At 34.8% G+C, this 72,089-nt stretch overlaps 2 protein-coding genes across 3 annotated transcripts in view; one reads left to right on the top strand and one right to left on the bottom strand.

Annotated features, from left to right (window-relative positions):
- The window catches only part of LOC100251360 (protein STRICTOSIDINE SYNTHASE-LIKE 3), a 12,939-nt gene extending 2,279 nt beyond the window's left edge, over positions 1-10,660 (top strand). Inside the window, exons 2-4 of the mRNA XM_002278052.4 lie at positions 8,014-8,289; positions 9,404-9,571; positions 10,083-10,660. Coding sequence (XP_002278088.1) covers positions 8,014-8,289; positions 9,404-9,571; positions 10,083-10,485 — 847 coding nt within the window. The 3' untranslated portion in view covers positions 10,486-10,660. The remainder of the gene's footprint in view (positions 1-8,013; positions 8,290-9,403; positions 9,572-10,082) is intronic.
- Positions 10,661-31,176: 20,516 nt separating this feature from the next.
- Positions 31,177-45,344, bottom strand: LOC100266768 (kinesin-like protein KIN-12E). 2 transcript variants are annotated; one of them, XM_010653337.3, is made up of 22 exons: positions 44,833-45,344; positions 44,435-44,590; positions 44,266-44,349; positions 43,574-43,693; positions 42,743-42,856; positions 42,257-42,349; positions 40,836-40,925; positions 40,567-40,637; positions 40,390-40,464; positions 40,157-40,244; positions 39,574-39,632; positions 38,187-38,250; positions 37,772-37,837; positions 36,859-37,017; positions 36,674-36,778; positions 35,921-36,156; positions 35,342-35,411; positions 35,078-35,134; positions 34,919-34,981; positions 34,032-34,091; positions 33,859-33,938; positions 31,177-33,617 (listed from the first exon to the last, which is right to left on the bottom strand). In XM_010653337.3, the coding sequence occupies exons 1-22, from the start codon at positions 45,079-45,081 to the stop codon at positions 31,379-31,381; spliced, it is 4,398 nt and encodes a 1,465-aa protein (XP_010651639.1). In that variant the 5' UTR covers positions 45,082-45,344; the 3' UTR covers positions 31,177-31,378. The 2 variants fall into 2 exon arrangements, with proteins under 2 accessions (XP_010651639.1, XP_010651641.1); XM_010653339.3 differs by having other exon boundaries at positions 35,084-35,134.
- Between the last annotated feature and the right edge of the window lie 26,745 nt (positions 45,345-72,089).

The following is a 72,089-nucleotide window of genomic DNA, read 5'->3' as shown; positions in this document are numbered from 1 at the left end:
GACCCCTCAGAGTATGGAGCAAATCACCAACCATATCCAGTTCCCAATCATTGAAATCCCTCACAAAAACAAGATTCCAATCTCCTTGGCCTGAATGATGGTCCCACATCTCCTCAATCGAAGCATCTCTATGCACGGCAAGGACAAAAAGATGGTTGAAGCATTGGGACAACGGAGTATCAGTGCACCAGCTATCTTTCCAAAATTTAATTTTGGAACCCTTCCCAACTAGAAAAGCCAAATTTTCCCAGCACCATTCAGATTCTTTCATAATCTCCTTCTAGACCCCAACTCCAGCCGCCCCACTAACCTTCTTAGCCCTCCACCCATGTTCCTCTTGCCCATATTTCGTAGAAATCACTTGTTTCCAAAGGTTATCCCTTTCACACGCAAACCTCCAAGTCCACTTGCCCAACAAAGCTCTATTCAGAGTGGCTATTCTCCTTAATCCTAGCCCTCCATTGCGTTTTTCTGTGCAGACCACATCCCATTTTACTAGATGAATCTTTCCTTCCAAGTTTCCACCCCCCCATAGGAAGTCTCTTTGGATTTTCTCCACTCTTTTAGCAACGGACTTAGGCATACGGAAAATAGACATTTGGTAAATTGGCATACTGGCCAAGGTGCTTTTTATAAGAGTGATCCGCCCCCCTTTGGAAATGTACTGTCTTTTCCAAAGCGCAAGTCTCCTCCTGACCCTCTCTTCCACTCCATCCCACATAGAAGACGCCCTATTGGGGACCCCTAAAGGGAGACCCAAATATTGGGAAGGCAGAGACCCCACCCTGCACCCTAACTCAGCTGCCAACTCAAGAATCTCCTCCACTTCTCCAACTGGAATGATTTCGCTTTTGGCTAGGTTCATACGAAGACCTGAAACCGCTTCAAACCAAAAAAGAATCCAGCTTAGATGAGAGACTTGATCTTTGCTTGCCTCACAAAACACAATTGTGTCATCAGCAAAAAATAGGTGGGAGATATGCAATGAAGTTCTACTACCACCCCGAATGTTGCATCCTGAAAGATATCCCCCCTCCACCGCTCTCCTGATGAGAACGTCTAGAATCTCCATTCCCATAACAAAGAGGTAAGGGGATAGAGGATCCCCTTGACGAAGCCCTCTAGTGCTAGGGAAAAACCCAGCTGGCACTCCATTAACAAGAATAGAGAATTTTGCAGAAGACACACAGCTCCACATCCATCCCACCCACTTGTTCCCAAAGCCCATTTTATGAAGGACCTTCATTAAGAAATTCCAATTAATGCTGTCATAAGCTTTTTCTATATCCAATTTGCAGATAAGGCCCTTTTCTTTTCTCTTCTGCCACGAGTCTATCACCTCATTAGCAATTAAGGACGCATCCAGAATTTGTCTCCCCATTACAAAGGCATTTTGAGCACTAGAGACCACCTTACCAATCACTTTTTTGAGCCTATTAGCTAAGACTTTAGCCAAAAGTTTATAGAGGCCCCCCAACAAGCTGATAGGTCTAAAGTCTCCCAGATCCTCCGCCCCACTTTTCTTAGGTATCAACACCAGAAAAGTATTGTTGAGGCTCCTAACAAAGGTATTATGCTCGTGAAATTCTTTAAACATCTCCATGATCTCCTCTTTGGTAAAGTCCCATGCGTTTTGCCAGAATGCTACAGTAAAACCATCCGGGCCAGGGGCTTTGTCCCCATTCATCTCCATCAGCGCCGAGTGAATCTCAATTTCTGCAAATGGGACTTCTAGACTCTCTGCATTTTGCTGGCTGATACAACCCACCGGAATATTACCAATATCTGCCTGCCACTCCATATCTTCAGTAAGCAACTGCTGAAATGAATTCACAATGCCTTCTTTCACCTCCTGCTCCTCTACCAGCCACTCCCCATTAACCTTAATTCTGCCCATAGCATTGTTTCTCCGATGAGCACTCGCCATTCTATGAAAGAACCCCGTATTTCTATCCCCCTCCCTTAGCCAAATCTCCCTTGAATACTGTCTCCAATGAGCTTCCTCCAACAGGACCCATTTCTTAAAGGAGTCTTTGGCTTCCTTTTTTAACTCAGCTTCCTCCACAGTCAAATTTCTCTCACTTGCCACCCGATCCCAAAAGTCTACTTGTTCTAGGGCTGAGGCTTTATTGGTTTCCAACCTCCCAAAAACCTCTTTGTTCCAAACTTTCAAATTCTTCTTGATTTCCTTCATTTTAATAGCCAATCTGTAGCTAGCGCTGCCCCTGACATCAATCCCCTGCCACCATGTTCTCACAACATCTTGAAACCCCTCAACCTTCAGCCACATGTTTTCGAATCTAAACGGGGTTGGACCTCTTCTAATACCACCCCCCTCTAACATGATTGGGAAATGATCTGAAATTGGCCGGGACAGCCTGATCTAAGTGGCTCCATAAAATAGATCTAGCCAGGTAGGGGAAACTAAAAATCTGTCTAGTCTCGCCCATACCTGATTGTTGATCCCCCCATTCCAGGTGAACTCTCCCCCCTGAAGAGGCATGTCCACCAGCTCTAAATCATCCACAGTCTCTGCAAATCTCCTCATAGCTGAGGTGATTCTTCTTTGGCTACTCCTTTCTTGTTGGAACAGAATGTTATTGAAATCCCCACCAAGACACCAGGGATAGTCCCAAAGACCTCTTATCGCCCCCAATTCCTCCCACATACCCTCCCTTTCCATTTTAGTGAAAGGACCATACACTCCCGTGAAAACCCAAGTAGCCCCATTTTCTATAGTCCTGAATCTACAAGACAAAGTGAAATGACCCTCCTCCCAGTCCAAGATATCCAAGACCCTCTTGTCCCAGCATATCAGAATGCCACCCGCAGCCCCCTCCGCATTTAGAGCTCTCCAGTCTATAAATCTCCCAGTGCCCAGACTTCTCACTATACCCTCTGACATCTCCTGAATCTTGGTTTCCTGAATACACATTAGATCCACCCTTTGGCTCCTTATATAGTTCTTAATAATTTTCCTCTTAGAGCTATCATTAGCTCCCCTCACATTCCAACTTATAATCTTCAGCTTCATTGGACAACTATCAATTGGTTCCCTTTGCCCTGTGAGGGAGCTTTCTGCTTATTCCCCCCCTCGTAGTTGACAGAGCATTCCAGCCTCTTTAGTTCCCTTTCAAACTTGGTCTTCTCCAAGAGTTCTTTGCTGTGAATCTTTTCCCTCCTCTTCCTGATTTTAGTCAGGAAATTCAATATCTCCTTTTCTATCCCCTCTGTAGAGAAGCCTAAAAATTGGCTAAATTTCGCCAGGCTACACTCCTCCCATAATTCTTCTTTCTCATTTTCAGTGACTTGAATTCCTGAGGCACCATCACTCCCCTCCTTGCCCCTAGCCTTGTCTCTGTTTTTGTTGGCCTCTCCCAACTTCCAAGATCCATTCACGTTCTCGTCATTCCCCTCATAGACTGTTAGCCAAGTTGACTTGTCCCCCCATAATTACTCCTCTAATTCCCCTGGACGATCGAAAGACTCTCCCTCCGGAGCCCGATCAAAATTAGAAGAAAGAAGAAGAGACGTCCCCATAACCTGATTTCCTTTAGGATGGAAATGCAGGGCATACCTCTTAGCTTCTTCTTCAAGCGCATGGTCAGTCATGGAGAAGCCATCAACCCTCTGTTCCCTTCTGATCTCCTCTGGCACCCAGCACGTCAAAGCATCCTCTGGAGTGGATCTTTTTCTGGAAAATAAGCAGCCCAATAAACCAGCCTTCTCCTGGTTAGCATTAGGGCCCTCCCTTTCCAGTCCTTCCATCAGAACAGAAGAGTGGCAGCCCAGTCCAGCAGCCCAATTACTAGACGATGGGCCTGCCGCTGGCACACCAGCCACCTTTAATTTATCCTTTAATTTTCGGCCCAAAGACCCGTCTCTCTTAGCCAACCCACCATCCTTCTCCTGCTCTTTAAGGCCCAAAGTTAGACCATGTGAGGACGACCCAGTCAATTTCCCATCCAAACAGGCCCATTCCCGGGGCCTCGGGCCATGGATCTGGTACCCGGACTCTAAGCCCGGCCCATTTTCCTGCAACAACATCCCATCATCTGGCAAGAGCAGACCCTCGGTTCCCGTGTTTATCAGATCCTTCCCCACGCGCTTCTCCATGCGTGAGAACGTCACCCCTGTCCTCGGTTCTCCTTCTGATCTCCACCGCAGAGAGAAACCGTCTCACCACCGGCCTAATCTCCCACCACAACGCCAAAGAGTAAACCTCCTCCTCTACCTCAATTTCTAGCATGCTCGGTCTAAATTCGCCTGTTATTTTGACCCGTATTCTAGCCCATTGAATCTCCTCCATCGACCTTGTCCTCTCATCAATTTCAACAAACCCCCCACATTCCTCTCCTATTTTCTTCAGAATCGCCGGGCTCCATAACGAGACTGGCAGACCGAAAATTTTGACCCAAGCTTCCTGTGCCATCTCCTCCTCTGCCCAACAACCCATCTTTGGCTTCCAGAAGTCCAACCCTAAGTGTACTCCTCCCATCTCTCTACTCCTCGATGAAACCACACGGTGAGCCTCTCTTTTGTCCTCAAACTCCAACAGAGCCCTGCCTCGTTCCAATTTAGCCAGCCCTAGTTTGCCTTTTAAACCCCAGGAACTCGCCCAAAGATTTCCCAGCCTCTCCAAATCTTCATCTTCCTTTTTGATGGGCTTCCAACTCGCGACGAGACAGTGTTGCAACTTCTGTAAATTTCCTGCCATCTCTTCCCTCGAGACCTTCAACTTGATTACATTTGTGTCTTTACGGTTTGAACCCAAAACTACCTCTGCATATGATTTTGTCGTAGTAGCTTTACCGCCGGCCCTCACTTCCTGCAGCTCCATTGTTCGGCCCACCAGCTCTTCCATTTGGTGAATCATTTCCGCCATAGCCATCCATCCTCTTTTATCCCTCCTACCTCTCGGTAAGAAGATGCAGAAGGTTTTCCGTTCCGGATCCACAACCCCCAGCCTTAAAAAGCCACCCGCTCTATTGGATCCCCGCGCCAGAGTGAATCGCTTACCTCTATCTCTCCACTCCATTTCCCATCTCCCTTCTTTTTCATCTCGTATACAATGGATTAGCCCCTTCTTGAAGAGCCCTAAGCTTTCCAACCCTAAACGAATCCATGTCGAGACCCCCCGCTTCTTTTCCACGATGAGGATCTGACATCTACCTTTCCTCCCATCCAGTGCAAGCTCGAAGGTCTTGGATTCCACCGTGAAGCTTCGCCTTCGACTCGCCTCGCCGATCTCATCGTCGTCGCCGTCGCACGCGCTTTCACTCTCCCTCACGCCCCCTCTCTCTCTCTCGCCCTCTCTCTCTCTCTCTCCCATCGCTCCCTAAAAATATTAACTGTTATCTTACAACTTAAAGTTAAAAATGACTTTAAGTATCAAGTCAAAATAGTTAACTTATTCTTAATTTTTTTTTCTCTTATTTGTTGAGAATATATTCAACAACTATGACTTCATATTTTATAATAAATATTTTAAGGTTGTCTTATAAATCTACTATACTTTTAAGTATAAATATTTAATAAACAAATTTATTGCTTAAGATTATTGAAAATAAATATTAGTTAAATTTTTTAGTAATAAACATAAATTGTAACTAATAAGGGTAAAGATATCAATTTAATAACTAGAAATAAAATTTCAATTAATTTTACTAAACAACCTTAATACTTAAAGTAAAAAATAAGTAATAAGTTTTAAGTTAACAACTTAAAAACAATTTAACTTAAAGTCAACTTAAGTCATTAAGTAATAAGAGTTAAGTTTTACCAAACATCCACTTAGCCTTATGAAGAATAAATATGCCTTTCACTTAGTGATTTATATTACTTGCTTTTATTTTTGTTGGATAGAGAGTTAGCCTGCTGCTTTTGTTGATACCTGGATTGGTGTCATGTGTCAACAGAGGACCGTTCCTTCAATGCACGAACACATACATATTAGGGAAGCCCATGAATTTATTTATACCAATGATGCACCTAGTCTGTGGTCAATTATCCTAGTGCTGCTAAGATCTAAGACTAAGAATGATTTTTAATGTGATGACAGAAGTGTAAAATTATCCTGATTTTGATTCCAGACTCATCATTTGATATTGTCATCCTTACTGTCTTCACTGTTATATGTTCACACAACACCTTGAAGCCATGTGTTTTTATAGGATCCATGTGGTTTGAATAAGTTCTTTTTTCATTAATTGGGGTTTTCCAAGATGATTCATCCTTTGTAAAATAGAATGTACTGAGTGGGTTTTATTATCGAAGATAAACCATCATTTTAAATTTCATTAGTTTGAACAAAATATCACTGAACCTGGCTATTAGATAATTTCCCTTACTTTAATGCTAGTTTTGTAGTTTTCACCATAGAAATCAACTCAGATGAAAGGAATATAAGTAAAATTATTTTACTGAGTACTTGATATGTCAAGTTGACTTTGCAAGAACGAAATAGTTACAACATTCAAGGTGAAATTGAATAGTTGCCAGAGCAATCAATTAGATAATTCTTTATGAAACCATAAAATTTAGGTCTTTTCACAAGTTTCTTTTTTCCTCAAATCACCAATTAATAGATTGAACAAGTTCCTACAATGAGGATATTTAAAAATTAAAAAAGAAAAGAAAAATCTGATAATTCTTAATAAGCATTGCCAAGTTTAGTTTGGCTGGTGGCTTCAAGGTGGTTTTGTAGGAATGCTGATTTTCCTCATTTATAAATGATTTTCTATATATATCTATACTATCACATAAAGCTAGAAGGGGCTGAATCTAGCTTAAAGTTTTCTGTCAGTAGTGGCCACCCTTCTATATGGTAACCTCGTACGATTAATTGACATTTGATGGGGATAAAATACTAAGCTCAATTCATCCCCACCATGTAAATTAATTGCATTTTGCACAAACCTCTTCCTCAATGGCAAGAGCTTTCCTCTTATCCTGTTAGACATGGTTCTGGCTCTCTTTGTCCAGTAGGTCTTAGGGACCACTCACATCTAAATGTATCAAACTGAAATAAAATGATAGGCACCCACCCATGAGTCTTGTTTAGAATATATATTTTTTTTATTGGATTGTTTAGAATATATATATCCCTACTTTTGTATGAATCATTCTCAAACTCTTACATCATCCTGTGAATTAGTTTGAAATTGAATCACTGAAATCACCATGTCATGATAAATTTTATAGTTGTAATTTAATAGAAAGGGACCTGGATGCCAAGATCCCTTATATGCTGGTATTGCAATATGTAACATTTAATGATGCTCTTGTATAATGTTGATAGTTCACATTGGATATTGGTCACAGAATCTTAGGCACACCCATGTGCTGCAGTCAAAAATGCTAAAGGATATTTGGTTATTGGCTACATGGGTTCTTTAAAAAATCTCATGTGAGGTTATCAGTAAAAGAGATCTTCACTGAACCATCAGATGAATTTTCTAATTATAAATATGCTTCAAGAATCCCTTGGAGTATATTATTAGTTAGATAGATCTGTTATCTTGTGTTGTTTCTGAGACACCTTGGAAGTGGATATGAGGTTGTACTTGATTTCGGATATGGAATTTTTCTGCTTCCAAGAAAAAAAAAACAATTGTGAGGCAGAAGACATATTTCACAGCAAAAAGTTATCGAAGCTTATTTTGTTCTAAATATCTGATAAGTTGTTTTCCACGTTTCTGTTAGAAATTTTCTCAGAGAGCTGAAAAAGAAAATAGAGCAATAGAGCATTACATATTCTCACAGATTTTGCTATTTTCATTTTCTGAAGTGCCATTTTGAGAATGCATCTTTCAAACAATATGCAACCTATTATTTGATAATGAAATTTCATCTAAAACTAATTGTGGGTCATTTTCTCTTTTGCTTTTCTGTTAAAAGAAGGCTTCCCCCAGGTGTACTGGGTGAACTTGTGTTTGGAATATGTTTTTTTTTTTTTTTTTCTTTCTAAACGTTTTTATTTTTTTATTTTTTGGCTCATCTATGATTATTCAGGTCAGAACTATGTGATCCAAAGCCCTCGCCTCTGAGTTACCTGAAGAATGAGCACATTTGCGGCAGGCCTTTGGGACTCCGATTTAATAAGAGAACTGGTGATTTATATATCGCAGATTCATATCTTGGATTAATGAAGGTGGGGCCAGAAGGTGGATTGGCAACATCACTAGTGACTGAGGCAGATGGGGTGCCATTGAGATTCACAAATGATCTGGATATTGATGATGCTGGGAATATTTATTTTACAGATAGCAGTAGCAAATACCAAAGGAGGTAGTCTTTCAATACTTTTCCTATTTTAGAAGCTGACATTGACATTCTTGAAGTTGTTGCATTATTAAATGGCTCTAATTATTTAGGAGGTATTAATAAACACAATTTGCACCTTCATGAGTACAACACATCCAGAATATGTAGCAATTTAAGTTTATTATTTCAGTCTCCTTTTTCTTTATTACATTTATTCAGATCAGATAAAAGTTATTAGGTCAGTGAAGGAAAAATGATGAAATCAGGAGCCTAGGAGAGGAGCTCATCATGAATGTGATTCCGAGTTGTGACAGTTGAACCTTTTTCTGTGACCAATGAGACTTTTCTTTTTCTCCCATGAAATATTTAGAATAACTTGATTGACTAATCTTTACAATCTCACTGATCATACTCTTATACCATTAAAGTGGTGATGAGTGATATACTGCTGAATTTTCAATTACTCTCATGATTTGATTTGTCTAGATAGCCTGTTATAAATTCTTATCTGAATTAACCCAAACTTTTCTCAAGTAGTTACAATCAAGCCAACTTTACTGTATCATTTTGGAATCCAAAAATAATTGTGGAAGTGACATTTGTCCTTTTGAGTATAGGGTTATTTATTAAATGAGTAAAAGTCAAGTTCTTTAAAAGTTGCATTTCCAGTGTCATTCGAAAGGGACTGGACACACATGTTGACAATATTAGGAAATTTGAGATGCTTGTTATTTGGGATGCGCTACTTTTCCTTTGCGCAAAATTGTTTTCCCAAAATTTTGTTCTTGAAACTAGCATCATGACTCCACAAAATTTTCCCAATTATTCTGATTTAGAATCATTTTCAGCATGTAAGGACTTTTTAAATCTGAGTTTTTCACATCACCTCACCTTTTGTTGATGAACTGAAAAAACTTTATGTGCCCTGCAAACTCTTAGACCAAAGCTTTCAGAAATTCATCACGTTAGTTATTGGTTTAGACCATCCAAGCTCTGGGTGATGACTGCTAGGTTCAAGTTTTTAACCCTGTTTTCTTATTTTATATCAGTATCTTTAGTGTTTTATGTTGCTTTGCTAAGATGTTTTGCTGTTACCTTCTTATTTTGCACCTTGATTTTGGTGCATTTTTGCTTTCAGAAACTTCATGCAGTTGGTTTTCTCTTCAGAGGATAGTGGGAGACTCCTGAAATATGATCCTCTTACGAAGGAAACCACTGTCCTCTTGCGGGGACTCCAGTTCCCTAATGGTGTATCTCTGAGCAAGGATGGTTCTTTCTTGGTCTTATGTGAAGGGTCTCCTGGCAGGTGAGTCTACTTACCAGTCCATGTGAAATGGTATTAGGTTGCATTTAAATTAAACCTGTGGAGCTGCTTCTGTAGATATCCATAATTCGAGACACAGGTTGCTTAATCATGGCAAAAAATAGCCAAGTTTGGGATCATTGTTGAAGTAATTGCTTGAGAAAAAGATGGGGAGAAATCGAATCTGGGTTTGCCTTCTTTGGAAAGGCTAAGATAATTCATCTCAACTTATCTTCCCAAAATGATCACTGGAAATAAGGTTTTATACCATGCAGCTAGTTTTTTGCTTTTGTCACAATATTTGCAATTCCAGATTAAATGCAGTAGATTGAGCAAAATTACTTCTTTATATCATAAAAAAAAACTGAGTCCAAAGAACCATGGTGTGCCGCATGTGATTCATATATGCAACAAGTATAGAAAAGTTTTATGGATATCTTCCCTGAAGGAGCTTAGAAAATAATCCTAATGACCATTAATTTGAAGGATTTCTCTGTTCTTTTTTATGCTGCAGACTGGTAAAGTATTGGTTGAAGGGTGACAAAGCTGGAACCTCAGAAGTTTTTGCCATCCTACCTGGATATCCTGATAATGTGAGAACCAATGAAAAGGGTGAATTTTGGGTGGCAATCCACTGCCGCCGGACCATGTACAGTTATCTATGTGGGCTATACCCTAAACTTAGGATGTTCTTGTTGAAGCTCCCGATTCCAACAAGGTACCAGTACCTGCTTCACATTGGGGGCCGGCTTCATGCGGTGGTTGTCAAGTACAGCCCCGAAGGTAAGCTTGTGAAAATATTAGAGGACAGTGAGGGGAAGGTTGTTAGAGCAGTTAGCGAGGTGGAGGAGAGGGAGGGGAAGCTGTGGATGGGGAGTGTGTTGATGCCCTTTGTCGCGGTTTATCAGTTAGAATGAGATCAAAGAAGCGACCGTTTTCTGGTGTAATGCCTCTTGTAAGAGCTTATTTTTTACATGAGGAACCATGGGGTTGGTATATATGTTTTAAGTTGCTGCCTTTGTAACGCTCAGACTAATTTAAAAACATTTAGTTTCTGTTGGTTAATAGCTGAGAATTTGATTTGGGTGTTGAGAGATTTGCATTTGCGGGCAAAATATGTTTAATTTGCCAAGACTTATTTTCCACGACCCCCTGAGAAGAGCTGCTTGGACTCCCCAGTTCTTCGCCACAAATCAAAATTTTGATTGCCAACATGGTTTGAACCTCCTGGCAATTAGGTCGAAGCCTGACTTAATAATTCTCACTTGCTGATTTTCAGTGGGGATCCAAGTCTACGTTTAGGAGAAACAGTACTAAAATTTAGACACTCAACTGTCCATTGATCAATGATGAAAAATTAGTACCTTCAAATCTCTTTTATAAGACTATTTCTTGCCACCGATCTCTCAACTTTCATGCCCACCATGGCGTGTGCTGCCATTGAGGTTTTGTTTGGATAATTTTTAGTTTTAACCTTCGCAAGGACGCTGGTAGTGAAGTTATGATTTCAAATGACTGGTATTTAATTTTTATTTTCATTGAACAAAAAGCAAATTTCCTATTAGTTCAAAAAGAGCCGTGACTAAGAAGCAACATTATTATTCTTGGCTCTCAAATGGAGTTCTTAGGCTAGAATCTCTTTTAATAATAGAGAATTTATAAATGCATTTATCTACATTCTCCTTGTATCCACCCTTTTAATAAAAAAATTTATGACATAAATGTCCTTAATGAAATCCCAAAAGTATCCTTCAACAAAAAATAAATAAAAAAATGGAATTTATGGTATTCAGTCCTAGAAGATCGTACATAACTTAAATGTTCAACACTCAAGAAGTGAACATAACTAAGATGTGTAAATAGGGTGGATGCAAAAAGAATTTAAGCATATGTATTTATAATTTTTCTTAATAATATTATAGAAACATATATAAAGCTCAATTTAGATTTTAAAACAAGGTTTAGGTGTTTCAAAATTCTAATCCAAATGGGACTAAAATTCTAATCAAGCAAAATGGGTCAACTATCATCTAAAATTTATGTTGGGTGCTAAATAAAGCTAAATCCAAACAAACAAATTGGGTATGCCCAAGCAATCCAACTCAAATTCTCAATCCTAGACAATTTTTCGTGTTATATATATATATATATATATATATATGCATTTCTCAACGAAGTGACTTCATCTTGTCAAATGTGGCTTCACTCAAGTTACTCAACCTACTATTGCAAGACAAAGTTTAGGCCTTAATACCTTAACCAAATATTTCTTTTGTTGGAGGTTGAAATAAAAATAATAACTAAAGTTTTTCCATTTTTGAAAGTCTTGATAAAGCCGTTTGGAGAAAACCTAGAAGCTATGATAGAGATCGCTTTGTAATTATTATGTACTCTTTTGAATTCTTTAATAGATGATCTTGCTATTACCATAGATGTAGACATATCGTCAAACCATGTAAATCATTGGTATCTTTTATGGATTTGTTTTTATTATTCTTTAGAATTCACAAATTCATTTTGTTTTCACACAACAAATTAGTATCAAAGCATAAGATAGTGTAACATATAGTTGGTGAAGATGTACGAGTCAAAGTCATCATCGTCGTGATCGTCATCAACACAGACTATGATCTCAAATACAAAATTTGAAATTGAGAACTTTGATGGATTAAACAATTTTGGAACGTGATTGTAAGATCCTTCAAGAAAGTTTGGTTAGCTTCAAATCTTGCAAAGGTGGAGATGGCTAAGTATGGGTTCATTTGAGTTACTTAGCACAATATTGCAAGACAGTTTTGGCCTTAATATTTGAACTAGATCATTTTTTGGTTGGTAGTTGAGAAAAAACAAATTTTGGTTCAAATATTAAGACCTAAACTTTGTCTTGTGATTTGGGTTGAACAACTCAAGTCAACTCACATTTAACAATCTCGAACTTGATGAGATTTGAAGCTAACCAAACTTTCTTTAAGGATCTTGTAGCCACGTTCCAAAAATGTTCAACCCATACATGAATGATCTAAAGGAGACATCTTAGCAATTTCAACTGGATCTTCAAACTCCACCTTCTATGTAACTCTTTTTGAAGAACATTCTTTCTTAGAACTTTGCATTCCAACTTGTTTCAACATAACATCTTCATTGAACACAACATCCTTGCTAACAATGATTTTTCTTTGCAAAGCGCACAATAAACAATAGCCTTTAACACCACTACTGAAACCAAAGAAAATTGCTTTCTTGACTCAAAGTTTTAACTTATTCTCTAAAATGTGACAGTAATTAGGACAACCAAATACATGCAATGGATCATAATCACAAACATGAGTACAAAATCATATCTCTATGGGAGTGTTGCTCTCAAGTGTTGTAAAAGGTAATCTGTTAATAAGATGTAACGCACATGTTAGTGCCTCAACCTAAAATTATTTTCCTAAATATACATTAGATAACATGCACCTCGCCTTCTCTAACAATGTGTGACTATCTATCACCCCATTTTATTTAAAAATATTGATAATTCTATTTATAAATTTATATTTTTCTTTTATTTAATTATTACATAAAAAGCATAATAAGATAAGTAAAATTAACTTATTTATAATAATTTTATTTTAATTAATTTATAATTAAATATGTATACATATATAATCTTATGCGCATTTAGAATAACAATGCACATATGGTTAGGTGGCAAAGTCTATATGTTTGATTCACAAGGTTTGGAGTCTAAATCCTACTATTGTATATTTTAGCGTTTGTATTATTTGGCTTTAAAAAAAAAAAGAAAACAATGACATTTAACCCATAACCCACATTTATGAATTTTGAGGCAATCGGTCACAAATATTTGTATGCACATAATATAAAGTACCCATTGTATGGCGATTGTGTGCCAAGATCAAGAAAGAGCCATTGGACACAGGATTTGGGTATTCGAGACCTCTAGTGGCTTCAATAATTGTTTTCTCCATGTGGTAATGTCCAAATATAAGGTTTTTTTTTTTGTTGCACATTTTAAATCCTATAATTGTTTTAAAATGCTATTTTTTTTTCATTGTGCATAGGATTTAGAAAGCCTTAGGAAGATTTTCATGTGCCTAACCTGATTTGGGATGGGAAATGAAGAAATCTAATATCCCCTACAACTGTGATCAGGCCATTAGGTTAACAAAGGCATGTTAGAACCTTTCTAGGATGTTCTAACAATGGCTTTGCAGAGCATTTTGTTCATCACATGGCCTTAGGGATGAATGTATGTGCATTCTATATTATGATCTTATAATATGATGATCACAATTGTGATTATTGGTTGTTTGGTTGTTTGTTGTTACTTTCTAGAAGGTTTGTAAGCCCCATAAGGGTAATAGGATTTTTTTTATGTAAAAATCCAGTTTGTTGTTCATAAATTGATATGTAAACTCCAAATCTTTGGAGTACAAGTTTTTATTTATTTAAAAACCAAGTTTTTATCTATTTATGTAACCCTTAGAGAGTTTGGAAGCAATCTGGATCATCACGAGGTTGTCTTGCACATTACCTTAGTGGAAAGATGCAAATTTTTTTATTTTTTATTTTTGGAGAAAACGACCATCAAAGATTGAGAAAACAACTCTCAAAATCTGCATATTTGCAGCAACACTTAAGTCGTGGCATTGAGCGCTCAAGTAACCAAATAAGCGCTCAAGTGTCTCCAATACTCAAGTGTCTTAAACACTCAAGTGGTTCTTCCAACAATGATAAGCCCCTTCAAGCACTCTTTCAAAATTTTTGGGCGCTCAAATGCTCATGATGGTTGTTTGGAAGTGAAGGAAGTGTTTTCGGATTGTTTTCTATTTACTAACCTTGTTTTTGTTACAGGATTTGTTTGGTATAATTGAATTAAGGAAATCCAAATATTTAGGTTACTAAATAAGTAACAAGATCCCTAAGGCCATGGGATTCAACTTTTTTTTCTTTTTATGCATATTTTAATATATATTACATGGGTTAGGAAATCTTTGGAAATATTTAAAAATATTTTTCAAAATTAATAATTTTGGATTTTCTTTAAAAAATAAATTTTCATGAAGATTTCCTTTATTTATTTATTAAAAAAAAATTGGTTGTTGTTATATTAAATTTCATTTTCCTTTTAGACTTTTCCTATTGGTATGCGGTTCTCCAGGCTCTTCCCCCTCTCCCCCCTCTCCCAAAAAAAAAAAAAAAAAAAAACACAAAAAGTCCTTCAACTTTCCCTTTATGAGAGAAGAAAGACTATGATTGGAAAGAAAAGTTCAAGGACAAGGAATTTGGGGATAATTCATATTTAGCATAGGAGTCCCAATTCAAGTAATAAATAAAAGTCTTGAAAATTCTCATGATGGCTAATATATTTTAAGAAATGTAAGAGTGGGCCATAGGCAAACCCATAGCCTCTAAGATCAAGCTTATCTTGATTTTGGGTCCATCACCATCCTAAAGATGTGGTGACACAAGAAATCAAGGGATATAGACTATCCTTATGGATGAGACGATATACATACATACATATATATATATATATATATATATATATATATATATATATATATATATGTATGTATGTATAGTGTGTGTGAGTGGTCAATCCTAAATATGGAACTCTTCACTTAATAACATTGATGTTAAGGATATTGGTTAAACACTTAAATCAAATGTAAAATGATAGAATCAGCTGAAGTGGTCCCACTTGCATAGTTTGAGGGCTAAACATAAAAGTTATGTTAATCAATGCCTAAGGATAACCTTTTAAGGTTTAAAACAGGTTGATTAATTAGAGAAGGTCTCCACCCTAATAATAAGAGTCATGACTTGCCTAAAGTAGGCTTGATTCTTATGATACTAAAATACCTTACATGAATATATGTAGTTTAAGAGCACTATATTTTTGCTAAATTAATTATCATTTTTGCCTTAAGTGCTTAGTTTCTTTATTAATGCATGGAATATTTTGTTTATTACAGGAATCATGTCTTATAACTCTGTCACCTTTATTCTCACTAATAATAAGTTGACTGAACCTAATTATGTCAATTAGGAAAGAAACATGAAAATAGTGCTCATAGTAGAACATTTGAATTGGGTAACTCAAGAGTTTGCTCCACTCATTCCTAATGAGTTTTCCACACAGGAAAAGAACGATGTTCATTCCTAGTGGCAAAGTGCATATGAGAAGGTTCGTTGTATTATACTTGAGTTTCTTAATAATGTGTTGCAACAACAACATATGAACATTGCCACTTTCTATGAGATTCTCTTAAGCCTATAAGAAATGTTTGGTAATAAGGGGAAGTTAGCTAGGAAAGTTGCCTTAAGGACCATCATGAACACTAGGATGACAAAAAGAACTCCAATTAGAGATCATTTGATTTTTATGATTGCACTTTTTAATGATATGAAGATCCTTGGTACTAAAATCAATAAGGAAACCTTAGTCGATATGATCTTAAAGACCTTATCAAACTCTTTCAAGTAGTTTAAGCTTAATAATACTATGAATAAATTAATGATAAGCTAGTTAGAACTAGAAATGGAACTCCAGATGGTTGAGGGAATTCTCAAGCATCCTAAAGGTTTTCCCATGGCAGTGAAAGATTCTTCAGGTTCTTCCCATAATAAGAAGAAAAAGAATTCTTTCAAGAAATCCAAACAAGAAAATACCAAGGCTAGAAAAAGCAAGAGCCAAGGGAAGGGTAAGTGTTTCAACTGTGGCAAAAAAGGTCATTGGAAAAAGGAATCCCCTGACTACCTAAAGAAAAAGGAAGGTATATCTAATTCACTTTTAGTTGAATCATGTTTAGTGGTAGATTCCATCAATTCATGGGGGATAGATTCTAAGGCCACTAAACATGTCTATAATTCTTTAAAAGGGTTTTAACGAAGGATAAGGTTGAATGAGAGATATATGTACCTAACTCTTACATCTATTATGAGGATAATTGTGCAAGCAGTGGGAGATGTTACCTTAGTATTAAAGAATAATAAACATCTAGAACTCAAGGATTGTCTTTATGTACCTAAGTTTAGAAAGAATTTGATTTCACAATAAAAATGTTTTTATTAGAAATAATGGTTCATTTATTTGGTCACATTGACAATCTATTTGTATTACTCCCATTTCATTATTATATGTTATTAAATATAATCATGTCTCACTTAAGAGAAAAGTACCTAGCACTAATGAAACTTATCTATGACATCTACAACTAAGTCACGTTAATCTAAATAGAATCAAAAGACTGTTCAAGTTTGGAGCATTGCATTCATTAGTTCTAGAAGACCTTCTAGTCTAAAAAATCTTACTTGTTGGGAACCCTAGATTATTGTATTCCCATGCCCTGGATCTCATAGGGGCATGCATCTATCCTTAAGGATCTCTAGATCTAACATAACAGAAAATAATGGCTTCAAAACCATTTTAGAATAAAGATTTAGAGATTTGAAACTCATACCTAGATTTGGATGTTCTTAGATAAGTTTCTTGCAGTGAAGAACATGTTTAAATGCTCTAGAGTTCTTGTACACCCAAAGCCTTTTGCCCGATGACTCGAGCCATGTCCATGGCACTCTAAAGAGTGGATTTTGGAAGGATAAAATCTTAATCTCTCTTTCTCTCTCTCTAAAGGTAGAAGACAACTAATCAAAGTCATTAGGAAACTCTAACCCCATTAAGGGGTATTTATAAGGTACTCCTACTAGGCTCAAGTAATTTAAGCCCACATGGGCTTAGGTCACTTAATCAAGCCCAAAAGGGTCCTAGTTGATTAATTAACCATACAGGGTTATCTAATCAATCAATTAGCCCAATCTTAAGAATTTGTTTCTATCCCCTCGTGCAACCTTGCATTATTACCAAAACAACCTTATGCATAAGAGTGAACATAGAGCCAATCCAACCCTCATAAACCATATCATTATGGTATATGAACTTAAAGAGTGGACCAATGGGACCCATAGGATTACTAACCCCCTTATAATCCAATTTTGAAGTTGATTCAACATCCCACTACAAAGAATCAACTATACTTTAGTACCCTATGTAAATAACAACAAAACAAAGCTCAAGTTCATGACCTACTATCCACTGCATACAAACTCCTATGAACTGATATTCATAATCTAACAAGGTAGCGTTATCACCTATCAAGATTACCTCTAAAATCCTTGAGTTATAAATCTCTCTTATTATGTAATCAACTGACATACTCTACCTCCAAGGTGTATATGTCAAATCTCACTAAATGAATTATTGCAACCACTGATTTTATGATCACGTGTCCTTTGGATGATCCAATGGAACACACAATCTCAATTTCATGAGATATCATGGTGCCTCTATTGAGAATACATATTGCCACTACCTTTCATCAATAGTGACCCAATGCATAAGGATATATGAGCACTTTAGGGTCTTATCCATAGGTTAAAGCCCCCTATTGATTTTAACACAGAGTCAATATCCTCTCAAGATTGAGAATCCATGCAACATAGTAGCTTAGTGAATCATGACAATTGATAATCTTACGTCATGATTCATCGTAGGTCTTGTCCATTGTGCATCACATATACTAGTACGCTCATCATGGGAAACCCATCCCGATGGCCAAGACAATTCACCCCTCCAATTAGGCGGTTGTGCACTACAATTTCTACTAGATTGCCCAAATCCATGAACTGACTATGGAAAACTTATCTATTTACAAGGAACCCATAACTTGTATCTTTTGTACAACTCTTAATGCACTTAGATCATATACAATGTAAGAGATATAGGTTGAATGCTCAAATCAATGTTAATGCATAAAGAGATAGACAATCAAGTTGGACTTTGTTAAATCATGTTTTACTTTTAGGGGCTCAATCCTAACAAACTCCCACTAGCCCCAAAAGCAGACTAGGTATTGTAGAAAGAATCTACTCCATAGTCACATCACATCATCTCTTTGGATAATGTGTTGCAAAAGCAACACATATCTATTGTCATGGTCTATGATATTCTCTTTAAAGTTGCAATATTCGGTGATAAGGTTAAGTCAACTAGACAAATTTCCCTTAGGACTATTATAAACACTAAGATTCACGCGATTTTAGAGATCTTACCAAATTCCTTTGAGATGAGTAAGAGGATTCTCAAATATTACAATGGTGTTTATATGGTAGCCAAGGTTTTTTTAGCTCTTCTACTAAGAAAAAGAACAATAACACCAAATAAGAAAAGTTCAAGAAAAGAAAATAAGAGAGTAAGCTCAAAGGCAATGATTTCTTTGTGACCTTTTGGGATACTAAAAAGAAATGCGTAGTTTACCTAAGGAAAAACAAAAGTATACATCATATTCTTGTTATTGAATATGTAGTGGTGGATTTTACCAATTGTGGTAGATAGATTCCAGACCCACTATATGTAGTTCTTTATAGGGTTTTCAACAAGTTCGAAGGTTTCATGATGGAATTGTATTTACCTTAGCTTTAATTACAAGGTCAATTGTGTAGGCTAGTGACAGGTATTATCTTTCTTTTATCTATGACTTCATTATTACTTTACCAAGTAATGAGAATTGTTAGATCTCGCTATAGGAATTAGCCTAGCACTAATAAAAAATTTAGCGTCTAAACCTAGGTCATATTAATCTAAATAGGATCCAAAGACTAGTTACATCTAGACCTTTTGATTCTAGAAGAATTTTTAGTTTGCAAATCCTATAGAAATCGTAAAATGACTAAGAGGACCTTTACTTTTAAATGAGTAAAGCCATGGAATGCTTAGGATTAGGGCATACTGACATGTATGAACCTTTTAGTATTCATGCATGAGGAGTAATGGGTACTACATCACTTATTGATGAATACTCTAGGTTTGGATATGTACATAGAAAATTTGATGCCTTAGATTCATTCAAGAAAGAATGGGATAACCTATTGGGTAAACATATCAAGGCACTTCAATTAGATCAAGATAGTTTGTCTAGTAGGTTCAATTCTTTCCATAAGGAGCATAATATAATATCCTAGTTGTGTGAACCAAGGACTCCATTACAAAATGGAGTAATAGAAAGAAAATATTGAACTTGGATAGACATTGTAAGATTGATGATTAGTTTCTTATTACTTCCTACATTCGTTTGGGATATTTCTTAAAGGTTGTATCTTACTTCCATTATTAGGTTGGTACCTTTAACTTCTAGAGAGATGTAAACACGTTGTAAACTTAGCTTACAACAAATTAGCATATGGAAGTGTTCAACACTCGTGCTGAACACAAAAGTAGACCAATTAGAAGCAAAGTAAAGGGTGTATTAGTTTATATGATACCCAAGACAATTTTAGGATTATTACCTGATAATCAAAATTATCATAAGGTGTTTATTGCTACAAATACCAAATTTCTAATACAAACTATATGATATGTAATAAGGCAAATAGTAATATAGATTGGAGAAAAATAGAAGATAGTCTTACTATAAACAAGAATATAGATTGGAGAACAAGGGACCATATGCTTGTATTCCAAAGTGTTGAGATAGTATATATTCTTAATAAGTTGACAAGATACCTTCTGCAAAGAACCTAATGGATCCGTTCACCAAGACATTGATTGGGAGAGTCTTTGTCAGTCTCAAGAATAACATAGGTTTTAGATGAGTATCTAATATAGTTTGCAAATTTGGAATTCATTATTTAATGATATTCTAATTTCACTTTTATCTATCATTGTTCCATGCATTACAAATTCTAATTCATTATTTAATGATATTCTAGTTTCACTTTTATCTATCCTTGTTACATGCATTACAGTTTATGAGCATTCTCTCCTAACATCTCTTGCATTATACATGACTTGAGTGCATTAGGAGTTGTACGAAATATCTAAGTCATGGGTTCCTTGTAAGTAGATGATTTGTTCATAGTCGATTTATAGACTTAGGCAATCCATTTGAGATTGTAGTGCACTACCTCCTAATTAAAGGGATAATTGGTCTTTACCATCAGGATGAGTTTCCTATGGTGAGTGCACTATTGTGTATGGTTAGTTACACATTGAACAAGACTTATAATGAGTCATGACTTAAGGCTATCAGGTAGTCATGACCTCACCAAGCTGCTTCATTGTATTATCTATTAACCTTGAGAGAATATCGAGTTGTGCTAAAGTTAACAATGGCTTTGACTTATAGGTAAGATCATAAGTTGATCATATATTCCCTATAGATTGGTTCATTATTGATAGAATCCGGTAGCAATTGCTATTCTCAATAGAGGCATCATGATATCTCATGGGATTGAGATAGAATGTCCTCTTAGGTGATCTTAAGGAGGTGTGTTCATGAAAATTATGGTCATGGTAGTTCCTTAAGTGGAACTTGACATAGGCTCTTTGAGAGCTAAAACATGTAAGTTGAACACACAATAGGAGGATCTATAATTCAAAACTAGTAGAGGTAGTCTTGAAAGGTTCATAGTTTTCTCCTTATTAGACTACGGACACTAATTCATGGGGAAATTGAATGCAATGTATAGAAAGTCACAGACCCAAGCACTTAGTGTCTCGATGTTATTTACATAGGGTACTAGAGTACAGTTGATTCTCTATAGTGTGATGTTGAATCAACTTTAAAATTAGATTTTGAGGGAGCTAATACTATCTTAGTGGTCCCTACTCAAGCTAATGTACTTTGTTGGCATGGGTTATAAGGGCCGAATTGACTTTAGGTTTCACTTTTGTGCATAAGGGTGTTTTGGTAATTACGTAAAGTTGCATAAGGGTAAGTGAACAAGGTCTCTGGATTAGGCTAATTGATTAATTAGTAGGTCCTATAGGGTTAATTAATCAATTAGGACCCATTTTAGGATAGATTAAGTGACCCAAGCCCTTAGTGGGCTCAAGTCACTTAAGCCAAGAGGGGAACCCAATAAATACCCTCATAAAGATTAAGGTTTCCATATCTTTCTTAATAAAGTTGTCTTTCACCTCTAAAGAGAAAAAGAGTCATAGTATGCACCATCTCTTCTCCCCCACCAGAAGTGTGGCAAGATCAAGGAAGAGTTATCAAGCAAAAGATCTTAAGTCTATGAAACTTCCAAAGACATCTATTTGATTCTTCAACACTTGGAATTTAAGATTTAAGAACATCCAAGCCTAAAGTTTAGTACTTTAACCCTAAAGATTAATTTTTTTATAAAATTGGTATTGCTTCCATTGTTTATATCTAAGATGCCAACAAAAGGTAGTCTTGAAAGGCTAATAGCTTTCACCTTATTAGAGTATGGACACCAATTCATGGGAAGACTAAACGCAATGGATAACAGGTCACAACCCCTAAGCATATAGCGTCTCGTTGTTATTTAGGTAAGGTACTGAAGTGTAGTTGATTCTCTATAGTGGGATATTGAATCAACTTTAGAATTAGATTATGAAGGAGTTAGTACTATCATATAGGTCTCAATGGTCCGTGCTCAAGCTCATATACCTTGATGACACGATTTATAAGAGTTGAAAGGGTTTTTAGTTTACTTGTGTGAATAAGGGTAAGTGAAAGGTTTCTTTGGACTAGACTAATTGATTAAGCAATAAGCTCTATTAGGTTAATTAATCAATTAAGACCTTTTTTGGGCTAGATTAAATAACTCAAGCCCTTAGTAGGCTCAAGTCACTTAAACCCAATGAAGAACTATATAAATACCCCCTTATGGGTTCATGTTTCCAGTTAGTAGTCTTCCACCTCTAGAAAAAAATATATATATATATATATTCATAGCCTCCTCCCTTCTAAAGACACCTTCAGGGTACTAAGATCAAGATTGAGTCATCAGGTGAAAGATCTTAAGTCTATGAGTCTTTTGACTATTGCAAATCTGCTTTTCATTGAAAGATATAAATTTAGGAACGTCTAAATCACATGTAAAGTTTTCTAATGCACAAATTTAGATCATTTGATTGTTAAAGTGTTGTTTTTGCTTCCGTTGCTTAAGATCTAGAGGCTTAGGATAGGGAATGGAGAGATATGAGATTCTCTACATGTACAATGCAAACATTTACAATGCAAGAGGTGTAAACTAGGATGTTCATAAAGAAAAATGCATGGATCAAGAATAGATAAAAGTACATTTGGAATATAATTAAATAAATTCCAAAATTTGTTACATCATGTCATGTTTTTAAGGGCTCTATCCTAACACCCTAAATGTGAATGTATTGCAAACTAGGTTTACAACTTGTCCACATTTGTGTGGGAGTTAAAGGTACTAACTTGGAAAGCACTAGGTTAAGCAAGTAAGTTACAATCTCTAACCTTAAAAGGATACTAGAAGTGATTAGAAACTCATTATAGATCTCACCATATCCATCAATGTTCAATTTTTTCTTTTGACCACTCCATTTTATTGTAGAGTTTTAGGTGCACTCAATATGGATATAATCTCATTCTCTTTAAAGAAAGAATCAAACTAAGCAGACATATGCTCACTAACTTAATAAGATTGAAGTACCTTGATATGCTTACTCAATTGGTTTTCTAATTCTACCTTAAATTCAATGAATTTATCCAAGGTATATATTTCCTATGCATCAAGTAAATATATCCAAACCTATAGTAATCATCTATAAAGGTGAAGTACTCATATCCTTTCTGTGCATGGACATTAAAGGGCTCACGCACGTCGGTATACACTAATTTTAAACACTCTTTGGTTCTATATCCTTTAGCAATAAAAGGCCTCTTGGTCATTTTACCTTCTAAACAGGATTCACAGACTAAAAGATCTTCTAGAATTAAAGAGTGCAATATTCTAGATTTAACTAGTCTTCAGATCTTATTTATATTAATATAACCTAGGCATAAGTACCAAAACTATGTTTGATTAATGTTAGATTCCTTTCTTTTAAGTGAGATATGATAATTTGCATTACTTAGCAAAAAGGATAATGGAGATACATGATAGAGATTATCAACCAATTATTCTAAGCATATAAACGAATCATTCATCTTAATTGAAAACCTATTTATTATTAAAAACCACTAAATAATTTAGTTTATCTAAACTAGAATCTAAAATCAAATTCTTTCTAAACTCGAGAACATAAAGACAATTGTTAGCCCAAGGGTTCTCCTAATCAGGTATTAACGATAACAAACTATGGTTAATTTACTAATTGGTTTGAATTATAAAGAATTTCAGGTGTTAATTTGGAAATTCATCAAAGAACCAAATGGATGCAAGATCAAGACCTTTGGAAGACCTTTAATCATAGGAAACATATGTAAGGTGAATGCATGGGTGTACTTAGGATTTACATATCATTTCATGCATCTTTGAAAAACTCAGTTTATTCTTTGAACTTACAATTTCCTCAAAACCCGAGTTTTATCAAATACACCTTAGGCACATCACTTTAAAATTGACATATTAATTTACCTGAAGACCTTGCCTAAGTGTTAGAAGAGAAAAGACCAAAAAAAGATAGGTTTTCGAGCCAAAAATGGTGAACCAATCGAGGCACTGGCTAACCAACTCAACCGGTTAGGGGTACCGGTTGACCAATTTCCTCTTCCCGATCGAGGTTTGATTGAGAAGTGCAAAAAGCACTCTCTCTCTTCCAATAGTCTTTCCTTCCCGGTCGACCTCCGATCAAGGTCTAGTCGAGGGTAACGGTCACCTACCAAGCATTAAATGCTCCAACGGCTAGTGAACCGGTCGACCCCCAGCTCAACCAGTTGAGGTTGCTTTTTGGTTTTCTTAGCTCCCGAGGTTAGAAACCTATAAATAGAGAGCTCCACTTCATTTATGAGTAAGAGAACACCTGCATTTATTTGTTTACCTACTTGTTCTTGCCTTAAAATTTCTCATTTCTTTTCTTGGTGCATTAAATCTCATTTGCATATCCTTTAGTGCACTTTTGTTATTCATCCTAGCCTTGAGTTGTATTTGAGTCTTTGTTGAGCTAGGTTGAGAGATTCATATCTGTTAATTGAGTGTTAAAGTCTTCAAATGAGTTGAAACTTGAAGAGATTGTGTAAGAGTCCATTGGAGCCAGAATTCAAGTGTAAAAGTGGTTAGAAGGTTGGTTGAAGCTACAAGTTAGTGGAATCCTCACTCGGTTAGGAGTTTGAGGAGAGTGGACGTAGGTAAGGAAGTGTCGAACCACTATAAAATCTGAGTTTTATTTCTTTAACTCTATCTCTTTATATTTGCTTCTCTTATGCTTAAATTTATTGTGTTTAAAAATAAAATTTTTAAAACTCAATTCACCCCCCTCGTGGGTGTTTTTCTCATTTAAGACCAGCCTTAATTTTCTCAACAATATTTGAGTCCTAGAAAACAACAATCATCTAAAATAAGGGTAACATCTTTCATTACTTGCACAACAATCCTCGCTTTAGAAGCTAAATTGCCCACTTGCCAACTCCATTTCTTTTAACCGTTTTCAAACACTATCTACTTACCATTAATTTAATTTAAAACAAATTCTATCAAATAAAATTTCTGTTTATAATAACCTTCATTTATCATTTAATTTTTACTATCATTAATAACCACGTTCACTTAAATATCCTCGTTTTCCTACACCTTTCATGGGATAACATGACCCCATGGTATGATTTTAGGTTACATTTCATTAATCTAAGGAGCCCACATTGCTTTTTTTTATTGTTATCTTCTATCTTCTTCTCCTTCTACCTCGTCATTTTTATATTCTTAAAATTTCATCCCCTTTTTGCAGCTTGTCATCACTTGCTCCTAAAGGCTTTGCCAAATGTCATTTTCCTCACTATTTCTGATCTGACCTCGTGTGGCCCATACAGATACCTTTCAATAACCAAAAGATCAAATGTTTTAAAATAATATACTAGAAAAACGACAATAGTAAACTCTATTTACTTCTAGGCATGAACTATCATTAGATAGAAATAGATTTTCGATAAAAGTATGGTTATTTGGAAAAATAAATAAATAATGTTGAGATATTATGATATATTCTAGGAAAGTAGTTGCTATTGTTTAGGATTGTTTCCTAAATGTTGAGATATTATGATATATTCTAGGAGCTATTGTTTAGGATTGTTTCCTAAACTCACGGCATTGTTTAGGAATGTTTCCTAAACTCAAGGTTTTCCCTTAATTAGGTTTGCTTGATGTACTATATATTTACATGGATGAATATCAATTAGGGTTAAGCTTTGACCCTTTAATCACACTTTACATGGTATCAGAGCACTGACATGCACACACAATAAAACAATGGCCGGCGACGATGAACAACCACCATTGCCACCACCTAAAAGGAAGATGAATTCACCTTTTTTTCTCGGCACAGGAGACCGACCAGGCGACTTCATCACTTCCACTCGCTTACGCGGCGACAATTACGATGATTGGGCTTCCGATATTCAGTTGGCATTGGAGGCACGCCGCAAGTTCGAATTTTTGGAAGGCACTATCACCGGACCACAACCTCCATATACCCAATCTGATTGGAACACCGTCAATGCAATGTTGGTTTCTTGGATTACAAACACAATCGATCCCGAGGTAAAGAGTACCCTATCTAAATTTCGTGATGCAAAACGCTTATGAGAGCATCTTAAGCAACGATATGCTATGGTTAATGGCCCAAGAATTCAACAGTTAAAGACTTCAATTGCTAAGTGTGAGCAATCGAAATCTATGTCTGTTACAACTTACTATGGCAAATTGAATGTATTATGGGAGGAATTATTTAAGCATGAACCGCTAATTTCTTGCACTTGTTGTTCGTCTTGTACTGCCGCATCATTGCACCAAGCAAGATGTGAACAAGAAAAATTACATGACTTCTTGATGGGACTCAACACTGATCTGTACGCTCAATTACGAACCAATATCCTTTCTCAAGATCCCTTGCCTTCGCTTGATCGAGCGTACCAACTGGTGATACAAGATGAGCGTGTGCGGCTCGCCAAGGCAGTCACAAAAGACAAGCCAGCAGAGGTCCTTGGCTTTGCTGTCCGTACAGGTGCTGGAAGAGGACGAGGAAAAACGGAGAGGCCTGTGTGTAGCCACTGCAAGAAGACGGGGCATGAGACTTCAACTTGCTGGTCCCTCGTTGCTTGTCCTCACTGTCACAAGCATGGCCATGACAAAAATAATTGTTATGAAATAGTGGGTTATCCTGAGGGGTGGTTGGATCAAAACAAGGCTGATGGGGGTGCTGGACGTAGTCGTCAGCAGGCTGGTCGTGGGCGTGGTTCAGCTCGTGCTAACGCGGCAAGTAGCACAATTGGAGCATCCTCTACTAAAAGTTCTACCGATCAACTCTTCACACCCGAACAATGGAAAGCTCTTGCGGGCTTAATTGGTAATGCTCAAGTTCCGGATGACAGGTTGAATGGTAAGTTTGACACGAAGTCATGGATCATTGACACCGGGGCAACTCATCACGTGACCGGTGATTTATCTTGGTTATTTGATACTATAGCGTTGTTTGAGTGTCCGGTTGGCCTTCCTAATGGTGAATCTGTTGTTGCGACCCAATCCGGTTCCGTTCGTTTGTCGAATAACATCACTCTTAAAAACGTTCTTTATGTGCCGAAATTCAATTGCAATTTACTTTCGGTTTCACAATTGACTGATGACTTACATTGTATTGTCCAATTTAACTCTTATATGTGTGCTATACAGGACCACACCAGGAAGCTGATTGGAACGGGAGTTAGGCGAGATGGACTTTACTACTTCGGTGGAGCTGAAGGTGATTCGGTACAACATGTTTCTGTCCACAACGCAGCCTCCACTTTGGAGTTGTGGCACAAAAAGATGGGACATCCTTCAGAGAAAGTAGTGAAGTTACTTCCTCCAGTTAGCAATCTTAAGGGTAGTTTAAACAAAGCTTGTGAAATATGTTTTCGTGCTAAGCATCCTAGGGACAAATTTCCTTTAAGTGACAATAAGGCAACTAGAATTTTTTAGAAAATACATTGTGATTTGTGGGGCTCTTATAAACATGTCTCTTCTTGTGGAGCTCGTTATTTTTTAACTATTGTTGATGATTTCTCAAGAGCTGTGTGGATTTATTTGTTGGTCGATAAAACAGAAGTTTTTCGGATGTTTATGTCTTTTATTGCAATGGTAGATCGACAATTTTCTCAAACAGTGAAAGTTGTTCAAAGTGATAATGGTACGGAATTTAAATGCCTACTTGACTATTTTTCTGCAACTGGCATTTTATTCCAAACTTCTTGTGTGGGAACTCCGCAACAAAATGGGAGGGTTGAGAGAAAACACAAGCATATTTTAAATGTGGGGAGGGCATTACGCTTTCAAGCAAATTTGCCTATTTATTTTTGGGGCGAAAGTGTTCTTGCCGCTGCTCATTTAATAAACCGCACTCCCTCTCCTTTGTTACACAATAAAACACCATTTGAAATCCTATTTGGCACCCCTCCTTCATATGCGGCAATTCACACCTTTGGTTGTCTTAGTTTTGCTCATGATCAAAAATCCAAAGGTGACAAATTTGCAAGTAGAAGTAGAAAATGTGTGTTTTTGGGTTACCCGTTTGGAAAGAAGGGGTGGAAGTTGTTTGATTTGGACACTAAGGAATTATTTGTTTCTCGTGATGTCAAGTTTTTTGAGGATGTTTTTCCGTTTGGTAACCCGGGTGCTGTGAATATTATTTCGGACAACATTGTGCCTACGGTAAATGTTGAAATTGATAGTGATTTTGCTGATTTTGTCGATGATGATGCTGATTTACCTAACCCACAAGCCCAAACACAAAATCCCAACCTCATCCAACCTGAACCCCAAGCCCACCAAGATCTTTCACCTAGGCCGGAAGTTGTTCCCACTGTTGGGCTTGATTCACTTGGGCTTGACAATACAAGCAATGGGCAGTCTGCTCCTATGGGAAAGGGAATGAGGGATAAATTTCCTTCGGTTCTATTACGAGATTTTGTTACTCATACGGTGGTTGCTGAAAGTCCATCTCTCGCCACTCCGTCTCCACAGCATCCCTCAGGTACTCCTTATCCCATAGCACATTATATAAATTGTGACAATTTTTCTGTACATTATCGAAAGTTTCTTGCAACTATTATTTCGAGCAATGATCCTAAGTCATTTAAAGAGGCTATGAAAAATGTCGGTTGGCAAAAGTCAATGCATGAGGAGATTCGGGCTTTGGAGGAAAATGGTACGTGGACTCTTGAACCTCTTCCAAAGGGTAAGCGTGCTTTGGGAAGTCAGTTGGTTTACAGAACCAAGTACTTCTCAAACGGTGATATTGAAAGGCTCAAATCCAGATTAGTAGTTTTGGGGAATCATCAAGAAGCCGGTATTGATTATCATGAGACTTTTTCTCCAGTTGCCAAAATGACTACGATGCGTGCTTTCTTGGCTATTGCGGCTTCAAAAAATTGGGAACTTCATCAGATGGATGTTCACAATGCCTTTTTGCATGGAGATCTTGAGGAGGAAGTATATATGAAGCTACCCCCAGGATTTGAGAGTTCCAATCCGAACTTGGTTTGCAGGTTACGGAAATCACTTTATGGGTTGAAACAGGCTCCGAGATGTTGGTTTGCCAAGTTGGTCACGGCTCTTAAAGGATATGGTTTCTTACAATCCTACTCTGATTATTCTCTTTTTACTTACACTAAGGGCAATGTTCAAATAAATGTGCTAGTGTATGTCGACGATCTTATTATCTTTGGGAATGATTCCGCTGCACTTAAGACCTTTAAAGCCTATCTCAGTGATTGTTTTAAGATGAAAGATCTTGGTGTTTTGAAGTATTTCCTCGGAATCGAGGTGGCCAAGAGTTCGGCTGGTTTGTTCTTGTGTCAACGCAAGTACACACTTGACATTGTATCGGAGGCCGGATTACTGGGAGCCAAGCCGTGTGGCTTCCCGATCGAGCAAAATCACAGATTAGGACTCGCAAATGGGGAGCTCTTGTCGAACCCTGAGTCCTATCGCAGATTAGTAGGTCGACTCATTTATCTGGCAGTGACCCGTCCAGATTTGGCCTACTCGGTTCATATATTATCTCAATTTATGCAGGAGCCTAGAATTGAGCATTGAGAGGCGGCTTTGAGAGTCGTTCGTTATTTGAAAGGTACTCCGGGTCAGGGTATCTTGTTACGTGCAGATAGTGATCTGTCCCTGCAGGGTTGGTGTGATTCTGATTGGGCAGCATGTCCAATCACTAGACGTTCTTTGTCCGGATGGCTTGTGTTTCTTGGGCAATCTCCTATTTCTTGGAAGACAAAGAAGCAACACACAGTATCCCGCTCGTCTGCAGAAGCGGAATACCGAGCTATGGCAACAGTTACTTGTGAGCTCAAATGGTTGAAGGGGTTGCTTCTGAGCTTGGGTGTGCACCACCCAAAGACAATCAAGCTCTTTTGTGATAGTCAGTCAGCCCTTCATATGGCCAAAAATCCAGTATTTCATGAACGCACCAAACACATTGAGGTTGATTGTCACTTTGTTCGGGATGCGATAACAGATGGTTTGATTGCTCCGTCATATGTTCCTACTGTTACACAATTGGCGGATATTTTTACAAAGGCTCTTGGAAAGAAACAATTTGATTATCTTCTTGCCAAGTTGGGCATTTTTGAACCTCATGCTCCAACTTGAGGGAGGGTGTTGAGATATTATGATATATTCTAGGAAAGTAGTTGCTATTGTTTAGGATTGTTTCCTAAATGTTAAGATATTATGATATATTCTAGGAGCTATTGTTTAGGATTGTTTCCTAAACTCACGGCATTGTTTAGGAATGTTTCCTAAACTCACGGTTTTCCCTTAATTAGGTTTGCTTGATGTACTATATATTTACATGGATGAATATCAATTAGGGTTAAGCTTTGACCCTTTAATCACACTTTACAAATAAATATAAGAGATTGAAAACTATTTCAAAATTTACATGTAATATTGATTTTGAATAAATTCAATTTTTTCACTGTGTTATCGATATAAAAATTATAAAAAGATATCTTCCTTGAATATAAACATTTAATATAAATTCAATTTTATGAAATTACGAAAAGTATCTCTTCAAAAGTCACCTTTAGTATAATTTTTTTTCTTCAATATGACTAATATGAAAATTATAAAATAAGTCTTTTAAAGAAATGTTTTTACTATAAATTTAATTTTATGGAATATTGGATGACATCTTTTTAAAAAACACCTTTAACATAAATTCAATTTTTTTTCAATGTATAACTAATATGAAAACTATGAAAGGTTTCTCTTCAAAAAACACCTTTAATATAAATTCAATTTTATAAAATTATAGAAAATATATCCTTAATAAATACTTTTAATATAAATTCAATTTTTTTCAATATATAACTTATATAAAAATTATTATATATGTCTCTTTAAGAAATATCTTCTAACATGATAAAAACTGTTATAGATTCCTCGATAGTTTCACAAGTATCTTATTTAATATTTTTTTTGTTAAAAAAAAAAACACAAAATAGAAATAATTGCAAAATAAGAGGTGGACATCTTGAGGCTGCATACAAAGAGTTTCGAAGGGAAAATAGTTACGGCTGATTTAGAAATTCGTCTTAACAATATGAAAACACCCGATGAAGTAAGAATGTTAGACAAATGACATATCAGCTGGTAATGTTTCAATTACCCTTTCTATGCAATAGTGTTTTCTTACGGACTTTAAAACATGAAAATGATTCTTTCACAATCAACAGAATATTAATTAGAATAGTTTTCTAATCACAGGAGGGTTTGACCACAGGAGGGTTTTGGTTCAGTTGGATTAACAAGGTAAGACCATTAAACATTTGAACATTCGGTTCTTAACAATGACTTGGCTTCCAGAACCGACATTCGAACAGTGCATAGCTCCTCTTCAATTTTTTCCGATAAGGAAGAAAGGCACCTTGTGTCTTTCAACAGTTGGCTGTACTTCTCCATGACTACAGCTCTAGTCGCACATAGCTCTTCTATTCTCCTTGATTGCATTGACAATTCTTCTTCTAAAATGCTCATTTCAGCCAACTTCAAATCTGCTTCAAACATAGACTGCTGGTATTCGAGAATCAGATTGTCGATCTCAGTTTTTCCACTCTCTCTAATTTCCAAGAGCATCTCATTCTCTCTTACGATACCCTGAAGTCCAAGTTGCGTCTCCTCCACAGACTTCAAACTTTTCTGCATCTCCATTTCAACAGTTTGCATCGCTGTTTCCACCTTCTGTGACTTTCTGTTCAGATCTTCAATTTCCCTTCTTACAGCCCCAAGCTTTTCGCGAGATTGCTTCATCTCAGCTTGCAGCTTGGTTTTCTCTTCCTCAGACTTTAGTAGTGCAGTAGCTTTACCACCCAAATGCCAATTTATCTGTGGCGAGGGAATCTCTTTCTGAACATTATCTATGGCCAACAGAACCTTTTCATTCTCTTGTGTCCGGTTTTCTTCTTCAATTTTTGACTTCAAACGTGCAATATTGTTTCTTATTTCAACATCAGAATGTTGCAGCTTCCTCTGGACTGCCTCAATTTCATCCTTGCATGCTTGAAGACGTGCCAACTCATCTTTCTTTTGGCCTAGATAGGATGAAGAAGCATTCACCCTTGCCCTTGCTTGAGCTTCTCGTTGTTCAAAGTAAGCAGCTGATGTAGAAAAGCTTGATAGAGAGTATTTAAGAGCTGACAACTTTTTATCTACTAGAGCTCTTCTGTCATGTATCTTCGAAGAGAGGATCTTGAGGGATTCAAACTCTTGCTGCTTCAACTGGAGATCATCTTCTATTGCTCCAATTTCTCTGGAGATCTTATCAACCTCAACGACTGCTTTCTCAAGTAAACCAAATGCAGTAACAGTTTTGGCAGAACTTGAGAGCTTTTCATCTGCTCGGTCCAGCTTCATCCTGACCAAATTTAGATCTTCTGACCCTATTGCCACATTGACTTCCAATGGCTTTGTTTCCATGTCAGAAGTATTTCCAGAAACAATCTGATCACCAGATTGATCTGACCCATCTTTCACATCCAACCCAGAAAAACCATTTTTCCCCACAGACATGTTATCTTCACTGAATTCAGCAAGAACATCTACCTCAATAGCATCCACTCCATCCAGCATCTTTGATCTGCAGAGGCCATTCTCTTCCAACAAAAGATGTGGTTCAGTAGAAATAGAATGTTCATCTGACTCAAAGCATTCATTTGCTTGAGGATCAATCAGATCTTCTTCCTTTGCTTGAGAATTTCCAGGACACTGGCTGAAATCATCCAGCAAATTCACTCTGGAGACACCAGTATCTTCAATTAAAATTTTTGCTTCAGCAGATATGGTAGGCTTCACAAACTCAAGAAATTCCTCTCCATCTTCTTGCACATTAAATCCAGGGAAACCGCTTTCCTCTACCAAAAGCATTTCCTCACCAGAAATAGACTTGATACTTTCGGTTCCATCCACTTCAACAAGTTTTTCCACACAATTTTCTCTTGTAGTTTCATTAGAGTTCTTTCCACCCGAAGAAAGCATTCTTTTGAATTCATCCCTCTCTTGCATGGCCTTCTCATAAAGACCCATTAGTTTCTCATTTTCTTCATGCATGTCCATAAGCTGATGTTCTAGGTTCTCGACAACCCTTTTCATGTCCATCGCTTTCTCTGCAGTCAATTCAGGGAAACCATCATTTTTGTGAACTCCAGCATTATCTTCTTGAGCATTCTCAGCTTCTTCACTGTCTTTATGATTAGTTTCTGCAACTGCTCGTTCGTACAGTTCAATCAATTTATTGTTATCCTCAATTAAGACCTTAAGCTTCATGCGCAGTTCATCGTTCTCTTTAGACAAGATGAATGCTGTTTCATGTGCTTCGGCTTCTCTTTGACTTGCAGCAGCAATGGCGTCAACCATTGTTTTAAGCTCTATCTGGCCATTTAAATCAATACTGGGCACATTGGTTGTCAGAGAAGGCAGCTCAGACTGCAATTTCTGCTCTTGTACTTCCATGGCTTTGGAGGATCTCTCTTCTTCTAGCTCTGTTACCAGTTCATTAACATGCCTGCAAGATTTATGGATTAACAGCATTGCAAGAAACCTTTAAATTGAAGGCAACATAGGAACTCAACATTTCTTGAAAACAAAAATACATTTACATCTTTTCTTGGTTAGGAATTAACGAGTTTTTTTTTAGTGTTGAAAGTTTGAAACATCATGTTTTCATCACTGATTTTTTTTTTTTTAATGGTATTTACAGGCATTATGTGGAAATTGAGTAAACATGTATTTGAATGTACTAGTACCTTTCAATTTTTTCTTTCTCTTCAAGGCACAAGGCTAGTTTCTTCCGAAGTGCATCCATTTCTGCCTGGTTTTGAATAGCCTGAGATATACAGAACTCCATTAGGAAAGCTTTTTATCAAATGAAACCAATTTTAAATTAGAATAAGCAGAACTATTTTTTGAATTTGTTTACCTGCAATCGGAGGAATTCATTCTCCTGATTAATTGAAGAATGCCAAGCTGCTTCTGGATCCTGTGCAGGAAAAAGTAGTACATGGCAAGAAGCTTTAAACACAAAGTCAACAGGTTATACCTTACACGTAAACAATCCATTCATGCTTAATGCTTCCAGAATAAGATAAACTAAGTAGATCAAATATATGCATGCATTTACAATTATCAATCCATATTAATTGTCAATGATGCATTTACTATTTAAACTATTGTTGTCTTTTTAGTGAAATGAAAGGTGTCCTTCCATAGCACAATTTGGCAATGTATTTAACAGTAGGTAAGAAATCATAATGACTTTGACAATTGGTGAATCCACCATGTGAATGGAGATGCAGGCTACATTTCCATGGGACACGTATGGAAGAGGAGATACCGCAATATTTCCACAGGATATGTTGGCAAGATAGAACTGATTCAGCCTTATGAAGCTGAGGAACTAAAATTTAGGTGATATAAGAAATGTTTAATATCATATTTAATCATTGATTGATTTGACATAATAATACTCCTTGAGTATTTGAATTAGAATATCAGTGGAAGGTCCCACAATTGTAAGATCTCCAAGGTATAATGCTAAAGCTATTTTTTTACATTGGCAATTGTTCTCCAATGCAATGGTAAAATAAAAGTGCTAAATTTTAGCAAATTACTCCCATGCACTATGCTGAACATAAAATAACACATGATATTGGCATGGCTTTTGGCAATGCCAAATTTAGCACATCCAAAGATACATGACCATTAAGCCTCATCACCAAATCTGAACTTTGTTTCTATTCAAAAAACATCCAACAATAAAGACAATTTCCTACATTGGGAAACAAATTTAGTGAACTTAGATCTTACCTGATTGGAGACTAATAAATCATCATCACCATTAAGCCTCGTTACCAAATCTGAACTTTGTTTCTATATCATAAAAACATTCAAATGGTTAGGAATACAAGCTATACCATCTGCAAAAACAATTCACTTCCAAATTTCATAATGAAGTTTGGGAAAAACCTGAACTTTTGAGTGATCTGATTCATGCATAAGTTTCCAATCAAGAGCTTCTAGTAACTGCATATATGTTTCAAAAAAATAAAAAATAAAGAACAAATACATGATCCATGACAAAAAAATCATAATATGGAATTTGGAGGGTGGGGATGGCATCAGTGACAATTGATGTAAAAATTATTATTTTTTTAAGGGACATTTAAGTAAGATACTTTTTCCTTTTTTTTTTTTTGATAAGTAACTTTAAGTAAGATATATATTTTGCACCTTATTCTGTAATACAGTAATCTGTTCATTCATCATCTGTCTTTCACCTTCCTCGCAGAATGACTTTAATCTGCAAGTTAGAACATGAATGGTTAACTAAGCAAATAAGTATTTAGTTTATTTCTTTTAGCAAAGTTCTGTTATATGCAGAAAATACATAAATTAATATAACAAATTGATTGAAGAAATAGAAATATCTAAATTCCAACCCAATAAGATGCTTAGTTTTTCGTAATCGAGAAAGAGGTATATTGTAGTTTGACTTCCCAATTCAAGATTGTAGTCAAATACAAAATGCCTAAGATTATATTATAACTTGAGGTTTTTTTCCCCAATCTTTCCTATTTCTTGATCACAACTGGTTATATTCTAAGAAACATGTCATGCCCAATTCCCTTGATTTGGTTGACTAAATTATCATTTTTGGTCAGAAAAAGTGTTTGTATTGAATATATTCTTCTAGACTATAAAAACATATGTTGTTGATTTTGTGAACATCCACGAGCCAAGGAAACAAAAGACTTGGCATAAAAGATTTAAGTGACAAAGAGAATTCAAACTGTAAATTAAGGGTCATGCCTTCTAATTTCTTCTTTTAATCGCAAATTTTCCATTGCAAATCTTGTTACTTCCTGATTTCGATCAACCTGCATCCGTAGAACCTCTATTTCCTTCAAATGCTCCTCTTTTTCTTTCAACAAGTGTGCCTCAGCAGATATCTTCCCAGAAGCAACTGCTTCCAACCTCTTTAGTCCTGATTCTCGAAACCGTAGCCTCATTTTTAGGCCTTGTATCTCATCTTGTCTTTGTTTCGCCTGATTCAATCAAAAAAGAAAAAGGAAAAACAAGATTTAGTTTTCTGCTATTATGCTTGAATCATTTCATCTTCCTATCAGAAAAACAGAAAGTTGATTTCAAAAATGCCCATAAATACAAACAGAACTTATGCCTATAACTTATAGTTACAGAACTTATTCTAAAATCAACAATTGAAATATGAAAGGCCTGTTAAAAAATCAAATATCATAAATGACCTTCTGGTAGTCATTTTTCCTCATTTAGGAAAATGTAAACCCACATGACATGGGTTAGAGCAAGATATATATTGTGAGCCCAAGTCCTAAGAACCTAACATTGTATCAAAGCTTTAGTTAACTGGAGCTCAAATATAGGCCTAAATCCTAACAGCTTGAAGGAACTTTTTGGTAGTTCAATAGTATAAATATAAAGAAAAAGGCTATTTCTATTTTCCTACTAATCTTGAAGACCTGTCCGATTACATGATCTTATCAAATAAACTAAATGAAACAAGTAAGGAACTTTTAAACATACCAGTTGCATAGCTGCCTGATTCTCAGCAGCCAATGCCTGCAGTGCAATGTCTTTGTCCTTTTCCCTCCTAAAAGCCCCAACAAGAGCAACTTCATATTCTTTCTTCTGAAAAAACAGATCAGCTAATTGTAAACCAACAATATAAGTTTGATGTTTTCTACAATTTAAAACTCATAAGTTCATACCTGAGACACTCTTTTATTAGATGTAAGCGGACTCAATGATCCATGAAGCCCTTCCCAATTAAATGATCCAGGAGATCCAGGAAAAGATACTGTCCAAGTATCATTATCCTGGTTTTCAGCTCCTCCATTTGCCAATCCCCTCATGCGGGCTACTTCTTTCTAAAATAAAAACAAGTGATATATTTCAGACCATATTAAACCAACACAAACTATTTAGCTTGGGGATACAATCAGTTGCGTTTAGAATCAAACAATATTTCAACTACAAATCCCAAGTACAAACAGTAAAGAGGAGTAACTCTGCATATTTAAGTTCTCAAAATTAATGAATCCTCACCCCTTCCCACCCCCCACTCCACCACATAAAAAAATAAAAAAATAAAAAAACCGGTTTACTTTAATAAGTTAAATGAACACAAAGCATCCCTATGGGACTTTTATGAATACAAAAGTGCAATGCTTGTTGAGCCACAAATCACCTAGACTTACCACTTTGAAAACAAAGTTTGAGAACTGGAATATTTTAAAATTTGTAGGAGGAATCTTTCCATCAAAAAGAGAAAATTGTAAAGAGCAACCAACTAGTGCATTACAATATTCACATCCATGTGAAATATTATCCAGGAAATTGCACAAAAGCATATTTATTTATAAATAGGCCAAACAACTCATTTCAGTAGAAATTATGCAAATTTACAAAAGTAGATGTGCTACACAACCATTTGTAAGTATTAGTCAAGCCATAAGTATAAAAACCTGATATGGAAACAAACTAATTCACTCTGGAACTTCAAAATTTGCTTTGACCTCCATTCAAAGAAATTTCTACAAACTAGATAATACTATACTCACATAATCGGCATAATCTAAAAGCAACATTAATCGACAAAAACAATCTACTTTGCATAAAAACCTTAAGCTGTTGAATCTGCATTCGCATAGCAAGGACGTCTCCAGACGCATCTTCATTCACAATTGCCTAAAGCAAAACGCATAAATTATTTCCCATGAGCAATAATTGGAAAATGATAGAAAGCATAAAGGAGTAACAACATCAATATATTCCAAAAAGATCAAATCACAAATAAATAAAATATTAAACCAGTCCCTACTAAACGAAAATGATGTCAAAATCAATTGATTAGAGTTTTAGAACTATTCGATCTCATTCAAAAATCTAAATCAACCCAAAGAAGGACAATTAAGATGAGGCATATTGAATGTGCAGCATCAACTACTACAAGTAGATATAGGATGGAATAGCATTCCATCCTATCCTGAAATAGCAACTATATCTGAAAGAAAATAATGCAGTAAAGATCACATACATTGTTCTTGATGAATTTAGCACGTTGTGCAAACTTTAACGTGCTTAGTGTCTCTAATGAACAGCTGCAACGGGCAAAAACAAGTGTCATATACAAACATATATTTAAAAAACAAAAAGAATTTTGTCAAAAATACAGATGATAAGAGACTTGCAATTTGCGGAACTTTTAGCTTTAGGGAAACCATAAATCACTCAAAAGTTAGAACATGTCTTTAGGACCATAGTTGTTAACTCATATCGTGTATCATTTTTCCGATTTTTCTGTACTGTGCATGGCATCATATCAAGTATTTTAATTTTTTTTATATAGTGAAAATAAATAGAAAAATTACATCCATATGTGCATATGTATTGGAAGTATAAGGTATAGACTCTAGAGAAATATATATTTAAATTTTTGAAAGATAGTAAGATTTAAAGAGTTAAACTATACTATATCATATCAAAAGGTTGAATATTAGAGTTCTAAAAAGTTCAATGTAACAAAATATGACTTTAATGAATAACCATCGCAAAATTTGCAAAAATAAAATTCTTAAACTTATATATATGATTTTTAGTTCTATATTCTAACTAGACATATATACTTATATTTGTTGTGTGTATGTACATATACATGTGTGTGTGTGTGTGTGCGGTGTGTGTGTGTGGTGTGTGCGTGTGACCTTCAGAGTTTCAACTTCTCAAATTTGTCATCATTCCTTTCCCACTGAAAAAGAAATTCAAATAATAATAATATATTTTAAAAAAAGTTTTTATTCACTATTCATAATCATTTTCAATGTCAACATTCAAATCATTCAAATGAAAATTATCCAATAACCATTGCACAAATGCATTTACTTGGCTTCTAATATGGCCTTTAACAAGGATGTAGCTTTCATGTAAGATTAGTTTACTTCTTTCTCCCTTTTATGATCAATTTATAACCTCTTTGTACATTTTAAACAATCAATGTAATAAATTCTTTTAACAAAAACAAAATTAAATGTGATATTTCTTTAAAATTATGAAAAATAGTTGAAGGTGTATGTATCCTTTTATTGTTATATCACATATTATATCATGTATCATAAACATATGATAAGATACATTTCAAGATAAGATAATCATTGCAATACATCTCAATTTCTAGGGGAAAAAAATGTTTTGTGTTGTTGTATTATATTGTGTATCATAAATTTTTAACAACAATGCCTAGGACTACAAATAATTAAGAAGGTTAATTTAAGTATATGAGGTGAACAATTAAAATTGAGGGCAAAATACCAAAATGAAATAAATAAACAAAAAATTAGGAACTTGAGAAAGATTTAAACTATGTATGTATATAGAAAATCTAGAAGCTAGAATCTAAAAGAACAATAAATGGAAGAATCACTAACCAATTAGATGGACTAACATTTGCAATTATGATAGTTTTTGCATTCCCCCCTAGCGAATCCTGGACGAAGACAAGGAAAAGATAGAACCAATATATAGTGGAAAGTATGCAAATAATACATGATTCAAGCATATTTGTTTTTGTTAAAAGATAGATAGAATGGTAGAAAGATCTATATTTTGAAACATGGTGAGCTTCATCAAGGTATTTCTAATAACGCTTCACATCAATGAAAAAAGTGGCCAATGTAAAAGAAAAACTAAGTTCTGCACAAAATATGTCAAATTTGCTTGAAAAGTGTCTATTACAACTAGCACTATATACTTAAGTTAGGGTTTGTAAATATTTCATACAGCTAAAGCAAACTATACTTGGTACTATTTGAAAGGAATAAGTTTTAGATAAAAGCTTTGAATAGCGAAATAGTAAACTTCTAAATGTTCTTTACATTGATAAGATACATGAGTTTCTCAAGCTTAACCTCACAATTGTGGGTTCAAATTCATGTATATATGTTCAGAAACATGAATTTGATTTGATGTCCATGTAATCTTAATTTTCTTCTTAAAAGAACAATACTCTACCTGAAGCAGAAATGTGAGTTTTGAATCCCGATAAGGAACATGGAGTGACTTCCCATTGGACATATTTACAAGATTCATAATCACAAGCCTGCAAATCTCATAAGCAACTCAATAAAATGGCCTCAAATGAAAATAGTAAAGAATATTATATGGCCCGACTTCAAAAGATCAAAATAGTAATTGAAAACGATGAACTTAAAACAACAATCACACAGTAGGTGATGGCCACTTACCCCAATGTTGAAAGAGATTTATTGATGTTAGTAGCTTCCTTGAGACGCTCACCTTCAGCACCAGAACTCTTTTGCCTGCAACCAAAACACATGAATAACAATAAAAAGTAAATGAATTTAACTTCTACCAAACAAGCAGCTTCCATTTTCCAGTATCTCTATATTGACTCATATTACCTTTCAGAACCTGCTAAATCCACCAGATTAAGCCTAGCAAAGCGGTGGTGAGCTACACCTTGTGATTCCCACTGAAAAGGAACCTTCAATTAAAACTCATACCAAACTAATACCAAGTGACATTCAGAAATTTATTAAAAAAAATGCTGATCTGAAAAGGTCTCACTTTTTCTTTTGTCTTTTTCATCCTTTTCAGGGTGAGGAAAGGAGAAATGGACAGGGAAAGAGAGTGGAAGAGGGGGGTGGAGGGCAAGAAACAGAGCACTCACCTTGCTCTCTATGATACATGTGAATACACTATGAGAACGACTACTTGCACGGTTCATGTTAGTAGCAGCTACCTTTCTATTTGCTGCACCCTGACAAACATGAAATATTAGTAATATAACTATTATCAACCTGACAATGTCCATGCTTACAAATGAAAAGAAGAAAAAATATAACTCATTGACAATGATACAAATCAAAAGTTTATGCCTCAATCATGTTATCAGAGAATAAATTGTCCTTAAAATCCTCAATATGTTACACCCATGTGAACCCCATATCTTTGTGAGGTAATTAGCATCCTGACTACATCCAAATCAACCATAAGCAAGCATTCCTAGATAATACTTAGGCTGTCATTTGCATATAACTAGCTAATGCTGCTGGGGAAATACCGTACCTGGCTGGATGCCTATCTCAACACTAAGACAAAAAGTGAAAAATAATAACTAGTTACTTGAATTACCATGATTACAATGATTTCAAATCCATAAACCTAGATGTCGGATGTTATAGTGCCAACCACACATGGATCAATCACACAGGAGCATTTCAGTTAGAAAACACAAGCTGAAAAAATTAACCAAAAGCTGAGAAAAATATCGATGTACTATGATAAAGGCATCAATATGTATCCTTCAATTCGATTACCCTATTTACTGAACACTAACTTAGTTTACTTCTACTATCATAGCAGTTTTAAGATCTAGGTCCAGGCACTTAGAATTAGTAAAAAGGTTCAATTAGGCACTTATATTTTTACTACTTAATAATATTAAATTCCTATGAATAATTCATATATACTAGAAATATGCAAAAACATAACACCAGATAAGCTGCCTGTGAAAAAACTTTTCAAGCTTCACTTAATTCATTGCTAACCAAAGGTCGCTGATCTATGAGTGAGACCGCATGTTTCTAGGTTCTATTTTTACATGCAAATTTGTTGTGCATTAATTCCATAAGTTACTATTCGGTATGAGTCATGTAAGCGAAAATCTAAAAGATATGTCTTCATTGGGTAACTAATGCCTTTTCTCTTTATAATTTTACCAGTAATAAATATATAGATACCAGAAGTATTGTTCTAAACAGGGTCTTATTTGGGTATAGCTGAGCCTAAAACTGAACAGGAACCTATCCATCAATATCATCCACTATTGCTACTAGTCTATCATTATTAATTCTTATTTTGTTCTTTTCATTTTCATATGGTAGTTGGTGATGATTGTTGTCACTACCATCAAGGATCAATTTAAAACATAACTACTACTTGATTCTTATTTTGTTCTTTTCATTTTCATGTAGTAGTTGGTGATGATTGTTGTCACTACCGTCAAGGATCAATTTAAAACATATAGACTTCAAGAACAAGGCAACTGATATAAGAAACAAAACCAGATTCAAAAAAGGGTTTAAATACTTGAACAAGTTGTTGAATCACATCGCGAGCACTTGTAACTTCTAGCTCCGTGAGATTTTCTACATGTACCCCTTTTTTAATGTCTTCTCTAATCTGCACCAAACCAAACACAAGTTTTGAGTCATAAGATAATGAACTTTTGATAGTCATATGCACATAAACTAAAATCTGTAAGATAAAAGGACCTTCACAATGAAGATCAAGAAGGAGATCAAACAAAACTTTTTTTCTTTTTTTGATAACCAAGGAACCTTCCATGGTCAAATCCTTTGGACTCTCCTTGAGGACCCAAACCTTAGGGTGCTGACCATACCCACCAAAACCAACACTAGGTAATCAAGGACATTCAACCAGCAACAGGAATTGAACCAAATACCTTGTGTCTCTACCACATATCTCAGCATTCATGCTAACCAACTAGGCACCCTAACGGCTGAGATCAAACAAAACTATAGAAATGAAGTTTCATTTGTTAGTCATAAATACCTGTAAATTAGCAGATGATGGTTCTAGAAGATCAAGAATCTGTTCATTGTATATTTCTAAGAATGAGCATTTACATGTAAATCTTAACTTCTCATCTCTACGAGCCTCTTTTTCCTGTGATGCCACAAAAGAAACATGGAACATTGCATTTAGAAAGTTTATCGTAACTTGAATAAAATAGGTAGAACAAAAGTGATAAATGAATAGCCTAAGGTTTGGTAATTCATTCCCGTATCCCTAAAAGTCTAATATATGCGAGTTAGAAGAACTTTTAACACAGATGCAACTGCTAAGCTCCAAGTGCAATGACCATCCACAGTGTAAAAACTTAAAACAATTTTGTTTGATTTGCAAGTACTAAAGTACAATAACAATTTAGGAAGAAGCATAAAAAGCTACAAAAATTAGAATAGCAAACTTCTTTACTCTGAAAAAATTATCTAGTAGCCTCTCAATGTCCACCTAACTACATAGCAAATTATTTTTATGCAATATGAGGATGGCTAAGAACTACATAAAATGATTAGGAAAAATGCTACAAAAGATGGAGCTAAAAGATTGCTTGCATTGGGAAAATTACTTAATAGCCTTACTGTGCCCAAATTGCTTTACAACTTCATGATATTGATAAATGTTGTGCAGACAAAAAATCTTTTTGATCTAAAAGACTCTCCATTTATCTGATTCCAATTTCTAGCATAATTTTTGATCTCTTAGTCTCACCTAGAGTTCCCTATTTAATTTGTGATTAATGTGATAGCCTAATGAAAAGACCAAAACCAAAAGACCAAAAGACCATTATTAATCTATTTCCAATTGAAAGAGATCTACCTTTTGAATTCTTGAAAACAAATACTCGAACACTCTTGGTGTCATCCCACAGTTGACACTATGTCTTCGAGTGCCTCCCTCAATATCTCCCAGCATTGTATGAGTCTTTCCACTGCCAGTCTATGCATAAAGAATCATATTTTAAGAAATGAAAAGAAAAACCAGAATCAAATTTCTCCAACGTCAATAAAGAAGAAAGAATGCCATAAAATTGTTATTCTAAGCAACCAGAATATGCTCCTTATAAGTTCACAAAGAAAAAGACTAAGGACTTCTCTGTTAGAGGAAATGAAAATGATTTTTTTTTCATAAATAACACCACCTCCTACTTACCTCTCTAGTAAACATGTTCATTTTGATATAGTCCTCAATTGTTAAAATGCTTGCAGGTTAAGAACACAAAAACTAGTATTTTGACCTAAGGATGGCCATCTTTTACAAAGTATTTGGGAAAACAGTTGTTTTAAAAGACATTACCAAACACGTTTTCTACTGAATTTTTCATTTTTTTTCCTACTTCTGGAAACAGAAAATAATTATTGTTTCCAAAACGAAATAAGTCTTAAATATTTTACTTGCTTGCTCTTCACATGCTTAAGTCTCTATCCGCTAACATGCTGTCATATATAACAAATTCATTAATAGTGACAAAAGTAATTAGAATGTAAAGAAATTGGCTTAGAGAGACTCACCTGCCCATATGCAAACATGCAGCTGTTGTAGCCTCCCATGCAGTTATCCACCATCGGCAATCCAGCTACTTTGAACAGCTTCTCCTATTGCATTTACTTAAAATTAAGTCCAAGAGAGGAAAATGGAAGCTGACTCTGACATAAATCAACAGAGCATTCAAACAAATACCTGGCTGACATTCTCATCTGCAACCAGATCAAAGGTGAATCGAGATTCTGGATGCCCAGTCCAGGTAATCGCCTGACAACTATCTTGCCTAATGCATTTATTATAGCCTTGCAGTGATATTTCAGAACTACTGAGAGGACGAATTCTAATAATAACCTACATTTTATTGAAAAACACAAACAAAAACAGAGTTAAAAAATAGGCAAAAGAAATTTGTAGAAACTAAATCGATGAACAATTTTTGTGAATTACTTCTCCAGAATTTACGAGATCCTCAATGAAAACAAAAAGAAAAAAAAAACAAACAAACAAACAAAAAATACCAACAACAAAATATTCCAATCTCTTCTTACATTCTGTCAGAAACCAAGCAGAAACAAATTCCAGAGAAATCGTACCTGCACATTGTGCTCCTTCCAGAAGGAAGGATCTTCATGAAGTTCAAAGCTCTGGATCGACGATCCTGCAAAGGTAGCATCATCATCTCTCTCACTTATGTTCCGAACTGCAGAAGAATGAAAATTTTCTCTCAATGCCGATTTAAGAAGATCGGGCGAACTCTGAACCGAAGGCACAACATCTGAAGCCGCTTCTTGGAAGCCGAATCGGCTTCTGATTGCGCTTTTCGACTCAGAAATGAATGACATTGTTGTACAAAATGAAGCCTAGGAAGTGAAATAAGGGTTTAGAGAATTTAAAATAGTGAATGAGCGAGATTTGTAGGGAGAAAGTTAGGGCAGAGATTGGTGGGGAGGGCAGAAAATAGTTTGGAAATGGAGTGAGTTAGAAATATGAGGTGAAGTCATAGGAGTGATCTGACGGTGGAGAGCGGTCTAGATGAACGGTCGGGAAAGTGTGAATTCAAATTCGTAGACCGTTTTATGCTTTGGATCTGAATTTTTTGAACTAGGAGCCATTTTTCAGTCCAAGTGTGCAATTACAAATATATCCCTAATTCTGATATATCTCGCTTGGATAATAGGTGTATGATTCAAATCCGGCTAATGAATGCCAATTACCAAAGTATCCCCTTAATCCCCGAATTTTTTTTAAAAATAATATTAAAATCGAAACTTTAAAAAAAAAAAAAAAAAAAAAAGCAAAAAAAATTAATATGTACAGAGCATATTACATCATATTTTTATATATTAATTGATTTTTTCGCTAATTTTTCGACAATTTCCCGATTTTTTTATCACTCAATGCTCACTCTCACTCAGCCAAACGCCCATCTCGTAAAGAACTTTTGATAACCAGGGCAAATTTGTCCTATAAAAGTATATATATTGAAATTCATAAATAAAAAAAACCAAAAAAAATATTAAAAAACATTTTAATAAATAAATTTTATTTTAAAATTTAATTTAATTGATTATTAAAATTAAAAAACTATGATGATAATTTTCTTATGGGATCTTTCTCGTTATCATTTATATATTAATTAAATATAAATATTATAAATATTAAAAAAAAATCATAATATCATCATTCATTTTATATTTGAATTAAATAGATCATTATTTTAATATTAAATTCAAATAGGACATACTATTATCAAATATCACAAATTTTATTTTAATATATATATATATATATATATATATATATATATATATATATATATATTATTCAATGCTTTCAAAATTGAACTAAACATTGAAATTGAAAAGTTATCGATTCATGATTCATTGATTAAATCGATGATCAAATCAATGATATCATTAATATATAATTTATAAAATATAAAAATAATTATAAGAAATTTATATATATATATACAAATAAAATTAAAAATTTTAATAATATTTTATTTTTTATATTTGATATATCAAATTAAATGATTAAGATAAATATAAATGTATTAATATATTAAATTTTATTAAATAAAATAGGTATAATATTTAAATATGTAGGTGAAAAAAATATAATATTTAATTTAATTTCATATCTATATATTTTTTATTTTAAAATTTTAAAATTATTTTATTAATTAATTTTTATTATTTTCATATTTATCATTAATAAATATTATAAAATAAATGTAGGTATAAATATTAGTATTTATTTAAATTTAAAACAAGGATATATTTATATATATACACCATGTTTTTTAATAAAGCTATCATGTAGTTGAATGGTCCTTTGCTTATTTTGTAAACCATGCATTAATCCCACAATGTAGAGTACTTTTTCAATGCAACCAAAATCTATCCCACATCAAAAATCAATGGGCCCATGTGTGGTATAAAATACCCAGCACCGTTTTAGTAAACTGCAATTGATATGGACTTGCAATGAAGGATATTGGGCCAATGACATGAGAAGCCCAACAAAATCTTGGTCAAATCAATAGTTGACTAGTTCACATGGAACTAGACAGTTTGTCCGATTCGACGGTCCAACTGTCGGTTCAGTGTTAATCTAACCTTAAAGAAATCTAATTAGCTGAACCAAACCGGAGAGGCTGTCGGTTGGACCTGTTGGACCACCCAATTAGTCCAATTTTTAAAACATTAATATTATTATCTTATTTTATTATTTTAAAAAAATTTCTCAATATTTTTACAAGCTTTGATCAAATTCTATTTTATCAATAAAATAGTGTTAAGGGCAATACAACCATTGATATTACCCCAAGTCCCATGAAGAACTTCCTAAGTCAAACGGCTTCATTTGTTGCTTCAAAATTTACAATGTACTTGGCTTTCGTAATAGAGTCAACAATGCAAGATTACTTCACACTTCTCCAACTATTAGTAGCACCACCTACAGTAAATTACAAAATAGGAGGTAAACCAACAAGAATCTTTATCAAACTAAAAGTCTAAATCTATGTACCCAATGAATAGTGTTAGCCCAAGGGCTCTCCTAATCAGGTTTTGATGATAACAAATCATGGTTAAGCTACTAATTGGTTTGAATTATAAAGAATTTCAGGTGTTAATTTGAAAATTCATCAAATGACCTAATGGATGCAAGATCAAGACTTTTGGAAGACCTTTAATCATAGAAAACATATGTAAGATGAATGCATGGGTGCACTTACGATTTACAAATCATTTCATGTATCTTGAAAAACTCGGTTTATTCTTTAAAGTTACAGTTTCATCAAAACTCAAGTTTTATCAAATGAACATTAGGCAAATCACTTCAAAATTGGAATATTAAGAGAAAATACCATAAAAAATAGGTTTTCAGGTAAAAAATGGTGAACCGATCAAGGCTTTGTCCAAACCGGCTCAATAGGCCAAGGTACCAGTCGACCGATTCCCTCTTCTCGATCGAGGTCCGGTCGAGAGGTGCAAAAAACGTTTTCTCTCTCTTCCAATAGTCTTTCCTTCTCGGTCGAGGGATCTGTCTTCCCGATCAAGGTCTGGTTGAAGGTAACGGTGACCTGCCAAGCATTAAATACTCAAAAGGCTAGTGAACCAATCGACCCCCAACTCAACTGATTGAGGCTGCCTTTTGGTTTTCTTGGCTCCCGAGGTTAGAAACCTATAAATAGAGAGCTCCTCTTCATTCATGAATAAGAGAACATCTGCATTTATTTGTGTACCCACTTGTTCTTACCTTAAAAGCTCTCATTCTTTTCTTGGTGCATTAAATCTCCATTTGCATATCTTTTAGTGCACCTTTGTGATTTATCCTAGCCTTAAGTTGTATTTGAACCTTTGTTGAGCTTGGTTGAGAGATTCATACTTGCTAATTGAGTTTTAAAGTCTTCAAGTGAGTTGAAACTTGAAAAGATTGTGTAAGAGCCCATTGGAGCTGGAATCCAAGTGTAAAGGTGATTAGAAGCTTGGTTGAAGCTTCAAGTTAGTGGAACCCTCACTTGGTTAGGAGCTTGAGGAGAGTGGACGTAGGCAAGGAAGTGTCAAACTACTACAAAATCTGAGTTTGATTTCTCTAACCTTATTTCTTTATATTTGCTTCTCTTGTGCTTAAATTTGTTATGTTTATAAAGAATTTTTAAAAACCCAATTCACCCCCCCCCCCTCCCTCTTGGGTGTTTTTCTCTCTTAAGATTAGCTTGTATTTTCTCAATTGGTATCAGAGTTAGGCCTCTTGTTTAAGACTTAATCATCTAAGAGGAAATGGTTAATCCATCAAGCTCATCTCACATTGAAAGTTTTGCAACCAATAGACCTCCATTTTTTACGGGAACCAATTATCCCTATTGGAAAACTAAAATGACTTGGTTTTTACAATCAACATATTTAGACATATGGGACGTCATTGAAGATGATTTCCTTCAAAATTAGTTGATGGAGTCATGGTTCCAAAACCCAAGCAAGAATGGGATGAGTGTGATAGAAGAAAATTTCAATTAAATGCTAAGGTCGTTTATACTTTACAATGCTCTATGGATAGAAACGAATATAATATAATATGTTAATGTAAATCGGTAAAAGAAATTTGGAGATTGCTTGAAATAACTCATAAAGGAACAAATCAAGTTAAAGAGTTAAAAATCAATTTGCTTGTTCATAACTATGAATTGTTTTTTATGAAAGATAATAAAAGTATTGTTGAGATGATCACTAGGTTCACCGACATTGTCAATGGTCTTAAAGCCTTGGGAAAAACCTACAAGGAATCCGAAAAAGGTGATGAAGATCTTGAGGTCACTTCCATCAAAGTGGCATACCAAGGTCACCGCAATTCAAGAAGCTAAAGACGTGACCAAGCTACCTTTGGAGGAGCTCATAGGGTCATTGATGACATATGAGATCAATTTGGCAAAGAAGCAACAAAAAGGTGAAGATAAAAAGAAGAAGAGCATAGCTCTCAAAGCTACAACTAAGGAAGAATAAGTTGAAGAAGAAAAACAAAGTGAAGAAGATGAAGATTTAGCCCTCATCATAAGAAAGTTCAACAAATTCATGAGAGGTGAATGGTTTAGAAGAAAAACTTCACTTCTAGAAGAGACTTTTCTAAAAAGGAACCTTCATCTCATGGTGACAAGGAGAAATGAGAAGAGAAAAGAGATTTGGTGTGTTTCAAGTGCAAGAAATCGGGACACATTAAATATGATTGTCCTCTCTACAAAAGTGAAGCCAAGAGGAGAAAGAAGAAGAGAATGATGGCCACTTGGAGTGAAAATGAAGATGAATCATTTGAAGAAGAAAATGAGAAAGAAGTGGCAAACATGTACTTCATGGCAATATATGAACTTGATGAGGTAAACTCTAACTTTAGTGATGAGGATATACATGATGCATTTGAAGAATTGTATGAGGATTTTGAAAAACTTAGTTTAAAAAATATTTCTCTTAAAAAGAAAGTTCAATAACTTGAAAAAGAACTTGGAGAAGTAAAAGAAAAATTTTCAAATGTTGAAGTTTCTAAAACCCATCTTAAAAAAGAAAATGAGATTCTAAGAAAGAAAAATGAATGGTTGACCTCCTCTTTTTCAATTTTTTCTTGTGGACAAAAATCTTTTGAAATGATTCTAGCTAGCCAAAAATATGTTTTTGACAAACAAGGGCTAGGATTCAAATATTCAAAAAAATCAAAAGTATTTAAAAAACTATTTTGTAAAGGAATCCACAAGCGCAAGTCCTACCACTATTTGCAACTTTTGTGGAAGAGGAGGGCATATTAGTAGTACATGACCTTTAAGAAATGGTTCTCAAAAGAATTCAAATGCAAAAGCTAAAAAGATTTGGATTGAAAAACCCAAGGTCACTAACCCTCAAGGACCCAAAAAAATATGGTCACCTAAATCAACTTGAGTTTTATGTTGTAGGTTCAAAGAATGATAAGTGGTTCTTGAATAGTGGATGCTCAAGACACATGACCGGAGATGAATCCAAGTTTGCTTTTCCTACAAAGAAAAAGAGAGGATATGTTACCTTTGGAGACAATGCACAATGAAGAATCATTGGTCAAGGCAACATTGGTAATGACACATCCTCTCTCATTGAAAGTGTTTTATTAGTAGATGGTTTAAAACATAACCTTTTAAGCATTAGTCAACTTTGTGACAAAGGTTTTAAAGTGATTTTTAAAGCATCTCATTGCATCATCAAGGATATTCAAAATGATAAAACCATCTTCATGGGTCATAGATGTGATAATGTTTACACTATAAATATTTCAAAATATGATGACCTTGATAAATGCTTTTCAAGCATGCATGATCAAAGTTGGTTGTGGCATAGGAGGTTAGGACATGCTAACATGGACCTCATTTCCCAACTCAACAAAGATGAACTTGTTAGAGGCCTTCCCAAAATAAATTTTCAAAAAGATAAAGTTTGTGAAGCTTGTCAAGTGGGAAAGCAAATCAAAAACTCTTTTAAAAACAAAAATGTCATTTCCACATCTAGTCCATTTGAGTTGTTGCATATGGATTTATTTGGTCCCTCTAGGACACCAAGTATTGGAGGAAAATCTTATGCACATGTTATTGTGGATGACTTCTCTAAATATACATGGGTCTTGTTTTTAAGTCAAAAGAATAAAACCTTTTATGAGTTTTCAAAGTTTTGTAATAAGTTTCAAAATAAAAAAGGTTTTGCAATTACTTGTATAAAAAGTGATCATGGAAGAGAATTTGAAAATATTGATTTTGAAGAATATTGCAATGAGCATGGAGTTGACCCAATTTTTCGGCTCCTAGAACTCCTCAACAAAATGGGGTAGTTGAAAGGAAAAATAGAACTCTTCAAGAGATGACAAGAACCATGCTAAATGAAAACAATTTACCAAAATATTTTTGGGCCGAAGCGGTTAACACTTCTTGTTATGTTTTAAATAGAATATTATTGAGGCTCATTCTTAAGAAAACTCCCTATGAGCTTTGGAAAAACAAGAAACCCAGCATTAGTTATTTCAAAGTCTTTGGATGCAAATGTTTTATATTAAACACCAAAGACAATCTTAGAAAATTTGATGCAAAATCAGATGTTGGAATTTTCATTGGTTACTCAATTTCAAGTAAAGCTTTTAGAGTTTTTAACAAAAGAACCATGGTTGTAGAGGAGTCCATCCATGTTATTTTTTTATGAATCTAACAATTCTCTCCAAGAAAGAGAGAGTGTTGATGATGATTTAGGTTTGGAAACCTCCATGAGAAGATTGCAAATTGAAGATAGAAGACAACAACAAGAAATTAGAAAGGATCCCAAGAAAGAAGAATCACCATTGGTACTACCCCTTCCTCAACAAGTGCAAAGTGAATCAAGCCAAGACCTTCTTAAAGAATGGAAGTTTTTCATCAATCACCCACTAGATCAAATTATAGGTAATCCATCTAGTGGGGTAAGAACTAAATCCTCTCTTAGAAGCATTTGTAATAATCTAGCTTTTATATCTCAAATTGAGCCTAAAAATATAAATGATATTTTAAATGATGAAAATTGGATGATTGCAATAAGAGTTAAATCAATTTGAAAGAAGTGAAGTATGTGAATTAGTACCAAGTCCTTCAAATCAAAGTGTTATTGGAACTAGATGGGTCTTTAGAAATAAAATGAATGAAAATGACATAATTGTTAGAAATAAAGCAAGATTGGTAGCCCAAGGTTTTAATCAAGAAGAAGAGATAGATTATGAAGAAACCTTTGCCCTTGTAGCTAGGTTGGAAGTCATTAGGATGTTACTTGCCTTTGAATGTTTTAAAGACTTTGTTTTATATCAAATGGATGTGAAAAGTGTTTTTTTAAACGGTTTTATAAATGAAGAAGTATATGTTGTACAACCATCCGGTTTTCAAAGTTTCAACTTTCCTAACCATGTTTTTAAACTTAAAAATGCACTTTATGGTTTGAAACAAACACCTAGAGCATGGTATGAAAGATTGAGAATTTTTTTTTTGAAAAAAGGTTTTAAAATGGGAAAAATTGACACAACTATTTTCATAAAAACCAAAGAAAATGATATGCTCTTTGTTCAAATATATGTTGATAACATCATTTTCTGTGTTACTAATGTCTCTTTTTGTGAAGAATTTTCTAAGTGCATGCATAGTGAGTTTGAAATGAGCATAATGGGAGAACTCAACTTCTTCATTGGACTTCAAATCAAGCAACTAAAGGAAAGAACCTTCATCAATCAAGCAAAGTATATAAGAGATCTTCTCAAAAGGTTTAACATGGAAGAAGCCAAAACAATGAAGACTCCAATGAGCTCATCCATCAAGTTTGATAAGGATGAGAAAGGTAAATCCATTTACTCCACTATGTATAGAGGCATGATAGGTTCTTTGCTATATTTGACTGCTAGTAGACCCGACATTATGTATAGTGTATGCTTGTATGCTAGATTTCAATCTTGTCCTAAAGAATCTCACTTAAGTGTCGCAAAAAGAATCCTCAAATATTTGAAATGGACAATGGACATAGGCTTATGGTATCCTAAGAGTGATAACTTTGAATTAATTGGTTTTTCGGATGCTGATTTTGCCTGTTGTAGGATTGAAAGAAAAAACACTAGTGACACTTGTCATTTCTTAAGATACTCACTTGTCTCATGGCATAGAAAGAAGAAAAATTTGGTAGTTTTGTCAACAATAGAAGCCGAATACATAGCAACCGGTTTATGTTGTGCATAAATCCTTTGGATGAAACAAACACTTAGTGATTTTGATTTATCTTTTGAGCATGTTCCTATTAAATGTGATAATACTAGTGCCATAAGTATATAAAAAAATCTCGTGCAACACTCTAGGACTAAGCATATAGAGATTAAACATCATTTTTTTAGAGATCATGCACAAAAAAGTGACATAACACTTGAATTTGTAAGCACAAAAGATCAACTTGTCGATATCTTTACGAAACCTCTAAGTGAAGAACAATTTGTTGATATTAGAAGACAACTAGGGGTGATTTCTTTATGATCTAATGTTTGCTCAATCAATTCTTGATGAATATACCTTATCATTGCATGAATTTCATGTCATATGCATCATATAGACATATACTTAGATAATGGTCAAATTTTGACCAAAAATCAAAATTCCATTGGCATTGGGCATCAAAATTTGGGGATTTCAACTAAAAATGGCAAGGGAAGGATCACAAAATTAGAAAATGTGCAAAAAAATTGAAAAGTCAAAACGTTGACTACATTGACCAGACGGTTGACCAAACTAGGACCGATCGACCAGTTCATCGGGATTTAAGGTTTTTAAGAGACTCTCACATTTCAGTTTCTGCACTATTCTCCTCCATTTCTTTAAGGTTTCTCTGTTTTTTGCTTATAGAGACCGATTTGAGTACGTTTTGGACCGATTGAAGGCTTTGTATTGGATTTTTGGGAAGATTAAAGGCTAGGGTTTCGGATTTGGACCACCTTTTCTTCCTCCTGCGTGCCATAGTTAGCTTCAGCACCATTCCCTCTCCATTTCTGTATGCCTAGGGTTTCAGTTGTGAGCGTTTCTCTCTTTACCAACCACTACTCCCTTACTTCTTCTTCCATATGGCTCCTAGATTAGAGTCCGCTACTTTTAGGGCATAGGGCAAGTGCTCAGTTGAGCTGTCTCAGCCAGAGGCATGCCAAAAAGTGAGGTTTGACACACTTTGTTCTTTTTCGTGGAGGACTAGCAGCGGTACAAACAACATTTTGCTCAGAGACGAGTAGTTCCCATGAAAAATATTAATTTTTCCCAACTTTAGCATTTTATATTCAAGAGTCTATTCACTAGGATGGGTTGGCTACCTATGGTCATTGTTTCGGAGCTGATTTTCCCAACTCTGATGCGAGCATTTTACTCGAGGGTGACTTATGGCATGGGTGGCCCGATCATTTCTATTGTCAAAAGAGTTGAGATCCGTTTAGACCTGGAGAACATTTGTCGTATTTTCGATATTACTCCGGTTGGACTTAGAGTGTATGAGTCCAAGATGTGACCCACTGTGCCAGGATTTAAGCTTAGAGAGGCCATTTAGAGGATTTGTGGACTTCCAGATGCCTAGGGGATGGGCAAACCCTCGGCTCACAGCTTGACGGTCATCAGTAGAGTGTTACAGCATATGTTGTGCTCTATCTTTCTACCATAGGACGGACACCGAGATGAGGTCTCTTATTATGAGGCATTCCTTATTGACTCTATTTTGACTGGGAGACAGATCCACTTGGGGTACTTGATGATGATGCACATGATCTCACATTACGAGAGCACTACTCGCGTACTCCCCTATGGTCGTTTCCTTACCAAAGTGTTCAAGGACGTTGGCGTTGACTTGAGCAAAGAGACAAATTTTGAGGCCCCAACACTTATGATACGTATGATGATCAGTTGATGGCAATGATGAAATTTGAGAAGGCCTTAGATGGTTCTTGGGTAAGGAGAGCAGAGAGAGCACTTGCACAAGCCCGGGGACAGAGACAGGCACATCCTATAGTTGAGGAGAAGGCCGAGATACGAGAGATGGAGGGTGGAGTAGACCCTTAGAATGGTTATTAGCAAAGAGAGCCCGAGCTTGACATTCATCCACTATAGTCAAAGGGTGTTCTGTTTGAGGCTACCTTCTCTGAGTCGATGAGGTCTGAGCCGACTTGTACAATAGGTCCATCTACTCAACCATCATTCACTAAGCCTTCCTCTGGCCCTGCATTCACTGAGCCTTCTCATACTGAGATACCACCTCCTCAGGCACCTCTCCCTCTTGACCATGCTCCATGAATGGATTTATCTACTCAGATTAGCTCTCTAGGCACTCGCATGGAGAAGCTTGCTATAGTTAGTGATACACGGTTCTACTCCATGGAGGATCACATGGATCAGTATCAGGCTGGCTTCACTTCTCAGTTTGGGTATCTCTAGTAGAGGTTTGAGAGTATTGAGAATCACATGGATCAGCATCAGGCTGACTTCACTTCACAGTTTGAGCATCTCCAACAGATGATTGAGCATATTGAGGATCACTTGGAGAGCTAGCATGAGGAGATGATGGCTTATTTGCGCTCTATGTTTCCACTTCCACCTCCTTCCTTAGAGACCTCCTTTGTTTGTTTTTTTTTTTTTTTTTTATGTTGCCAAAAGGGGGAGATATTTAAGATCTAGGAGTCTATAGGAGACTTACATGCATATCATTGTCATATCATTGTTTGGATTATACATATTGGATAATGATATATTTGACTTACATATGATATGCCTATATGTTTCATGACTTACATTGTTTCTTATTATAAATTCTCTCTAGCATGTCTTGATTATCTTGGTTTTAACTTCGTAAATTTTGATTTTTTGACCCATGATTGGTTTAAGAGGGAGATTCTTCTTCTCGTAGATAACCAAGGTTTGTCATCATAAAAAATGGGGAGATTGTTAGCCCAAGGGCTCTCCTAATCAAATTTTGATGATAACAAATCATGGTTAAGTTACTAATTGGTTTGAATTATAAAGAATTTTAGGTGTTAATTTGAAAATTCATTAAATGACCTAAGGGATGCAAGATTAAGACTTTTGGAAGACCTTTAATCATAGAAAACATATGTAAGATGAATGCATGGGTGCACTTAGGATTTACATATCATTTCATGCATCTTTGAAAAACTTAGTTTATTCTTTAAAGTTACAGTTTCATTAAAACCCAATTTTTATCAAATGAACCCTAGGCAAATCACTTCAAAATTGGAATATTAATTTATCTAAAGACCTTGCTTAAATATTAGAAGAAAAAAGATAAAAAAAAAAAAGGTTTTAGGGTAAAAAATGGTGAACTGGTCAAAGCTCTGTCAAAACCAGCTCAACCGGCCAGGGCACCGGTCAACCGATTCCCTTTTCCTGATCGAGGTCTAATCGAGAGGTGCAAAAAGTATTTTCTCTCTACCAGTAGCCTTTCCTTCCCGGTCGAGGGATGTGCCTTCTCGGTCGAGGTTCGGTCAAGGGTAATGGTCACCTGCTAAGCATTAAATGCTCCAATGGCTAGTGAACCGGTCAACCCCCAGCTCGACCGGTTGAGGTTGCCTTTTGGTTTTCTTGGCTTTATCTTGTATTAAGCCGACATAAGGCTTTATCTTGTAATTTTGCTATATATAGAGGTGCACAACACCTCCAAAAGATATTGGGGGATCGATCCTCTGTACATTAACTTAGAAATATATAAAGCTCTATTTTTCTCTCTTCTCATGTTCTTCCCCATTTCTATTTTCTTAGTAGCCAAACAGCCTCTGAGGGCTTTTCCTCAGAGGATGATTGGGTAAAACTTTTAGTTTCTCAAAGTATGGATGTTATGTGATGGCTTGGATGCAATCCCATGGAAATTTCTCGCACCTGGAAGGTAAGGTAGTCGTTTTTCATTAATGGTTCATTAATGCAAAGTTTGGTTTTTATTTCCTTTGGACAACTTCCAACGGCCAATACTTGATAAGCTTTTGGATTTCTATCCATTAGTTATCTCCTACGAGCTATTGGAAGGTGAGGTTTTCAATTCCAAGTTTTGCATTAATCCGTTAGAACCAATTTCAATGGCCATTGAAAGGTGAGTTTATCACCTGGAATGACTTTGAGTTGCCAATATTTGGTAAGCTTTTGGCTTTAGACCATTAGTTATCTCTTACGAGCCATTCAAAGGAAGTCTAAGGTGAATAACCATTGATGAAATTCACTACCATCTGTTTTGCCATTTTAAAGGATTAAAACTTGATTTGCTAAATCCATACCTGTTCGGGAAGCAAGCATCACCATAGTTGCAACCCCAACGCGAGGAGCCTATCCTGAGATTTCCAATTTGCATAAGAGCCAGAGCATAGCTATCCTATCTTTGAGAAACTTGTTTTTACACCTTTTCATTTTAGTCTTTAATGTTAGCTTAGATTAGTTTAAATCTTTCTAAAACATTTACATCTTCTTTTAAAGCTAACATCCATAAGAAAATCACCTATTTTCCTAATTTGAATATCACTAGTGTTTGCGAAAACCCTTCCCAGTGAACGATCCTAAAACCACTATGCTATAGTAGCTTGATTACTTTAGTAATAGTATTTAAGGTATAAATTTTGTTGATACGCCTTTAAAGCTAAGCTACCATGAGTCGCATCAAATGAATCACACCCCCCAACCGACTCATTGCTAGTCCCTTAGCAATGGAGGAGATAAAAACTAAGTAAACTATAATAATATACATAAAAGGGATCATGCAAATCACTCCAAAAAATGATATGAGTGGCATGATGGACATCCATGGATCAATAAAGATGTGAAACTCAACCTATAATAAGAGTTGTCAAAGCATTCACTTGATCATAGAGTACAAAGAATGGATATTATGCAAGTTTAAGCATCAAAAGAATTTCCACTCTCAAAAGATCCAAATCAAATTCTTCAACTAAAAGCTAAGTGTTAATGTGATTAGCTTCCGAGTAGAGTATGGATAACTATCATCTCCCCCCAACCTAAGTCTTTCTTTAAGCTTAGCAAAATTAACCATCTCTTGATAGGCTAGGAACGCACCTCTTATTCACAATTCTTTTCACTTACTAAACTTAACCAATTCACTCATGTAACAAGCAGAGGATCGGTGACTCCCAACCAATAAAGGCTTAGGGCACCAGGCTTTAAAGGCTTTCGCCACCCCTTCGGACCATGCTCAGGTTTCAAGGCAAGCAAAGAAGTTTATTTTATTTTTTTTTCTTTTTCTTTTTCTTTTTCTTTTTCTATTTTTTCAAAGATTCATTGGTCTTTATGAGGTGTCCCAACACTATTAAAGAGAGGTTAAAGGTGTCAAATTATGATTTCTCAAGCTTAGAGGGTGAGATAGTTTCACATCTTATAACCGGAATCTAATGTATGTGTGTGCGAATAGCTTAAGGTGGAAGAGATAAGTTTGCATGCAATGGGAGTTTCAACAATTCATCAACTTTTAGAAAAGCATAATACAAACTCTAAGACTCATGTAATCAAGTTGAAACTCGACTTCTCTCATTTAATTTTGAGAGTTAATTCTTAATATCCATGGAGTTTAAAGCAAAAATTTTAAAATTTAAACAAAAAGTAGCTAATTTAACTAAGTATGATAAAAATTTAAACTAATACTTACTTCCTCATCTCTCCCTCCAACCGAGATGAACATTGTCCTCAATGTTTGAATTGAAAATAAGGAGGAAGGAAGTGGTACCTCATGTGATGTGGACTTGGAGTTCAGAATGTTGAACCACCTGTTTCAAAATTCAAAAATTGAATGAGAGAGGAATTTATACTAAATATTTACAAAAATAATGAGTGGGCCCCACTTTGAGCAGCTGAGGACAAGGCTCAAAGGGTCCATGCCATGATGGTATACTCATAGAAGTTGCAATGACATTTGAATGTAGCTTGCAGGGGTGTTAAAATTGGAGATTTTTGGCTAAAACAGGGGAAAACAAAGGAGGAGTGAACAGTGAGTGCCAAAATTGGCACAGTCACTGTTCACCTCCTTTGAAGCCCGACTGTGTGTTTTCCAAGTTTTGGGAAAAAATTCAAAAATGGTTCTTTAAAAGGTATGGTTAGGCTCTAAACAAGATTCCTAAGGTGTTTGGGTAGTTTTTTAATGATGAAAAACAAAATTAAATGATGGAAAATGAAAATCAAAGTGGATGGCCATGCATGGAATGGTTTTGAAATTCGATTTTTAAAAAGTTTTGGATGGATGGGATTTCTAAAATTGGGTTCCTAAGGCTTAGAATGGATGAAGGGAAGGTTTCTAATGTGAGAAAACTAGAAAATTGGTGAAGGGTGGAGAATTAAGAATGGTGGTGTGCGGCTATGGAGGTTGTGGAAGAAGGTGAATAGTATTTTTGGCTTAGAATGGTGTTTGTTTTTGGAAGAAATTGGGTTTGGATTTGAAAACAAAAGGTTTGGAAATGCATTCATGAATTTTTAAACTTGGAAAAACATGGAATTCAAGAAAAAGGCCTTCCCGAGAGCTTTGTTTTTAGAAATTAGCTTGAAAATCATTTCGCACCAAGATAAACAAGGAGCGAAAGTTTTCGCACTGGTAATTGAGGTGCGAAGATAGCATCCCGGGAGGCTTGGCTTTCCAAAATGTATAGAAATTCCTTTTCGCACCATGCACTGTCACTGTGCGAAAAATTCGCACTGAGTGTGTTCATGGTGCGAAATTCCACTGAGAGCTTTGCTTATGCATTTTGGCTCCCCTATTTCCTCTGTTTCACCTCCATTTTGATTTTTGCAAGCATCGTACCTGCATGAACACTTCAAAACTCATCTTAAAAACATATTAAAACTAAATTAAAGCTAAGAATTCAAACTAAAACATGCATAAATTTAAAGAAAGCATAGAATTTAAATGAAGCTGATAGCATGTACCCCAAAAAGAAGATGAACTATTTAGCTCATCCTTACTCACACACCCACTTCATGCTGAATTCCCCTTGAATGCCAAACAAAATTGGCATCCTTCCCATTTGGTCCAAGGGAATTCGTTTCTCTTCTCTTCCCTAGAGAAGTGGATGCTTTAAAGGGTTTAGGTAACCCTTTATCATCTTGAACCTTATGATTTTCAATGGAAGGTTGGTCTATAGAGTTGTCATAGCAATCCCCCACCAAAGTGTCGATCTTCAACACTTTCCTTGATCTTTTTGCATTGGTTCCTTGAAGGTTATGGTGGGGTTGAGGAGGAAGCTTCCTTTTCCCCCTTGCTATGTCGAGATTGGTGAGCTTCTTAATGGAGTCTTGAACTTTTTCTATCCTTAGTGATAGATCATTATAAACCCCCTTCATTCTTACATTTATTGAACTCTCTAAATTATCAATCTTTTCATTAAAATGAGAGTTGATCTTTTGTTGCTCACCTACAAAGTCCTCCATGACTTTGCTTATCTTCAAAATGGCTTGCTCCAATGAAGATGTACTCATTGATGGTTGAGGTTGAGGTTGAGTTGTAAGGTTGGGATGGTTATTCCAACTTGAGGTGTAGGAGCTTTGGTAACCGTACATGTCTCTCACAGTTGGAATGGTAGGGCACTCCCCTACCGTATGCTCATATGAATCATCTCCATTCAAAGCATACTTACTACCCCATTGGCTTTGTTGAACGTGCATTTTCCCTAATTCAATCTGATCCCTCATGGATAGGTATGCGAATTTGTCTTTCGGTTGATGTTGAGGTTGGCTTGTAAGGTTGGGATGGTTTATATACTCAAATGAAGTTGGCATGGCTTGTGGTTGTGCTTCAGTATGGACATTCCTCAATTCAAACTCTTCTATCCTTCTAGCCATAGATGCTAGCTTTGCCTTCATGCTCATGTTTTCATTCAAAGCATACTTACTATCCCATTGGCTTTGTTGAACTTGCCTTTTCCCTAATTCAATCCGATCCCTCATGGATAAGTATGCAAATTTGTCCTTCTCATGATCATAATGAGAGCTTTGATCTTCATGTGGAATTTCCATTTCTAAAAAAAATGATATTCAACTAAGGCTATTTTCTTCAACTTGTACCAGGGTTCCCTCTTGGTCTCGAATCCAACAAGGAATGCACAAATTGAAATTAAAACAAAAATAAAAGAAAAGAGAATAAAAAATTTAACTAAATAAAAACTAAACTAAAAAAAAAAATTATAAGAAAACTCACCAAACTTGTGATGAAGATCACAAGTTACCCTTAATGGTTGCTTCACTGTGCTTATGATACCTTCCTCGGCAACGGCGCCATTTGATGCGACTCATGGTAGCTTAGCTTTAAAGGCGTATCAACAAAATTTATACCTTAAATACTATTACTAAAGTAGTCAAGCTACTATAGCATAGTGGTTCTAGGATTGTTCACTGGGAAGGGTTTTCACAAACACTAGTGATATTCAAATTAGGAAAATAGGTGATTTTCTTATGGATGTTAGCTTTAAAAGAAGATGTAAATGTTTTAGAAAGATTTAAACTAATCTAAGCTAACATTAAAGACTAAAATGAAAGGGTGTAAAAACAAGTTTCTCAAAGATAGGATAGCTATGCTCTGGCTCTTATGCAAATTGGAAATCTCAGGATAGGCTCCTCGCGTTGGGGTTGCAACTATGGTGATGCTTGCTTCCCGAACAGGTATGGATTTAGCAAATCAAGTTTTAATCCTTTAAAATGGCAAAACAGATGGTAGTGAATTTCATCAATGGTTATTCACCTTAGACTTCCTTTGAATGGCTCGTAAGAGATAACTAATGGTCTAAAGCCAAAAGCTTACCAAATATTGGCAACTCAAAGTCATTCCAGGTGATAAACTCATCTTTCAATGGCCATTGAAATTGGTTCTAACGGATTAATGCAAAACTTGGAATTGAAAACCTCACCTTCCAATAGCTCGTAGGAGATAACTAATGGATAGAAATCCAAAAGCTTATCAAGTATTGGCCGTTGGAAGTTGTCCAAAGGAAATAAAAACCAAACTTTGCATTAATGAACCATTAATGAAAAACGACTACCTTACCTTCCAGGTGCGAGAAATTTCCATGGGATTGCATCCAAGCCATCACATAACATCCATACTTTGAGAAACTAAAAGTTTTACCCAATCATCCTCTGAGGAAAAGCCCTCAGAGGCTGTTTGGCTACTAAGAAAATAGAAATGGGGAAGAACATGAGAAGAGAGAAAAATAGAGCTTTATATATTTCTAAGTTAATGTACAGAGGATCGATCCCCCAATATCTTTTGGAGGTGTTGTGCACCTCTATATATAGCAAAATTACAAGATAAAGCCTTATGTCGGTTGAATACAAGGTTACAAAAGGAATTTACACGAGAAAATATCAAGCTAAAAATATCTGGGAAGTCGATGGTGCGTGCGTGGAGAAACAGAGGAAATTTGGCAAGGTAAAAGGCACCTTGCGAAATTTTCGCAAGGTGAATTTTCACCTTGCGAAAATTGCATTTTGGCAAGGTACTTTGCCTTGCCTTGCGAAATGGCTATCCCTTTGTTTGTGCTCGTGTTTCCACTTGAAATTCAAGCCTGTAAACTTCCAAAATCCTTGCTTTAACTTGTCCAAGTAGCTCTTCCATCATTTGGCATGCTTGAATTGATTCATAAGCTGATAAAAACATGTAAACTTGCCACAAAATGGTTAAAACCAATTACTAAGGACCTTAATGAATTAATTGGGTTAAATGAATATGATTACTACTCAAAGGTGCTTAAAACCATTATAATTAGGTCTACAAAATAGCACTTTTTAGTAGTAATCAATGATTCACCAAGCTACAATATTGCATGAACTCTCAACCTTGAGAGGATATTGAACCTGTATTCTAGTAAAATAAGTTTTGTTGACAAACTTCTAGAGATGGATTTTTTATTCTCTTGTCCTCATGGGATCGACCCTAATACCACTAGGCTATAATTGAAATCCTTGCGCTTGGGGATTCAATGCACTCTCAAGTATCATGTTTGAGACCTAACCAAAACATTAGGATAGGAATAGCATACTAGATCCAATTTATGATATGTTTGTTGGAAACCCTAGATTTCTTCTTTCCCATGCCTTGGATCTCATAGGGTGCATGCATTTATCCCTAAGAATCTATAAATCTAACGTAATGGAAAATAATGGCTTTAAAACTATTTTAGAATAAAGATCTAAAGATTTAAAATTCATACCTATGATTTGGATGTTCCCATATCACAATCCATCTGATGAAGAACATGCTTGAAAAATCTGGAGGTCTCGTACACCCAAGATATTCCACCTGATAACTCGAACCACAATCTCGATACTCCAAAGTGTGGGCAACAGAAATGAGGAAGTTTTGGTTTTTTTTTTTCTCTGTCTTTCTGGAGGTGGAAGATGACTAACTAAAGTTCATTAGGAAACTCTAACCTATAAGAGGGTATTTATAAGATTTCTCACTAGGCTTAAATGACTTGAGTCCATCAATGCTTAAGTCACTTAATCTAACCCAAAATGGGTCTTAATTGATTAATTAATACATAAAGTCATCTAATTAATCAATTAGCCCAATCCAAAGACCTTGTTCATTATCCCTTGTGCAACCTTGCATAATTATCAAAACATCTTTATACACAAGAATAAACGTAGAGTCAATCCAACCCTCATAAATTGTGTCATCATAATATATGAGCTCAAAACGGGGACCATTAGGACCCATTGGAGTACTAGTTCTCTCAGAATTTAATTTTGAAGTTAATTCAACATTCCAATAAAGAAAATCAACTACACTTTAGTACCCTATATTAAAAACAATGAGATAAAGCTCAAGTTCGTTACCTACTATCCACTTCATGCAAACTCTCCATAAACCAGTGCTTATAATCTAATAAGGTACTATTATCACTTATTAAGATTACATCTCAAATCCTTGAGTTACAGATCTCACTTATTATATGATCAACTGATATACTCTAGCTCTTAGGAACATAAATCAAATTCCACTAAAGGAATTATTGTGGCCACATATTTCATTATCACATGACTTTTGGATCACTCAAGGGAATATACTGTCTCAATCCATAAGGATATAGGACCATTAGGGTCTCACCCATATGTTAAAACTTCCTATTGATTTTGGCACAAACTCAATATCCTCTCAAGGTTGAGAGTTCATGTAGTGTAGTAGCTTGGTGAATTATACCATTTGATAGGCTTGCATCATGATTCATCGTAGGTCCTGTCTAATTTCACCATATCACTAGTGCACTCACCACGTGAAACTCATCCTGACAGCCAAGACAAGTCATCCCCACAATTAGGAAGTAGTACACTATAGTCTCTTTTGGATTGCCTAAATTTATAAATCGACTGCGGACAACTTGTCTACTTATAAAGAACCCATGACTTATATTTTCTATGCAACTCCTAATGCATCTAAGTCATGTACAATGACAGATATATGAGTTGAATGTTCAAATCAATGTCAATACACCAAAGGGATAGTAAGGGGACAATTAAGTCTAACTTTATTACATCATGACTTGCTTTTATGGGCTTAATCCCAATAATGCTAAATTTGTTTTTTTGGGTGTATTCATTCCATGGCCAATAGGGATGAATGGATGGTTTTTATTTTTATTTATACAAATGCAATAATAAATAGTTGGATTGTTGTTCCTCTATATTGGGTTGTAAACTTCATAAGAAGTATAAACTTTGATTTTTTCAATGTAAAAACCATTTCTTATTTTTAGAGAGGTTGTAAGCTCCTTTTTGAGGAGCATGATTTTCTTGTTATGTAAAAATATGTACTTTAATCTATCTATGATTACCTAAGAGAAGGCCGAAAAAAAAAACAAAAAAAACCTCCAATGGTTTAGGGACATTCATGAAAAAAATGAAATGATTAGACTTATCAAAGTCTCATCACTTAGCTTACCGGTTTTACAAATAGAACACTCGACTCATTATGCATCAATAGATTCTAAGTGGTTAATAGTATTTGTGTGAGGGTATCTCTTTCTCCTTTCCTTTTCTATTGGTCTTAGGAGCTTTATAGCTTTTAGGTTGTGGAATTGAGTGGTTACTCTTGTAGCACCATTGTCTTGAACATTGACATCATAAAAACAAAATATGTAGAGGATTCACTTTTCACTTCTACTTATGTATATAAGGTATTTATATTTTATTTAAATTTATGTCAGAATTATTACCATATAAAATTTACATAAGAAGAAGATTTGAAACCTTAGAACTTAATGTTATTAATTTTTTATACTATTCATATTTAATTAGTAACTAGTTAATGTTAAGTGTTAAGTCATTTACTTTTATTAATGTCCCAATGTTGTTAAGTACTGAATCTATTTATTTTTACATATTAAAAATTCTATAAAATTAATTATCATATATTTTTTCTTATTTTATGAAACCTAATAGTTTAAAAATAGTAATATTTGTTTTGGACTTTGTACATTTCTGTATATTTATTTTTGGGCTTTTTTTTTTTTTTTTTTTTGCATGGGCCTAATCCACTACTTGTATTGACATTATATTGGTTGAGACGGATTCGTGACACATGGAAAGTTGAATTTCATGGAAGAAAATGAGGCTATAAATGAGACATTGAACTTGATATAAGCTTTTTTGGGTAATGTAGACCCTCCATTTTGTCCTCCTAACACATGTCCTAGTAGGTATTGGTTCCGTATTTTACAACAATTCCCTGGTGGCCCATTGCTACTCGTGTAACCTATCTTTTCTAAGCCATCTTGGAAACTTTGGTTGAGGGATTTATCTAACTCCATTCTAACTCTTGGTAGCCCTAATTTAGACTTAGGCTCACTTAGGCGCCCTAAGCCCATTTAGGCACCTTAGGCCCACTTGGGCACCCTGGGCCCATTTAGGTACCTTTGGCCCATTTAGGCACCCTAAGCTCATTTAGGCACCCTAGACCCATTTAGGCACCCCGGGCCCATTGAGACACCCTAGGCCCATTTAGATACACTTGGCTCACTTAGGCCCACTTTGGTCACCTTTTAGGTAATATTTTGCATGTTTGCATGATTGCATTTTTTGTATGCCTTGCATAACTTGCATGGCTCGTTTATTTTAAAGTTGCATGACTTGACTTTTTATTATTTTATTTATTATCTTGTCTATTTCTTCATCTATTTGATTTCCTTATTATTTTGTCACTTTTTCCGTAATGCTTGTCCTTACTTATCTATTTTCATTTAATAATTTTGTGTAATTTTATTTTTATTTTTTAGTACTATTATTATTATTATTATTATTATTATTATTTTATTACCTGTCCTTCTTTATTTGAAATTTTGTAGGAAATGTATGGAAGGTGTGCATGGTATTGATATTTGGAATGTGGGATTTCCTTGGATGCATGATCATTGGAGATAGAATGGATACCATATTGAGATTGGAAGATGCGTTTTGGGAGAGTTTAAGGAAAGGTGACTCTAGGAGATAAGGAAACAATTGAAGACTGACACGACTTGGAGAAGGAGATTGGAGTTTGAGGTTTTTCTTTAGAAAGAGAGACAATTAAAAAAGGAAAAAAAAAAAAAAAGACTACCAATTTGGTTTTGGAGGAATTAAAAGGTTGTGCATTTAATGAATAAAGTGAGAGGGTTCTTTAGAGGAAAGTGATATTTTTCCTTAGAAGAAAATAAATGTCAGCACCTTTTTTTTGGAAGTTGGAGACCACACTTGGGAAGGTTTTTCAGCACATTTTTGGGTGAGAATTTTGGCAAAGGGAACACGTGGAGAATTTTTTTTTTTAGAGAGAACACTTGCAGAACTTAGAAGGAGCAATAGGACTCTTTGGACAATGGATTCGGCTACACACAAGAGCAACATATTCGGGAAGGGTATTAGCGACATGAAGAAGGTAAGTTCTCGTTTTTAATCTCAAATTAATTTAGTTTTAATTTTATTTTTTAATTTGAATGTGTTAGTGATTTTAATTCATTAGTTTAAATAATCTTGTGAGATAAAGTTTATATTTTTAATTCCGGATTAGTTTAGTTTTAGTTTGAATGTGTTTGTGATTTTAATTCATTAGTTTAAATAATCTTGTGAGATAAAGTTTATATTTTTTTTAATTCCAGATTAGTTTAGTTTTAGTTTATGTTTTAGTTTGAATGTGTTAGTGACTTTAATTCATTAGTTTAAATAATCTTGTGAGATAAAGTTTATATTTTTTATTCCGGATTAGTTTAGTTTTAGTTTATGTTTTAGTTTGAATGTGTTAGTGATTTTGGTTTAAATAATTTTGTGAGATGAAGTTTATATTTTTAATTCCAGATTAGTTTAGTTTTAGTTTGAATGTGTTAGTGATTTTAATTCATTAGTTTAAATAATCTTGTGAGATAAAATTTATATTTTTAATTCTGGATTAGTTTAGTTTTTGTTTTTATTTTAGTTTGAATGTGTTAGTGATTTTAATTCATTAGTTTAAATAATCTTATGAGATAAAGTTTATATATATATTTTTTAGTTCCGGATTAGTTTAGTTTTAGTTTGAATGTGTTAGTAGTTTTAATTCATTAGTTTAAATAATTTTATTAGATAAAGTTTATGTTTTTAATTCCGATTTAGTTTTGTTATAATTTATTTTTTAGTTTGGATATATTTGTGGTTGTAATTCAATAGTTTAATTAATCTGGCTAAATAAAATTCATGTTTTTAATTATAATTTACTTTAGTTTTAATTTGTTTTTTTTTTTTTTACTTTGAGTATGTTTATGATTTTAATCCAATAGTTTAATTAATCCCATTACATAAAGTTTATGTTTTTTTTTTAATTCTAATTGAGTATAGTTTCAATTTTTTTTTTTAATCTAGGTGTACTTGTGTGTTTAGCCAATCTTATGTTAATTCTTGATTGTTATGCTCAATTTATGTGCTTCTTGAATACTAGTCTTTAATTTTTGGTGAATGTCTCATTAGCTTATTTTATCTAAGTTTGAATAATTTATTGCTTTGATGGTCTTTAGTATAATTTACTTTTCAAAGGCCATCGAAAAATAGTGAAGATTGGCCTCCATTCTCATCACTTTAGTTTGCTCGAATTGTCCAAAATTTCACTTTGTGAATTCGTTTTCTTCTGTTTTGCTCAGTATTTTATTTCTTATGTTTTGTTATTTTCACATTAATTCCCTTTATTTTATAATCAAATGCTTTTCTCAAAAGATACCTTTGAAAATTTTATGTTAAAAAATTCATTTAGAGTCCTCAGGATCAAAATCTCTTTTTTTTTTAAAATAATATGCAACCATATCTTGATCGGTTTGCATCCTTCTTGGCTTCCAATGAAAATTTTGGTTTTGAACAAAACACGAATCAAAGCTTGTGGTCCCAAATAAATGAGACAATTCTAAGCTAAATTCGTGTATATCGATTGGGGAATTGGTGAAACCCCTACATAAGAAAATCTTTTCAAAACTTATTTTTCCTACCACCCTTACCATTTGTCGTAATCATATCTATCTATTTTTTTAGGAATTGTATACAAGATGTGTGTGATACTTGATTATTTAGTATATTCTAAATCATCTTTACTATGCTAATTAGATATGCATGTTAGGATTTCTTGTTTTATTATTTATTATCTAACCCCCCATGTTATGAGGAAGTGTATTATGAGTTATTTATGCTATCCAGGTACGCCCCCTTATCACCTACCTTCTAAATTTTGTAAACATGATTGTCATTGTAAACTATGCCTATGTTTGATAGTGCTTGGATGTCTTGGTATTTGTTACATTGTTTGATCAATTATGATAAAGCGCATGTTAGGTGATACATTATTTAAACTAACTATTGATGTTTTATGATAGCGCTTAAGAAGTGGTCCAGGTACGCACCCTAAATCTTCTACATGATTGTGATTGGTTTTCTTGTTAGGCATGCCATTCTTTTGAAATCACCTAGTCTACTTAAGTATCTATAATTAACCAATTAATTGTCACATTTCCCTTAACTTAGTCAGTAGAGACCTTTATAAGGCTTAGAGGAGTGCTACCTTTTAGAGGTACCTTCCCAATAGGTAACCTGATCTTTGGACTTAGACTCGGGTTTTTCAAAGACACATTTTTCCAAAAACTATGGAGTCACTTTTTTTAGGGTTTTCTTTCTTGTTTTATTTTCCCTTTTAAAATAAAATAAAATAAATGGCGACTCTGACTTTCTAAAATTAATTTTTTTACAAATAAAAGTGAGTCTCATCAATTGAGTGGGGACGCACGTGAGAAATGTGGGTCCATAGGCACATTTTATTTCTCAACTTCTATTTAGTTTCATTTTTATTAGTTCTTGCAAATATTTTTTTATATATGTTTATTGAGTGTATACAAAATTGAACACTTGGTAGCTTAGAAATTTGTTTTAATGAAATAAATAGTTTAACAATTATGTTTTAATAAAAATAATAGTTCATAAAATATTTTTTTAATAAAAGAAAGTTTCCTTAATAAAAAAAAATCAGAAAAATAGTTTTACAGGAATCTAAAAATTGTTTTCAATAAAAAGTATAAAAAAAATTGTTTTTAAACAAAATTATCCATTTTTTTTAAATAGATTGTTTTTTCCTAATTAGAATGAAATTAAAAGTAATTTTTATAAAAGGAGGTTTTAAATAATTTTTTTTTCATGAGATTAGGATGAGAGTCTTTTTTTTGCAAATAAAAGTTGTAAGAAATCATTTTAATAAAATTAGACTAAAAAAATGTTTTTGTAAATAAAGTGTGTAAAGAAATTAATTCCTTTGTAGATAAAATTAAATTGAAGACTTTTTGTAAATGAAGTTGTAAATTTTTTTTTTCTAGTAAAAATAATTTTTATTGCCAAATTGAAATTTTGTAATAAATTCTTTTAATAAAATAACTGTGAATAGATTTCTTGAAAATTGAATGCAAATAAAATTAAATCAAATCACATCTTGTAAATGAATTGAGACCTTTTTGTAAATAAATAAATTGAAATCATTATTTCGAAATTGTTTTTAATAAACTTTGAAATTTCTTGAAAAAAGTTTTTTTTTTGAAATCTTTTTTTAAATCAGTTAAATAAATCAATTTTCATAATTCTCTTCTTACTTATCTTGTACATTCTTATAATTTGATTTTATCATTATTTTTCTATGTATTGATTTGTATCCTTAATCTCTGTATCCATGATTAATTAATTAATTATCACAATTCCCTCTATTCATTTAGTAGAGACCACATTTATATAGGCTTAGAGAGGTACTACGGCTTATCACCGTACATTTTCAATAAGTAACCTAATCCTCGAATTTAGATTCGGTTTTTGCAAACATGTTTTTTTCAAATACGGAGTCACATAGGGTTTTCTTTCTATTTTGTTTTCTCTTTTTAAAAAATGAACTAAAATAAGTGGCAACTCCAACTCTTTTTGAAAATTAATTTTTTTTTCACAAATAAAAAACGAGTCTTATCATTTAAGTGGGGACACATGTAAACAATGCAGGTCTACAAAAAGACGACTCCACTGAGGAATGATAGAAGGTCAAACTTGAACTCGAGTTCAAAGAAATATGGCGTTTGATTAGTCAATTAGTGGATACCCCTCTTTGTGTGTTTGTGTATGCTTGAGTATTAACAACACATTAAGAGCTTTGTTACACATCTATGATGCATACTTGGCTATTATGTTCATTTATGATATTAACATATTGATTCTATCCATTGATTCTCTTGCCTATCTTAGCATATTGACTCTTCTTGTTATATGATTATCTTATTCATCTTGACACATGTATTCTCATTGTTGTATATCTAGTTCATCTTGATATGTTAATTCTCCTTGTTGTATATTATCTTGATTATCTTTGAGCATGTTGTTTATCTTGCTTATCTTGTTTCTTGTTTAGCTTGTGTGTAGATATAGATGGTATATCTATTATTTGCTTGATTGCTTGTTGCATGACTACTTTTCTTCTGTGTGATGCATGTATTGCTTGTTTGTGCAGGGCATACATCTATCATCTTACCTTTGATTCCCCATCTCGATTGACCTTGTTTTCCTTGATCTCATATTAGGTATGAGGCTTATTGCTTTGTTTGCTCTCTAACTAAGCTAGTGATTTAGAGTAGGGTCTAGCGATGGGTTGTACTTATGTTTAGGAGCATTTTGGAGGAGGTTGACCCATTAATGTTGATTGGAGTATAATCTTTGAAGACTTGTATAGCCTAGAACTAGATTTTAGGATATTTGTGTGACCAGTGTGTTTTCTTTCTAGTTTCATGGGATTTTTGGATGCACCCACACCATTCACGGTGCACCTTAGATCATCATTGAGTGATCAAAGTTGTGAGATACGTCAACCATTAGGAGAGCCTTCACCATAAAAAACTGTAGTGCATGTGTGGAGGTGATGACCACTTTGCATAGAAGCACCCTGTCTTTCCAATGACATGTAGGAGGTTGCATACAATCGGATGGTACAATCGCTTATGTTAGAGATCTTTTAAAGTCCACCCTTACACCTTTTGGAACTGCCTTAAACTTATAGGCTAAGCCTTAGATCCCTCAATTAGGATTCTTCCTCATATGTGGGTGTATCTAAAAGCCTTTAGAGTTGTTTTAGTCATAGCATGGATCTAGTACTCCATCTTTTGGTTTCCAATTGAGCATGCTTAGAGATTGGTGTGAGTTTGTGTATTAGCTAGACTACACTTTACTATATTATGTTAGATTCTTTCTTTCACTCGTTGAATTTGACATGTTTTCTCCCTACGGCTTTAGTCAGTCTCTCTTTCTTAACTTGACACTTTCTTTTAGTTTGTTATTACATTCTTTGTTTGATACTTTAGGATATGTTCATCAATTATGATCACATTTTTGCATTGTACACCTATCATGGGCCCGATACCCGATTCTTCATTTGATGTTTGATTCTATTTTGACCCTAATGCTCATATTTTCATTATCGAAAGGTGAACGACATATTTTCACATTCATCACCTTTTGAGAGAGTTGCCTTGATCACCTTATTTTTCTTCATGATAGCGTATTGATCTTATGATAGCGTCATTCTTCACACCTCATCCATTTTCTGGGTTATTGATATAAATTTTCTAGTCATATTCGTAGACATTTCACAATGGACACCTTTATGACTCTAAAGTTTTTGTTATACATTCGGGTTTTGATTGTCACTGTAAGACCATACATCGTGTGCTATGCTAGACTTTCGATATGAGACATCTTTCATTTGCATATCTTGATCACTGGGGCTTGACCTATCATGGAGAGTATTGAGCCTATTGACCTATGATAAAAAGA

Source organism: Vitis vinifera, chromosome 6, assembly GCF_030704535.1.
Source record: "Vitis vinifera cultivar Pinot Noir 40024 chromosome 6, ASM3070453v1".
NCBI classification, from domain to species: domain Eukaryota; kingdom Viridiplantae; phylum Streptophyta; class Magnoliopsida; order Vitales; family Vitaceae; genus Vitis; species Vitis vinifera.
This window is presented reverse-complemented; position numbering and strand designations above follow the sequence as displayed.

Bases quoted from the DNA above. Each gene is read 5' to 3' on its own strand.
- LOC100266768 (XM_010653337.3), bottom strand. From the start codon at position 45,081: ATGTCATTCATTTCTGAGTCGAAAAGCGCAATCAGAAGCCGATTCGGC. The intron at 37,018-37,771 runs GTTTTTATGCAA...TTTTTATTTTAG, and splicing joins TGCAGATTCAACAGCTTAAG to AAAGAAGTAGCCCGCATGAG. The intron at 33,618-33,858 runs GTACTAGTACAT...TAAATCTTGCAG, and splicing joins GAGAAAGAAAAAATTGAAAG to GCATGTTAATGAACTGGTAA.